Raw genomic sequence first — 60,948 nt, forward strand, 5'->3', positions numbered from 1 at the left:
GCAGGCAGCAGCTCACAGTCCCAGAGGGAGCATGTTGGTATTAATAGGTCCAAATTGTGTGTATTATATATAAGACGGATAAGTGGGTCAGAGATGTGGTTGCATCGACACTCCAGCGGGTCGGCGGGCGGCCTCGGAGGTGTGTTTGCACATTTCTGGCGAGGGTGTCCATCGAATGGCTTTGACCTCACAGGTTGGCTTCAATATTAGTTGTGCGGATGATATATAAATATTTCCCTTTGGTCTCCCCAAGGGCGAGATATCTTGGCAGGGGAAAGCTCTCTCTGAAGTGAGGCCATGAAAGTCAGGTCTGTGAGATGCCTGCTTCCTTGCACACACAATCGACTGTGAAACACACACTCACACAGACACACACACTCACACACACACACTCAAACACACACGCACACACATGCACGCCTCTGCAGATCGTCAAAGACAAATAACCCAGATCAGGTGAACAGGAGCACTTCCCACGAGACTACGAACTGGAATGGCGGAAACCTCCAATCACTGTGAATTTGCATCAAAGCTCAAAGACAAAGAGGCAGTCAACTCGCAACCAGGCCGAGATCACAGAGACGCAAACACTTCAGTATCCTGCGATGAAAGCAACAATTTGAAGAACACTGTGTTTTGAGCCTCAACTTGTCCCTAATGAGGAGAAAAGGGCATCAATTAAATACGGATCTGCACAGTGGGAGTAGACGTTATGAGGTTAAGTGACAAGACGTGTCTTTTTCTGCCTGAACATCAGAAGGTTAGAGTCACTGATTAAAAGAATGTGACATTCACTGTGTGGAAACATCTTAAAATCCAATTAGGACGTCGTCATTTATTTATTTTCTTCAGGTTTTTTCCAGGTAGACTTAAAAAGTGGATCAAGCCGAGAAGAGTTCATTCTCTGAAGACATTAAGTTGAGTGAAACCTTTTCCCACCATCACATAATAATAATAATAATAGCTTGAATTGATATAGTGCCTTTCAAGAGACCCAAGGGCGTGACTTGACATTAGCGATGATGGAAAAGCAGAATATAAAAGTATATCTGACTTAGAAACACTGAACTCGATGATGTAATCAAGTCGTACAATTCAAACGACACTGCAAAACAAACTGTTTTCAGCAGGCGTTTGATGAAAACCTAAATTTTATGAAATTAAGATAAATGTGAAGGTGGAAAATGTCTGTTTTTACGCCTGAAAGTAGAAACCAAGGTTCATGTCTGTTACTTTTGATCCGGTTAGTTTTGGTTTCACATTGTAATTTAACGAGCGCACTAAAGACTTTTGTCTGACGTGCGTACGTCCTGTCGTCATCACCTATGTGAGCTGCGTCATGTGCTTGACATTGATTGGTTTGTAGACGAGTGCGGCTCTGACGTCTGCAGGTGTGAGTCCTTTTGGTTGAACTGAAATGTGGTTTATTATAATTAGCTTATATTTTCATACTGTAAAACACATTGTATATTATATTTCATAAGCTAATCATTTGGTTTGTATTTTTTGCTTTAATCTTACCATTAAATATAACATCAAATAAATGCAGTACAATCAAGTAAAAAGTATAATATTACCCCCTGAAATATAAGTCAGTAATAAACCATGAATATTTGAGCTCTGCCTTCGATTCATTAAAACTTGGCACAAAGAAAATCCAAACATTTATTTGGCAAAATTACGAGTTGTTGATTCTTGAAATGTACAAATGCAGACGAGAGGAAAAGATGAAGACAGACGTTTTACAGCCTGTTTACATCCTGTGAACTCCTGCCCAAAGAAAAGAGTTTTCCTTTTATGTGTCTAATTAGATGGTGTGTGACAATATGGCCTCGTATAACTCGCTCAGCTCTTAACCACCAACCACCGCGTCCAATAAAGTTGATTTGAAGTCAGTCTCAGTAATTAATCTACTGTAGGCCCCGGCGAGACAATAACTCTGAAACCACGGCTGGGACAAGAAAGAGTTTTTGAGTGTTTGACCCTTTGACCTCTTGGCTACTGAAATCCCAGCTCTGTTGAGGAAATGAACCCCCTGAACCACTTCATCATCATCAGTTCACTACAAAGCAAAACCGAAAGCCAACCCCGCGTCAGGAAAGACGCGGCAAATTAGACCAAGACGTGGACGCTGTACGTTAGTCTGAGTTCTACTGAATGGATATAAAACAGGGACTGTTGCTGGGTCAGATAAAGAACACGAGATTTCTATATTGTTAATATTTCAAACACAAATCGTCTTTCCAGATATCTAGTTATACCTGACTGTTAATTCCCATGATACTGTAAAAAAAATGCTGGCATTGACAAGTACATGAATCTACGTACCAATCCGATAGCACGTCTTTAAAGTATATCAGTTTCACAAAGATAAAAACTGCTACTTTCCTGTCCCAGAAATCACTTCATCATCATCTCTCCAAAACAGCAGCACTACCGCTGACAGGTTACTATTCTTAGAGCAGGCGAAGAAGACGTGATTTCTGGTCATGTTGCGTTAAAATGTCAGAAATATTGGCAATATATTTCACGCTGGAAAGTCCCACAAGTGAAAACAGACCTCAGCTCTGTGCTCTTCAAATGGTTTAACCTGAGCCAGGCCGTACAGCAACGATAGCATCATCACTTCTAAACAGGGTTAGTAGCTTACAGCTGGTAATATAAGTTATATAACTGTTGTTTTTTTGTTTCGGTTCGGTACTGTGTAGTGGCCGATTCCTGAGATCTCACCTGAGTCTGCAGCTTTCCTCTGCTTCTACGAATCTTTACATCAAGTCACAGCTCATAAGCTTCTGATTAGAAAATCCCCTCTTTTCATCCCCTCTTATTGATCTCATATGTTTTGGTCGCAGTCTGCAGCTGTTTTTAGTTTAAAAAGTTCTAAAACCCCACTTTACACATCCTGTGGAGCACTGACCGGGAAACAGACGCGGTTAGTGTTCTAACTAGCCGGTGGCCATGGTGCAGCGTTTAGAGGCTTAGCAGGCAGATATTTCCCTCAGGAGTTGGCAGAGGCCAGAACTAAAAGAGAGGGAACATGGGAGCTCCGTTTGCCAGGTGGACAGAGACTCAACACTTTTGCTAACGAGGTTTTCATATCAACGGAATACTCAATCAATACTGAACAGTTAGTACCGAGCAGGAGTCTTAGCTTGCCTGTTCCAAGCTGTGAAACACTCTAGCTCATAAACCATGTAAAACAATATGATATTATTAACTTTTCTTTTTGTCTACAGATCAGACAAACAAGATAAGACACTTTCAACCCTGGACTGAACTTCGGATAATCTCCTGACATTATCCGGAGGGGCTGTATCTAAGAACACAACTGTCCGAATCTATTGCTGCAGACATTCTCTGGAGTTTTTCCTGCCAGCCCCCTAATAAAACTCTGTGTGTGCCTTGATGATTTGTCGAACACAAGACAGACACAAAACGGAGGAAACAAAAATAATACAAATGGACATGACAACTCTGAAAGCCGACAATATTTGACGTTTCTGCAGCGGAAGTCATTTTTCACGTCTCTGCCTGCTGCGCCACCCCTCACCTGAACGCTCCAGGAGATTTCTGTGTTGTTCTGAATGTGTCTGACCAGAGAATCTCCTGCTACGTTCTTTGTGTGTGAAAGGCAAACTCCGGAGAAAGTCCGGATTGTGCAGCAATTGTGCAGACTTTTCCGGAGTTCATGTTTGAAAACGACTGTTGTATCTTGATTTTTTAAATTCATACACAAACAGAAAAGGGGTTTTACAGTGACCACACATTTCCAAATGCAGTTTTCATCTGTCCTAAATTGTGGGTCCTGGCCTTCCTACAGTGAAAATGCTGTTGAAGCGATACATTCAATAACAGCCAAATCTTTTTTCCAAATAGAGCAGCGCTGCGGGACGTCAAAGCCTAAATATCCACACAGCTCAATTCTCTATCTGAATGTAAACTTATCCCATTTAAATGTAATAAATCTTCGCTGTAGCTCTGAGGCATCCTTCACGTCGGCGGTCGGTTTGGGCTGAAATGGCTTCCCAACCAGCACGACATCCCGAGTCACCGCAACTGAAAACGGAGCCACTCCCAAACGCCAATATCAAATCAGCGTCAGCCCTCCAGACTCGCAGCTTTTCATCCCGTCCTCATCACGGAATCAAACACAGCCCTTTTCCAACCGCGCTAACAAGCTCAAGCTAACACCCTCGGGCCTAATGTCTTTAAGATGACTGAAGCAACCAGAAGTGGCCTCTGCCATGTTTCCAAGCACCCAGCAACCCCAAAAGCCTTATCCTATTAAACCACACGCACTGTCTCATATGTTACGCCACAAACAGACATGCAAAACTGGGGCGATTTTCCGTTTGAGAGCAAGGGATTACTGTAAAAGAAGCGGTGGGAAGGATGACAGTCGGAGGGGAGAGGGAGATGTGGCGGTTTGGGCTCCATCTGTTTCTTGCTAAGTCAATGAAGGGAGGAAGAAAAGCTGAGCAGATACACTCGGCATTAGTGGTTAACCGACTACTAATGAGGGAAAAGAAAAACATTGAACTCAGATGAAGCCGTTTAGCATACAGCGGTGTACAATGTCCTTACTGGGTTTCAGGGAGAGACGGCCAACGCTTACGTAAGCCTCGTGTGTAATAACCACGGAGATAAAAAATACGTGGAGGCGTGCGTGTGCGTTTCAACTCATCCTCAGACATCTGTTTTAACGCACGTATCCCAAACATGTACTTCCACACCTTCCACATGACCCGAGTGTCCGGGGCAGTCGGCTCTGGTGTAGTCTCACAATGTAAAGCTTGACCTTCTGCCAGGTTTTCGGGGCTTGCGGGTTTTTCTTCGTTCCTCTGATCGCCTCTCCTCTCCTCCCCTCGTCCACCCCCGCCGCCGTCCCCCTCAAAGCTCTGGAATAAATCCTGGGAAATGAGAGGGCCCCCTGCCCCCTCGCTGCTACTCATTCCCAGGTGTGCAAATCCCAGGTCAACCCGGGATCAGGCGGTTACACAGCCAAAGTGTTAGAAAGAATAATAATAAATGATGGCGGATCCAGAGCACAGGGGATAAAAGGTGAGGAAAAGGTGAGAAGTGGAAAAAGATGAAGAAACGAGATGAAATAAAAGGCAGAGATGGAGAACAGGCAGAGAGACAAGTGAGCTGGTTTTAGGAATGTGACCCAGGCTGAAACCATTCAAGTCAAATCAGCACCATGTGTCCTCCAGAGCCTTATTATCCCATAAATGAACTTTATTGAGGCAACAAAGTGCTTCAGAGCTCTGCAAAAACATTAAAAGAGGGCCTCGCCTGTCTCGGCCCCGAGCCAAGAGCGGTCCACTTCCTCAGGGGACTAATGAAAAAAAAGAAGGCCCCCCCCCGGCCTCGTGTTTGCTGCCCTCAGCGTGGCCTCACGGGCTGGCCGGACAGTACCGCCTGGGTAATGGCCTATTAGTGACAGACACATAGTTAGCAATTACACCAGGGAGACAAATATGCCACAGACCTCTGGACTGACCTGACCTGCGGAATTAACCAGGAAGGAAGGATGAGAGACGAGAGGTAGAATGGGAAGAAGGAGTGGAGTGAGGGATGGAAAGAAAGGAGATGATGCGACAGAAAGGCTGACACTGCAGCAGCCTCTCAGAGCTCATGGGGCCTGAAATGTCCCAGTTTCACCATGTTGTCATTGGTCGTTTGATTATCGGGTGGATGAATTCTAATTGTCAAATTCACCCACTTACACACACGAACACACCTAAACACTGCTGCTCTGTGCGATGTGCTGCAGTTCGGGGTTAAGTGTTTTTGTCCAATGACACTTCAATGTGTGGACTGGAACAGCTGGGAAATGAACCAGCAACTCCAGTGCCAGGTTTTCAGAAGAAATTAAATTTAGGCTCTGGGGCCCCCACACAGGTTAATCTGTCCATGTAGGACAGGAAGGATGGAGATAAAAAAACACAGGTGAAGAAAGAGAAGAAAAGAGGCTGAGAAAAAACAATTTGACACGTGGAGTCGTCACGACAACAAAACAATCTCGCGATTACTGCATGTTTAGATAAGAAGGCACAGCAGGAGCGGGAGGAGAGAGGAGCAGCTGCAGAGGTGGAGGACTGCAGATAACAAATGTTCGTGACAGCTCACAGGACTGGAAGCAAAGATGTGGGCGTGTATCTGATGTGTATATAACCACCCGGCTGCTTTCCTCAGCCAGTTTACCACTCATGAGGCATGTGGTGGACGGCCGGGGCTTACTCCAACATAAATAACATCTCTGATCCTTCTGGGGATGACGAATTTTATAAAGATGGGATTCTTTGCGGCCGGGGAAGGGGTTACGACGGTTAACCAAATGGCCGCAAGTGGATGTATGGAACTGATTAGGACCCTGGAAATGAGATTAAAGAGAGATCTACCAACAGATTGAATTGTATTTGCCATGATTGCTGAGAACAGCTTATTCAGTGCAAACCGCAAAAAAGAGAATCATAAAACCGAGGAAGGAGGAGGAGGAGTGCAGGGGCGGGAGGGCTGCCACTTAAAACCAGCAAGCGTTCCTCACCGAAATCAAACCCAGGACAAGTCTTGTATCAATTTGAGGGGGTGTGCCTGTTGTGTGTTTGTGTGAACACAGGATAGGACGAGGGATTCATTAGCTCGCACTCATAAGCTCTGAGTTCTGCTCGAGGGTCGTATTAAATGATATTCTTTGTAGCATTAGTATCTTGATTATCAAAAGCAAAGGCCAATTCTGACATATTGTACCTTTTAAATGGAAAATTCCCCCGTGCTCAGTCACCGTGCATGCCATGAATTTATCTGAAATGAGCTAACTGAAATAGCCCTGACGTCTGCGCTCAGCATCCTGCTATAGAGCTTTAATGAAAAATAAATCTCGCGGAGGGAAAGAAAAGAGAAGGAGACAAATCAACAGAGGCACGAGTTCAAAGATAAAAGTGAGAGCTCTGTGCCAAAGAGCTACTCGCTCTCATTCCTGGGTTGATTGTACTTAAAGTGAAACCACATGAACCGAGCTGTTCCCACAGGGGCAGAGTGTGGGGAGCTAAAAACACACATATACTGTATGACCTGGAGCCCCCCCCCTCCCGCAGCTCAGTATGTCAATGCAACATGAAACATGAAGGACTGAATGAGCAGCCATCAACACATTTAATTCAGAAAAACAGAAAATCTGCTTAATCATAAATTACCTTCATGATTAATAAAGTTGTGTTGTATGATTTGATCCCATTTGATCATCTGGCATAAAAAAAAACTGCCATCAGATTTTGATTTAACTCTGTAAATCCTGATTGGTGCAGAAATGTGTGACGCCACATGTCATCAATTTCAAACCAATGAAAAAAGTAAGGACAAAAACACAAAGCCTGAAATCTCTCATGTAAAATAATCTGTTGGCAGAAGTTTCTGTCGTCATGTAGAACAACACGGCTTATAGTAAAATACTGAATGAGAAAATAGAGATTCAGGCCTTTATAAAGAAGCTCTGTGAGGTTATAATTAGACACAGTGGTGCTTTAGGCTGAATAACATCAACAACTTTTAAAACAAGCACATATTATATGTTGTACTTGCTTGTGTCTCTACCCTCAATTGTTGTGTGTTGTTATTTCAACGATTGATGTAAAGTGTTAACATGTAAAAGATGCTTTACACCTAAACTTGACCTCTAACCTCTCTGATGAGACCGCTGCTGCTTCTCTTTGGCGACGAATCTGACGTCAGATGGTGATGATGATGATGATGATGATGATGATTTTTCTTTGCTGAAACGAATCCTTACCTCTGGCAGTAGTTGTTGCTTCTGTTGTTTCCTCCCAGCCCAGAGAGAAAAACAACACTTCTTGCGATGCCATTCTGTGTTTTTCAATATCTTGTGTCATTTCAGTTCTTCAAGACAGACACTTTGAAGTGACTTAGTTGTTAGCCGTTAGCTCACGCACCACTGCTAACATTGTCCAAATCTGGTCTAATGGAAGCTACTCAGCACAAACTCCTCTGAGGAATAACTGTTTGTCCATTTATGCAGGAAAGTTTCATGTTCCACATTAACTCTTCTTGTCTTGACAGCCACCATGTTTGTTCTCAGCCATGAGGCCTGATACCTGCGTTTCCACATGTTAATGAGCTCTTGCTTGTAGCCAATAAGAGCAAAGCTTCCATAAACAATCAGTGACGAGTAAAGCCAGACCAAAGCAATCCATCAATGAAGAGTGTGGAGGGTCTGTCATGATTTTAGTGACTTTTTATTAACTGTGCAGTGACATATTTGTGAAGAGTTTTGTGTGAACATCTGATTTCATGCAATTTGTATTAAAACACGCTTGTCGCCGTTTTTTACGGAGTTCTGGTGTCTGCGCAATATTTTGTGCAGTTTTATTACTCATTATTTGTTCCTTTGTCATTGCATTGAACATGAACATTGAAACGCTGCTTTTTACAACATTAAAAAAGTCCATCAAAAACCTACCTCAGCAGAAAATTAAGTTTTCTTCACCCTGACGTTGAGCTGACAGACAAACAACAAGGAGGGAGGCCTCTGAATGTCACGTTAGATTATTTCACTCATTTCTACTTCAATCGTAGAAAAATGTATTGTTGTCATTTTTGTTTATGGGGCATTTCTAAAGTGTTTAATTTATGAATCATCTCTTGGCCTGAGGTTCCCAGTCCCTGATGAAACATGATAATATTTGCTAATTATTTGATGGTAACCAAGCTAAAAGTTATAACAGTATTTCTGTGGTGATGTAAAAACAAAATACACTGAAGCATTGTGTAGTTTTCTATGTTAGGCACTTTTATTAATTTTGTATTATTGATTCACAAACGCAAATATTGTTGCCAAAGAAAACAACAAATTTAAACAGTTTGGTATACAGTGTATGTATGTAGAGATTTAACTGGATTCAATTTACAGTTAATGTAAATAGCAGAGGGAAGAAAGTGAGAAATACCTGAAAAGAATTAGTGCTACTCTCTAATATCTGCATGATGTATAGTTTTCATTAACTATCTGTTGGTGTAAACAGACTTTTTGGCCACAGTATAAAAAGAGAAAGCAAAAAACCTGGTAAAGTGTGTTAGCTTTAAAGGGGAAAGACAGGAGTGCTTCAAAAATACTAATCGTTAAAGGGGATGTCTATCCTCATAACAAAGATCTGTTCTATTCCTATCAAATGGATTCCTACAGTAAATGTTACCCTGAACGTGTTTTGTGCCGTTCTACTTCCAGACCTGCTGAATATCACAATTGTCACACTGTAGTACATCAATTAAAGTAGTACAAGCTATGAAAAATATATCAGTGTAAAGGCACAAGAGACTCGCTCAACAATCACAACACCACTACACGACACCATCAAGACTCACAAAGAGCCGGCTCAGGGGAACGCAGCCATTGCTCCAAGAAAGCTGCAAAGTCCACACACTAGGTTTTACATAGAGTCAAACTCCAGCTGGGACATTTGTTGTAAATAACAAGTGAGTTTGGTTTGAATTAAGAAATACAAAACAAGAGATTAGTCGTTAGCAACGTTTTTTATATTCAAAATTCATATTGTAATCATTTCCAATTGTTTTGCTTAGTGTTGACACAAGTGTGCAGATGTTCCAGCTTCCAACAGCAACCACTGCTCCCCCCTGAGCCGCACCGATTATTACAGCTTCTATCAACTTGGCCAGCCAAGTCTTTCCACTAGAGGACACTCTGGTTTCAACAAAAGGACGACGTCCCACTGCAATCTGTGGGACACGGCAAGAGATCTCCACTCCACCTCCACGACTCAAATCCAGCAGAACTTCACGTAACCAGACTTAACTGAGATCTCCATCAAACTGTCGACCATCTACCATAATGGCAAAGCAGGATTTTAGATTTGGATGAACGTCAGATTTTGGGGTTATTGTGAAAATGTGCTACTTTGGAGCTCCAGAGGACAAGAACAGTGCCACAAAATGTTTAGAGTTAGAAAGTAGCTGAAGTGTTACAACAGACATGAACACGGATAAAAAGATAGGTTCACATTCAAAGAAACTCTGTACTCTGCTCAATTCAAAACCCACAAGCATTAATGTGTATATACACGGATTCCCTCTTTAGTTCTTCTCTAATGTCAGATAAATCTACAGTCCAAGGTTAATATACGCCAACATGATTCTTATTTTCTTAAGTTGGTTAAAATTAGCTTTACTTCTAAATAAAAGTATAAATATCAGTAAAAATCTTCTTGATGAAAGTATTTAAACTTGCAGGTTTACATTCCTTTCTTAAAAAGGAGAACAAAACATGTATCTAAGATTATCAAGGTCAAGAAATTGTCTGTTCACCTCATTACTACATTGATAACTCAATCTACATTTTTTCACACATATATACGTTTTAATATTTTTTTGTTGTTAAATATTGTTTGCCTCTTATGGATTGGCCACTGTCATTAATCCTTGTCTATTTTCAATCGTTCTAACATCAAAATCAGGTTATAAAGGGATCTCTTCACTGGAATAACTATATCATCCAATAACTCATTGAAAGTTAGAACCCGTGCAGGCTTGTGAGTATCGTATTACGGTCAACTTGAAAATTAATGTGAACCTACCTTTACTATTCTAGCAAAAACGCTGTTAAATAGGAAAACGCTGTATGAGAGCTGACTGTCATGTGGGAATGTGAAAAGTGGTCTTTGTGTTCATGTCCATTTCACATTTCAGCTGAGCTTTTCACGTAATCTGTGGAAGGTGACCCACGATTCAAATAACTTCCATATTACTGAATATTACGGGTTAAATCCACAAAATAAAAGCAGAGATTTTCATTCCGAAAAAGATTTGACAGAAAAGTACGGAATTGTATTTTCACAAACTGTACCAGCAACTAGAAAGTGTTTCTACATAAACAGTAGGTAGATGACGAAGTCAAAAATGATTCCACTGGTTAGTCTGATACAAAGACACTGGTTTTAAGTAAATTCCAGTTGACTGTGTTTCTATCGAAGTATCACATTAGTATCAATCAATCCTCCAGTTATTTGCCTGTACCCACAACACAGAGGAGAATATCTGGGAACAATCATACTTCAACAATTTTGCTGAGAGACAAACACACAAACACACACACTGAGCACCCACAGGGGCCACAGCAAGGGACTCTGGGAAAATGTTGAATCCGAGTCCGTCAGGAGCATCGTGTTTTGTCGGAGGAAGGTTCAACACACAAACTCCTGCCTCATGCGGATGATCTGCAGTAAGGCGGCCTGGACGTCCTCATCCATGTGACCCTGTGAGACCAACAACAAGGCTTCTGTTAATCAATGGGTCACATTCATCACAGGACACTTTGTGTTAAGAATTACCTAAAAACTATCTTTGAGAAAAATGTTGTTTAATGTGTACTCTAGGCTTATTAACTTAGTCCATCTCCCATTCATTAACATGGAGGATGAGGAGGATACACCAACTGCAGCCAGCCAGCAGGTGGCGATCAAGGCACTATAGCTTTACTTCTGGGGAGCAGTTATTCCTTCAATCTTTATAAATAGTCTATGGATATAACAGAAATGATTTCATAAGCCTATTTTGCCTATCTGCTGGCTATCTGATGCTGGGAACAGTTCATTAAAAACAATCTGAACAATGGAGCTCATTTTATTTGAATTAAGACCCTTGATGAGAAAGAGACAAAAGTTTCTTAGTGGTCAGCATGCACTTTAAAAGTTTAAGAAAGAAATTACTCAAGCAGAACGATGAGGATCTTACCTGCGCTGCACTGAGGAGATGAGTTCGATAAATTGAAACCACCTCCCTGTGTTGCGTCTCAGCATCCTTATTGAGCAGAAGGGAGGGAGAGAGACAACAAGACCATTCGGGTTATTGCTTCAATTTCTTTCTTATTAAGGTCTCACTACTAATGTGAGGAGATTCAGGGTTCTGAAAAATAATAAGAAAATGAGAACTTATTATTGTCTCCTATGCAGTTTTCCAGTCAGTCACTTACAGAGAGACAGTTACCGTGCAGTGAATCTAACTAAGTATAAAGCAGGATATGTTGACATGATATTCTGTAATACATATAGAAATATGTGTGTCCACTCACAGCCAGCTCCTGCTGTAGGTTCTTGATCTGGCCGTGGAGTGTGTCGATTTGCTGCGTCTGCCTCTTATTGGGTGCGTTGCTGGTGTACGCCAGCTGGGACAGACCGTTCAGTGCCTGCTTCAATCGCTCCACGTCCGTCAGCAACTCTGTGATCTGACACACAAAGACACACAAATATAAACATTCATCTTGGTAGATTTTTCCTTGTTTCTTTAAATTTCCCTCTGGATCAATAAAGTATCTATCTATCCATCTAAAACAACAACAACACATTTTTAATAGTGGATTATCACATTTTGAATCTACACACACACTGACTCCACCACAGTATGTTTAAATAATGAAACCATGACAGAATAGAGTCTGTTTTTAACTCCGCTATAATGTCTGTTAATTCCTACCTTCTTGTCTTTAGCGTCAGTCTGCTGAGCTGAAGTCTGAATCCTCCTCTGAAGATCACAGATGGTGCTCAGCGACTCGTCGTATCTCTCCTTCAGCTCTCTGATTTCTCTCTCGATGGCACATCCCTTCTCCTGGAGAGCCTCCCTCTCCACCCTGGCCTTGCTCTCGCCCTCTCGTGCTCCTGCAGCCTCCTGATGGGCCTCCTCACACTCTTCCGCTAAGCTCAGTAGCTTGTTGCTGAGGTTGGCCGCCTCCTCCTCCAGCTGCTGCTTGTCTTTCCTCAGCTGGTTCATTTGGTCTTCCTTGTAGCGAATCTCCTCCAGAGCCTGTGTGGCCTGCAGGAGCTCAGATTGCAGGGCGGACACATCTTCAGCCCTCTGGGCGTTGTTCTCCTCCTCCTCACGGAGAGCCAGTTGTAGCCGAGCGACTTCAGCGTCCATGGCTTCCTCTCCCTTGGTCTGTTGTTGTAGCAGAGACGCCTGATCCCCACGGAGCTCCTGCAGCTCTTTCTGTAGGGCACCAACCCTCTGGGCCTCCTCCTGCCGAGCCTCTCTTGCTTTCTTGCAGTCGGACTGGGCTTGCTGCATGGCGTCGTTGAGGGCTTTGAGCTCCGTGTCATACGTTGATATACGGGTCAACTCTGATTTCAGACGCTCCTGGAGATTCTGGATCTGAGAGTTGCATAGAGCGTTCTGGTCTTGAAGATCGGCTTTCTGATATGTAACCTCCTCGTGCTGCTGCTCTAATCTGACCAACGTCTGACTCAATTCCTCAAATTTACCCACCAACCCTTCCTCCACTTCCTTGTGCTTTTCTCCAGTAACTAATGCTGTGTCCAGTCTTTGCTGAACAGATTCAATCTCAAGTTTTAGCTTCTCTTTCTCCTGCTTGCTGCCCTCTCCAGCAGATCGTTCTCTGTTGTACTTCTCTTCCATTCCCATGAGCTTGGCATGCAGCTCCTTCACCTGGGCACTGTAGGAGTGTTCTTTCTCCTCAGCTGCTGTCAGTGGAATAAACTTGGACTGAATTGCCTCCTGGATGGTATCAAGTTCTTTCTTCTGGGCCTCTAATTCTTGGGTAAGCTTTACTGTTTCCTCCTGCGCCAACACATACATATCTGACACTTCTTTTGCTCTATTCTCTGCCCCAACCACAGCAGCGTTCAGATGGTCTGTGGTCGCTCTGTGGTCTTTTATGCTCATATAGTTCTGTTTCACGTCAAACAGAACCTTTTCCAACTCATCTTTCAACTTTTCATTTCCTTCTTTCGAATACTTAAATTCTTCCGCACTTTCTTTTTCCTTGGTCTCCAACTTCATCATCTCAGCTTTAACACTTTCTAAGGTGGAACTTAACTCCATCTTCACTTGCTCGTGCCGTTGTCTGGAAATATACTCCCCCTCCAGGCTCTGCTTCAGAGTCTGGCTCTGTGTGGTCAGCTGTACGCACTCTTTATCTCTGTCTTCACATTTCTTCTGTAGCAGTTCATGTTTCTTCGTCAGATCGGCATTCTGACACTTCAAACCTTCCGTTTCACTCTGGTGTTTCTCTCTGGAAGTTTGGAAACTCCTGATGTTTTCTTGCAGCGTGGCTCTCTCGGTCTGAAGCTGCTGGACTTGTCCCTCTGCTTTTCCGTAACGTTCACTAGCTTCTATTAGTTTGTCTTCCAGGTCCTCCAGAGCTGTTACCATGTTCCTCCGAGCTTCTTCGTGATTCTTTATAGGTAAAAAGTCCATTTCAATCCTGCTGTTGAGCTCATCAAGCTGTTCTCGTAGGATATCTCTTTCCTCCTCACTCTCCTCCACCTCTTGAATTAGGGCCTGGCTTTTGGCGGTCACATCCACCAGTTTTCTTTTCAGTGAAGCATTTTGCTCTTCGAGAGCCGCTCGTATCCTCTGTTGCTCCTCGGCTGACATCCCTCCTGATCCTCCCTGGGATGAGGGACTGTCCAGTTTTCGATGGAGATCTGCCACTTCCTCCAGCACCCGGTCGTAGTCTTCCCTGAGCTCAGCGAGCTGTCGTTCCTTCTCATCCACAGCATTGGTCAGCAGATTTTTCATGTTGTCAAATTTCTCAGCTGGTACGGTGTTGCCATGTTTAATCTGGCTCTCCTTCAACTTGGTTTCCATTTCTACAAGGGCTTCAGCAAGTTCTTCTCGTTCTGCAGTCAGAACTCCCACATCTTGGGTCAGCCTCTCTGCCTCAGTTGCTAACTGGTTTTCGCTGGTCTTGTACTCCTCTAAGGCCTTCTCGCTCTGTTTCAGTCGGTTACGAACGCGACCCACTTCCGCTGAAGCACCTTCATACTTGGCTTTGACATCCTGGAGCTGGACCCGCAGTTCTTCTGTGGCCTGGCCGCCCATGTGTTCCTTAACAGCGACTACATGGGCTTGCAGCTGTTTGACCTTACACTCAGAGTCCAGCATCCTCTTCTGGACGTCTCCCAAGGCGTCCTCGAGTTCTTGAATCTGCTGGTCAGCCTGCCTCTGGATGGCGTCTCGGTTTTGAACCAGCTCTTGGCACTCTCGGTTTTTACGGTTCAGGGCGGATTGAAGCCGCGCCGTCTCTTCCTCTGCCGCATGTTGTCTTCTTTTGACTGTCTCAAGTTCATGTCGGAGGGAATCCAGTTCACCAGAGAGGTCCCATCCTACAGCTGGAGGACTCTTCTCTCCGGATCTGGACAGTGAACGCAACATGGCAGGATGCTGGAGCAACTGCAGAGAAAGAGGAAAAACAAGTTCTTACCAATACAGAGCAAGTGTGACAACATCATTATGTTATTTTAATGGAAAACCAGACACTTTATTTGAAAGTACAGAATAGCTGTTGATTCCTTTGTGATACATTCACAAAAGGTTCTTCTGGGTCGCCTCAGACTTTTTTTCCCCATTTTCAAATACGGACTGATTAGGTTTGAGATGGAGAACGAATTGAATGAGTCACAAAACTCTTTTATTGAAGGAGACAATGAAACCCATCAGGATCTGAAAACTGTATTAGCAGCAAACAAATAATGATTAGATGTAAACTACTAACACTGAATTTTCTGGATCATATGTAACTGTTAATCAGATAAAAATGTACCTGATCAGAATCCAAGCTGTGAGTTTGTTTGATCAAAATGTTTTCTTTGCCTGGAAACACAAAAGTGAAGAAACACATCATTCAAACCAACTCATAATGTACTGGTGAGGTTTGAAATTAAGGTTTCAATTGTTTCTTTATAACAAAAGAAATAGAGGGAAACTAACCTTTGATAACCGACTGCCCAGAGTAGTCCCCCTGTGAATGTATACAGATACATATACTTTTTAGACTTAGAAAATACATATAACAGAACATTTTTGCTGCACCAGAGTCAAAAAAACAAACTGGACATTTAAAATACATTATATTAATACATAGACTCGATTTTTAGGAGAAACACTCATTTGCAAATGTTTTATAATACAAATTAAAAACTAATTGAATTAAGTATACCTTAATTCTGATGTTATAAATAAATTCCCCTGGGGATTATAGCCTCAAAGTATAAAACACATATGTATATAAATATATAAAGTCACTAACCAAAGTACTCCGAAGCTGGACTTTGACAGTCTCTGGGCCTCGAGCCCCTTCCTCTCGTTCTTTGGCACTGAGCAACACTTTCAAGTGATCCTTCTGGGAAAAATTAAAAAAAAGTCAAGCAAGAGAAAATACACATGTTAAGAAAAATAAAGACTGATTAAATAATATCAACAGAACAGCAGCGGTTCTGTGTTGATACAACAGCACCGATATCCTTGGAAGATTGTTTTCAGGACTTTATGTGGCTTTACTTGAGTAAATATATGACAGTATAAGTTTCTGATAAAACTCTTTTAAGGAGGAAAAGATTCGTACCTCTTTTTGAGTGTCTTCAGCTGCCATTTTTTCCTGAGGATTAAAAAAAGAGGATTTACAACTAACAATAAACCATTTTAGTAAATTTCCTCGTTCTCTTGTGAATGAAAAGTGATCTGGTAGCTCATCCATTATGCTCAGTGAATGCAGCATTTTAAACATAGTATATAAGTAATGTTTTACAAAAGCAATCAGTGTTAAAAGCCTACTCTTAAAGAAACACTGTCCTAAATCAAACATTATTGTTATTAACTTGGCAGAACCTAAGACTACAAAATTATATATCTCAGCTTTCAAACCTCGAGTGGGTCCCTCAGATCTACCCACAGAAAACGATGTGCATTGGAAAAAGCTTCCTGTGGGGGTGTATTGTTTACCTGTGAGAGCTGTTGCTGTAGCATGTTGACCTTATCCAACAGGGTCCTCTGCTCCTGGTGGTACTTCCTGAGACTTTCCTGCAGGGTGTCGTTCTGTTTCTCCAGGTCCTACAACACACACACACACACACACACACAAATGTTTAAAGCTAAGAAACTTGTATCAGTTTAGGCCTGGCATTAAAACGTGTTCAGGATCCGGATCGAGGGACGGAGAACATTTCATTGATCTTGATAAATAAAATCCTGAATTTCTGAATTAGTGCAATTTGGTGCAAATAGAAATCCAGTGCATTTAAATATTGTTTCACAGGGGGACTGGTATACACTCTACTGTACTTAAATTTGAGTGCAGTGAATTCAAGTTCATATTTTGAATGTCCTGAGTTAGTTATGAGTGATATTGAAGTAGAGTCAATGTGTGTGAGACACATACGTTTATGATCTGATCCCTCCTGTTAACCTCGGAAGCCTCTGCTCGCTCCACTGAGTGCTGAGGATGAGACAGGATCTTTTTTTACAACCATGTTTACAGGTTATAACATTACCACGAGCTTAAAAGGTGTATGGAACAACTTCCACTTGTAATCACTAGATGGCAGTCAAGTTCAACTGAGAGACGGGGGCAGCTCAACAAAAGAAAAAGACTTTGGATGTTAGACAATGCAAATTCCTGTGTGTTTTTACAGCAGAGGCTTCACAGTGTCTAATCATTTGAATGCTGCACGGGAAGGAATTTGACTTATTAATGTCAACAACAGCTTTGGGATACGAGCAAACCTTGACCTTTCACCTCTTTAACAATAGCTTTATGGAAACAGAATGGCAACACAAATGTCACTTCATTACTATTCCTGCTACATGTACACAGGAAGGTCTTTTAAATATGTAGTGTGTAGTGTGTGGAGGGTGTTGCAGCTTCTCCTCTCTATAGGTGAGGTTTAATGGATGATGTGGGAGGGTAAAGTGAAGGCTGCAGGACTACCTGTCGCTTCCACTGTTCCATCTTTGCAGTTTCTTTATCTGCAACAAAGCAAGAAAACAGCAAGATCAGATTCAATTTGTCCAACCACATGTAACGAAGATTTGACAAGAATAACACCATAAAGTCAAATAATAATGTTTACAGCGCAGCCTCTCCTGAAAACATGTTCCAGGAAAAGAGACAAAAAAAAGGCAGAAAAAAGAAAAGAAATCATAGAAAAGTGTGATCTTTGTCTCTTAAAAGCAATTGGTAGTTATTTTCATATGTTCATTGTGTGTTCACATTCTGGAAAACGGTCAAATCTAAACTCTACAAGATGTTTGAACTGCCTATTTGTGTATTTTGAACATTTGTTTACAACTATTTCTTGTATTTTAATAAGTACAGTAATCAAACCAGTGGAAAGTGGCTATACATATATATGTGCCATTTTCACTGCATGTAATATGGTTTTGAAAAAGGTGACTCACTTAATAGATGCTTATTACGCCACGTAGCTTAAACAGAGCAAGCAAAAGTCTGAAAGCCCTGTTACCCTTCATCTTAGTCACTTCACAACTTGAAAAATGGAATTTGATTTGAAACAGTCTACTTCCCATTTGTTTAAAATTTTATAAAATGGACTTTAAAAATACGTGAGCAGATTTTTCTAAATCTTTCTTTTGCATTATTTGGGGATCATCACAACTACACACACTAGGCTAACATTTGTCAGACAGAAGTTAAAATTTCAGATGCTTTGTTGCACTCAGTGGTCACATTAAATATGCTGTTCTTGTTCTTGTATTAATTTCAAACTGCTAATGATGTTTTTTTAAACACGTTCCGCCTCAGGTGGTGTTTTTTCCATCTACCTCTGGTGGCTTTGTCGAAGTAACTTTTGACCATTGCAACAAGCTCCTGGTTCTTGCTGAGGCGTGCGTAGTGAAATGTATCATGACCCAAGCCATCGACCGCCTTCACGTCAGCGCCGCTTTTCAGCAGCACCTCCACCGCGTCCTTGCAGCCGTACTCACAGCCCAGAATCAGCGCCGTCCTGAGGGAGACCCACAACGACAGTTTAGGAGCAAAAACATACACAAACCAGCTGTGCAACAACTGTGTTATTGACGTGATTTATGTGAAGCTCTCAAATCAAAGCATCTCAAAAACAAGAATTCACTGGAGATAATTGGCTCTGTTTATATCACATCTGGTTGTTAATGATTACATTTTAAAGGACTGTTTTGTTTTACAAACGCTGGTTAGAAACCCCAATAAATATGTAAGCAAAAATGTGTTATTTACTGTTGTGATGTTGGATATTATATTAAATTGAAAACAAAGCATTTAAAATTTACTACAAATGGTCTGTGGCTTCTAATTTCTGTAGTAATTTTAAATTTCTCCTTTTTAAAAATTAATTATTCTTCCATTACTACTTTTACTGTTATTCATCAACAGTCCAACAGTTAAAATGTTTGTACGGTCCCTTTTGCAAAGTCAGTAAGGTGTGTGGTGACCGTTCATAGCTAGCACACAATTTGTGTTTCTGTGATTAGAAATGCAAATAGATTGATTTGTTGGATGTACAATGTAACACCCCCTGTCCAAAGCTGCAACACATTTTGATTTGAAATGATTGAAATTAATATTTGACAAATCGAACAAAGACGAGCGCGGTGAGGGGGGCGACGTCTCTTACTTGTTTTGCTTGTCCCGTATGGTGATGTCAGCCCCTCGCTCCAGCAGCAGGTGACAGATGCGTGAATGGCACATCTGGGTTGCCAGCACCAAAGGTGTCCTGCCATCCTGGAGAAAAAAACACACAGGCAGACATATAGATACACACATTTCCACAAAGTCCCACTGGTACAAAACAAGACAGTTACACAGTGAACGGCTCCATTCAAGGTGTCAATATGTCACTTGCCTCAAAGCACCCAGTGTAACCCCCAGTTTACAGAAGGTTCATTCAAGTGGACCAGGTTGAGATTTAGTGAATCAGATTTTGTGTTGCTCTAACAGACCTGACATGTAGTGAACTATTCCCACAATGACCACTACACAGTTGGCACAGGGCAATGAAAAAAATATACATTAGAGGAGACCATTAAAACACAGTGTGTGAAATGAGGTGCAACATTAATCCTCACAAAATCAGTGGCATTCACAGATGCTCCGCTGTCAGAAAGAAGTTTCACGCTGGATGAGCAGCCGGCCATGACTGCAGAGAGAAAGAGGAGAAACAACTGCAATCAATTCATCCCATTGACAGTAACACAGAGAAATATGTGTTCACTAGCTCAGTGCTGGCGTGGACCCTGTTGTATATGTTGAAGGTTTGCAGTCAAAACTGAAAGACAGCACTTTTTCATTATTATCCGGGGTAAGGAGGTAAATGTTAACATTCAGAGCGGAGTAGGATAAAGCTGAGTTAGTCCTTGTGAACGTTAAGTAAAATACAGTTAGGACTAAAGTTAGTGAAGTGAGTACTACAGCAGAGTGTCAGTGTTAGAGTCTTACCAGCATCATGTAGAGCTGTTCTTCCTTGTAGGTCCACATTTCCAACTGGACTGTTGTGCTGAAAAAAGAACATAAACACAGGTTGGCGCGACAGAACGATGAAGCAAATGATTTTTACTGGTGTTCAAACATGACGGATTAAAGCATAAACTAGATCTGTAAAATAATGAGGTACAACATTTGTCATATATCTAAGAGCACTATTTAAAGCTCACTCTAACAGCACCGTCTCACTAACACCAACAACCTACAGTTGCTCTGTAAATAATTAAAATGATTAGTGACATTTTAGCACATATGAGACAACACAGATGTAAAGAAAACCTGTAAGTGTAATCAGCAGTGTACATTAGACGCGTATTAACACAGAGCAGTTTTCACATAGCACAGTATAAAAACACAGACCCACTAAAAGCCCTCAATCACAATTTCTTCTAAGTATATAATGATTTTAGTGGATAAAATTACAGCTGGGTCGCTAATAACTGGTTCTGTGCATTACATCACGTAGACAACTAGGCAGGTCAAATATGACCATTTTCTCTAAGTGGATAATGACGTTAGCTTGATTTGATTGTTGAGCCTGGATTTTCAAGTTGTTCAAAAGCTAAAAGAGTGAAAAAGAAACTTATTTACCAAATCACTCAAGTTACAAGGCTGTTGAATTCAGAAAATTATTCAAAAAAGACTACTGGTTTTACACAAAGTAATTCTTTTAATAAAACAATTAAATAGTTTCACTGAAGAAACAACTTGTTGGCAATGGAACCTAAGTAGGCAACAGCAGGCGAGTCATATGCTGCGCTGACATGTTTGAGACGTCTCTGCAGAACTGTGGTGATGGGCGCATGTTGTGGAAGCTTTGAGGACTTAATGCCAACAGGGGCCTGATGTTGCTGGGTAAGCTTGCCAGCGAGCTCTGCCCCCCCCCCCCCCCCCCCCCCCCCCACTATAAAAACCCAACTCTCTCTAGCAACAAGGACCAAAAATTAGCTGTGCGCTCAAGTGACAAAGCTTGGGGTGGTGGGGGGGGGGTTGGGGGGGGTTGGAGGCGCTAGAGCGGCAACGGGAGCCGACGGCAGAGCATGGGGGGGGGGGGGGATACCCTATACTTTGAGGGTTTGGGCTGACAGAGGGAGATAGTGGGGGTGGTGGGTAATGGCGTCCAGCTGCTATGTCTGGTGTGATGACGGCACCAAGAATGGACGGCAGGTTTGCAGGAGGGAAGGCTTGTCAACACCACCGACAGCCCCCTGCCAACAGCCACTACCTCTGTTAGATCACTGCCATGTGACAGATAGGGGCGGGGCTACGAGGCTCTGGGAGCACAATATTACAGAGGTAGCCCCCTCATTGTAAACACATAAATCCTAAAGAGGGGCATGGTGACTCAACAGGGCCCACTGTCGACCGATACAGACTGGGCACAGCTGCCAGAGCTGTTGGGCAACAATTATTTAAAGGAGCTGTGACGGAAACTGACCGACCAGTGACTGAGAAGCTGCTCTGTGGGACACATATACAACAGTGTAGATAAACAACACGGCAACATGAGCAACAAGCAGAGGAATGGAAGAAATAAGCCTACGATGTAAAGATCAACAGAATATAAGTTGTTATCATGTATTGTGTCGTGTTTCCTCACAGGAGTAAATAACAGTCGGGTACAGATAGTGTTTGTTTACCTGCAGGAGCTTCTGCACACACAGCGAGTGTCCGTTTCTTGAAGCCAGATGAAGAGCATTTTTACCTGAAAGTGATAAATAAGAAAATGAAGTACATTCACACTCTCCTGTTTGCATGTATGTATTTTCGGAGCCAAAAGCCGCAGTGTGCAATTATTCTATCACGAATATTGTAAGCAGCGTTTCCCACAGAGTTAATTAAATCTGTGGCAATAGTGAGAGTGCACTCACACACACAACAGATTCTAAGCGACAGGTACAGAGGCTAAAAGTATTTACAAATATTATGTTGGAGTCACGATTCCATTTCATTACTTGTGGGGAATGGAGTGAAAGAAATTCAATAACGTTTTTAAAACACAATTTACAAACGTGCTTCGAAAAATATTTAGCAGGGAGTTCACTCCCGCACGATGCAGAAAAGTTCCAAACTGATTTAATTGGATTAAATCAACACACACTTCCAGCTTCATTAAGTTTGTTTTCCCTCGGGAAAAGTCAATGGACAAATTTAAAATGCAGCAGTTGACAGCTCCTGTTATGCAAAGATAATGGGATACCAATTTATGATCCTCATTAGCAGATGGAGTAAACCAATATCAAATTATTGATATAGCTTAATGAGCAAGAAATGAAGTCCGTGTCTGAGCAGTGTCTGAGGATATCGGTTAATAGTTTAATAATTCATTATAAATGAAGCTTACGTGTCTCTTTGCTATTGGTTGTAATTTATTTAAACAAACATGCTCATTGATAAACATAGATGATCGAGTGTGACAGGGAATTTCAGCAGCTAATATGGAAGACGGCAAATGAAGATAGAGGCGCTCAACCCTTTTACATACATAATTTTACGTAACTGTTCCCAGTATTTGTGTGGAGGGAAAGCGGTAACGTGGAACAGTAAATGTTTATTCTAGGTATGACATTCATTTTACATAAAAAAATTTCTGCATTGAAATGGACAGACAGCACCACTTTAACATTCCTCTTTAAACAGCGTTTGATTTAATTAAAATTCTTCTTTAATATAAGCTGCCATGAAGAAAAGGAACATGTTTGCTTGGGAGCAGCACTCTGTGTCGTAGATTAACAGAAAGAGACAGTAATGAAATCTACTGTCAGTGAGAACAAGGGACACAGAGCGGTATATTTTACATTTTTCAGCATGTGCATTGAATGTTAAAGTAGTTTCAGTATGAAGTCGTTGCTACTGATGTGATGGGCATGGACCAAATATAAACACAAACAAATATATATATATATATAAATATATATATAAATACAGCTCCAGGGTACAACTTTGATCCTCACCTGTGGCATCAGTCGCGGTGACATCAACGTTGTGTCCCAGGATGAGATTGAGACAGTCTTGGTGTCCTCGTGTCGCAGCCAAATGAAACCTAGTAATCAAGAAGATAGATGGAGACATTTTAAGAAAGGAAAGACAGGGCATGTGGCAGAGTGAGGTGCAGTGGAGGGCAAGTGAAAAAGAGATAGGGTTTAAGAAAAGGGGGTGAGGGTGAAACTTAAGGACAAGAGAGCGACTGCAACAGTCTGCCTGGCTCCTGGCTATCAGCAGGATCTGCAGTCTCAAAGTAAATAAACCTCAGGGCCTGTATTGACTTTAAACAAACCAGGAGCAACTTCTCTGCTTCCTGCTGTAACCCCCGTATTTTTTGACTCAGCAATATTATAAAATTATTTGGCAAAGTTGCACAAATACTGCAGCTTGCCTCTAGTTTGGCCAACAAAGTATGAGCCATTAGTCCTAAAGTCCTAAAATGTAATACGTTATTAACAATAAGGGAAACTTCATAAACTTGTGGATCATGTGGTTCAGTTAAAAGCACCAGAGAAGTTACTAAATGAACAATGAAATGTGATTGTTTGTATTCATTTGTATTCCATGTATGATTTGCACAAAGTCGGCATATTCGCTTGTTAAATACTCAATAGAGTGTTTTCCAACCTGTATTTCATCATCACTTTTGACTGGAAACATTCCCGTTCCCCTCCTCTGATTTAACCAGCAGCAGCACGGCCGCCACAAGCCATGAAGCTCTGCAGAGCACTTGTGTGTAAACCTATCTCAGTCTGTCGCCCGTCAAGTCACATGAACCTGTTTATACTCTAACCCCAAAGTATCTGCCAAGGAGACAGCTAGGCTGTCACCTCAACACTGGCGGGGGTATTAAAAGCCGTGTTGATGGCCACAAGATGCTGGTTCTCTGAGGAGCAGCGGAGGGTTCTGACCTCTCGGTGCAAACAGCAGACAGGAAGCAGACCACAGCTCCCCAAGTTCTGAGGACAGAACTGATGTGAATCATCAAGTTCATGAGCCACAGGACTTTCCAGAAAGTAAATGAGAGAATGTTTCTGAACAGAGTCAAATGTGCATGTATTCTTTCCTAATTCTCTCTGTCCAACCTGCTCCATCATTGTTGAACATTGTCTGTAGGTCCTCTGATGGTGTGATGTGCCAGTCAGAGGCCACAGTATCCATATGATGTGTATTATAAAAGTGGTCACTCATGATGAGCCCACACTTCACTGAATTCTGCAGTAATTTGATAACCGCATTGTCTCCTACATCAGCACCAAACAGCAGACAAGCAAACTACTGAAGAACGGTAAATAACATTTTTGTGGTGACTGTTCCTTTTGTGGTTATTGATCCTTCAAATCTTCGTTTTAACAAAAATAAACCACATCAGCCTAAAAGAAAACACATTAAAGCGTGTGCCAGAGGTTGCCAAGAGCACATGTGTATATGAAGCACGAGGTTTTCATCATGAGGTTCACTGGGATTATCAACCTTGAGCAAGATTAAAGTCTTTATCAGCTGAGTTGTGAACTATACCCGAATTAATATCAAGGATTATCTAGTATTTTAAGAAATACCCATTAAAGACTAAACCTGCACATCTTCAGTCCGTCTGTCATGAGATCAAGCTGAAATCACACAGGTCCAACTGTGAAACTCACAGCTTACTCTTGCTATTCTTAAAAGACACTTGCTGCTAATTCTGACAAATAATGGGCACGCACCGGTATCTTTAGTCAGTGCCAGTTTCACCCTGCAGGGCCAAGTGAGTACTGTGATGTCATGTGGACCTCTTTTGCTGTGAAGGTCGTGCCAGCTCGCTTTTACAACTGCACAGAATGAGCAGGTGTGATGGGCGGGCTCACCTCATTGGGAGCAAGCTAATGCCACAGCAGAGATGTAAAACGTTTACTCAGCTGGAGGCCGCGATGGAACGGTTAGAGCTGAATTCATTAGATGAACACAGTGAGGTTAATCTGGGACCCACCAAATTATATATTGAAGGTAACAGTTTGTAATTAGTTGCCCCACAGAGGTCCATGATTACATGGGATCACCATTCGACATTCCGTTGCTGGTGTTCACAGCAGTCAGAATGCCACAGACACATGTTGGTCTGTGTGTGGCCCACTGAACTATAAGCAGACTTGCTGAGTTGCGATTGTGGTTCACTTTTGTTTTGGACAGACCTGGCAAGTGTGCAACCTCTTTCCATAAAAGTCCAGTTAAGGTGATGCGTCGATTTTAGTGTGAACTAGTTGTGGTTTGTCTGCCCTGCAGGGGATCACTAAATAATGAGTGCAACTGTGTTTAGCTACAACAACCTCTGCAGTCCGTCATTGCACAGTTGGCAGCCAATGTTCTGGATTTAGTTCTGACAAATTCCAGCACCTTATAACGAGACCGGACATTTAACAGGTTGTTTGTATGATTCTGTTTATTTACACCCATGCATGTATGCAGTTGGTAGTTTCTGCAATGGTGAGACAGGAGAATTTCACACACAGCTGAAAATACTTGGAATCTGCTGTTCCATAGTTATATGCTTTAATAAAGCCTTTGTCAAAATAAATCTGAAGCTCAGGCCAGACATCACTGACTTCATATATCTGGGGATTAAACTGGGGGCGCCCGGACTCCCAGAATGCTGCTGGTGGAATCAGTACCTGCTTTTTTAAACAGCTCAGTGTATTGTTTCCCAAGGCTGGGCCATTATGATCACCGATAGGACCAAAATAAAGGTCTGTAAGTGATACCTGAAATATCTGTGGTTTTGGATGGTCAAGCGAAGCAGCATCAGTGAATTCCCTGCACATATTTCTGTTAGCTTGACCTATTTTCCCCACACACCTTTTATTATTTCCAATCCTATCTTTCTGTTAACCCTCCCCCTCTAATACAAACTTGTGTAAGGTGTTACACAGGAAAGAAACAAAAACAAACCTCAAGCTTGAGGTTCCCATTGAAAAATACAATATAAATATGGGCCTTCAAAATGTCACCTGATCCCTATAATGCCTGCAGCTGGATCTAAATGCATTACTTGATGTTGCAAGCACCACAGTGGTTCTGATCCGAAATTTGCAGGGAGTCATTTCCTGTGAGGACTACATAAACAGTCTCAGGCCAATGTGGTCAAGCCTTCAGTGGCCACAAACATTCTTTACATAAACTCCCACACTGACCTCCAGTTAGAGATGGACACCAACAGGGCCATTTCTGGATATAAAAATGGTCCCATAATAATATGCAAAGGCAAGGGCTTTCACATGAAGTCTAGCTGGATGAAGGAGTCACATGGGAATTTGGAGCAGGCAGGATTGTTTTGGGATTTGGAGACTTGATGTCATAAAAGAAGGTATGAGGTACAACATGTTTTTAAAGTCAGAGTGACCTCATTGTAAATGTATTTGTGCCATTTTTGGGAACCAGGGTCAGGAATGTGAAGTGAGGCATCCACTGCAATGTTTGGAATTTGTGATGCTTAGCATTTTGGGATTTGGACATTTTCAAAAAGGCATTGCAGAGTGAAACAACTGTTGACAAATGTGTTTGTGTCTGTAGATGGTGACAGTGTGTGTGTGTCTGTGTTGACTCACGCAGAGCGGCCTTCCACGTCGAGCTTAGTGGGGATGATGCCCTTCTTCCCGAGAACAGCAGCCACCTTATCCACTTCGCCCCGTTCCACCGCCTTCATCAGCCGATCATCATACTTGTTCCAGTCTGTGTTCTGACAATGATGATAGGGAACCATCAGACATGCAGTGGGTTTGACGGCATTTCACAAACCAATCAGATGAGCCAAATACATGTAACAGCACTAATTTCCACTTCTTTAAGCAGACTAATTAACACAACAGTGACAAACACAAAGTCACGATCTGACACAAAAACAACAACAGACATTATGGCAAAGTGATTTTTCTTTCTGTAGCACAACAAAAGACTTGTGTTAATACAGAACGTGCCAAGAATGTGCCGTAATGCAGATTCACTAAGTTCCCTGATGAGTGACAGCTACAAAGCATGGGAACAGAGTACTCTTAAGGCTTCTGGGAACAACATTCAAGTGGAGTGCTTCATAATGGAGATCAAAAATTAAATGACATACTGCTATCACTTTGATAACATGCACATTATCCGGTAGTTAAGAAACAATTAACGAGTCACCAAATTGATCCACAGATGATTATTGCCCCATTTGCCTCAAGAATAATTTCCTCACTGCATTACCACTTTGTTAAAGCACAGCGTTCAGGGAGTTGAGTTTGTGATGACAGCACAAGACAAAAGCAACACTAACGGAAGTTACTGACAATGAATACCTACAAAGTGCATGGAGGTGCATTTCAGCCAGCGGCTCATCTTGGGTGAGTGGAGCTGGTCCTTGCACCTCGCTACTGAAAAGGACGCCACTGTTCCGGTTTACAAAAAACACAAATTGAGAAAATTGAGAAAAACAATATAAAAAAATCCCCTCAGTTCCTCAGTGCACTCAGCCAGTGAGCGCAACAAAAAATGGATCTGAAGAGAAAACAACGACAGTCTCCTGCAGTGGAGGTCCTCCTACGGAAGGCTCAGCCTCTGGAGTTCCCCTCACTTGAGGCAGTGAAATTAAGTTGGCAGGATTTTCTAAGCATTCCTGTGTTGCTCATAGGCTCTGCCTGTAAGTTCATCACTGCACAGCAGTTTGGTTGATGATGGTTAAAGGGAGGAGAAGGAGGAGTAAAAGAGGAGGAAGGAATAGAGGTGGAGAAGCAGATGGGCCAGCCCTGCCAGCCCTGGGACCTGCCCTGGCCGGCAACTGCAACTCCTCCTCGGGGGTAAAAGTCAGCTCAGCCTGGCTATCTCTCGCCTCCCCCAAGAGTCTTGCCCTCTATTCTCGCCTTTCTCCTCAAACCTTCTGTTTCTCTCAGTCTTCTTTTGTTGTGATGATCTTCCACTTCGTCTCTGAATTGTTTTCTATCAGCAGAAGCTGTGAGCTACTTGTTTATCAGGTGAGAACTTCAGAGCTCCTCTCTCTTCTCTTCTCTCTTCTATGAGTGGTCTCCAGCGTCTTCACCCGACCAAATGGCAAGGTCAGTCAGGCTCAGTGGGGTAAATATGTGAGCTCTCCCAGGTTTAAAATATCACCCCCTCCCTGGTAAACAGCAGTGGTGCAGACAGCCCTGCAGACTGGTTACCTCTTTATTTTTTGACCCTCCAACCTTTCTGTAGTGACTGATAGGAAGACAGGGGCTAAGAATACATTCTGGACATGCCTGCACCATGAGTAATGGTGATAGTGCCCATCACCGCTGCCAGCATGAAACAAGGCCAGCCAGAAAGACCTTGCTTACACCGCCACCCCCCACTGTGCTCCCTGTTTGCCTTCATCTGAAAATATTAATGTCAGAGGGGGATTATGGTTTGCACATTTGAAGTGGTTCTGGCACTGACCCTCACAGGGCACTACTGGGGGAAAAGCTACTTCAACCCATCCATCTAAACAGAGTGGTGTGGCTCCAAAGCCCCCTGATCCTCGCTGCACAGTGGCAAGGTTAGATGTCAGCCGGTTTACAACCGTCTGTCTGAGACTGCAGCCCCACCATAAACTACACTGCCGCTTTACTTACACTAATACCATACAGTTAACACTGCAACAGCACAACTTTCATTTTCAATAGGTAAAAATATCACAGGAAAACAGCCACAGAGAAGCGACCGGAGGAAAGAAGGGGTGGTATAGGGGGACCCGTTTAATTTACACACGGCATCAGCTCTTTGCAGGCTTGTGTTACTGTCCGCTGCCAGACTGGCGTGAACAGAGCAGCACTGATATCCACAAACATGCAAAAAGACCTCCTCCGCATGACCCGTCACATGAAGAAGTAGGTGTCAACTTACGAAAGCTGCTCACCCTTGCATGGAGACAAAGGCGCCAAAATGGCACCTAGCCACACAGCATACTGTACATCGGTCACGTAAATATCTCACATGGGTGTGCTGGTGTGTGTGTGTGTGTGCGTATTTGTTTGGGAATCTGTTTATGTACTAGTTAATAATAGGGCTGTTAGCAAGCTAGAGTTGCCACTGCAGATATACTGACACAATAAAATTTCTAATTGGTGACATTGATTATTTGTGCCATCACAAAACATTTGGTTTGGATTATGTGTGGGTGATGTGGTCGCTGAGGAAGGGTTTATGGATATGATGCTCTTTGTTTTTTAACACTAAGAAGTCTTATTTCATATCATGACGTCAACATGATGTCAACGTATTTCCCTGCTTTACTTTCAAATGCTGGAGCAGGACCCAGCTGAAATAATTCCAAAAATATTCAAGCAGTTTAAAGTCTTAATTTTACTACATATTTAATCCGAGGTGTATGTGGGGGGATAATATATTGGAAAAAAAGTTTTGATAATGTAGATTCCTTTGCAAAACATGCTAGTAAATATATTTATATTTAATAATGCATCGAATAGATCATACATTGTACAATTGGTCATTTGATGTGAATCTAATGCCGGATCAGAAATCAGTGGAAAAGTATTATTGACCATCATCCATCCATCCATTAATTGGGTGAGAGGTGGTGTTTACCCAAAAAACTATTCCCACTCGCATTCAAACCATTGCTCAGTTTAGATTCTCCAATTTTTAATGGGAATGTCTTTGATGTGTATTAACCACAGTGCCGATGATGATGAGGCACAAGTTATTACAATAAATCCTGAGTGGCACATGAATGACTGCACTAAATTTCCTGGCAATCCATTCAATGGCTCGCAAATATTTCATTAAAAACTCGAAAAACAAAAACCTTCATCATTGTGGTTCATCCTATGGGCACCATGAATATCTAGAACAAATCTCCACCAAAGCATTGAACCCACTGACAATCACTGACATCCATACAGCCACATCGCTAGTATGGCTACAAAGAAATAAGGAACCATTCAATGCAGAGAAATAAGGGCATTAATAGGTAAAAGAAACACAAACTAGCTTGGACCAGCAGCTTCTTCTCTTCATTGCATTGTATTCTCTCTAATGTATTATGATGTTGATGATGAAATGATATTCAACCCTCGCTGTCTGCAAACATTACCTAAAGCTTCTATTTTAACACTGACCTTTGGGACAAAACATCAGCTGACACCCAATGAGTCAGGTTAGACCCCTACCTGTCCTCACACACTATTCTGGGTGTCTGGAAATACTTCAGTTACACACTCTTGCCATCTTCACTTCAGGTTCTCCATCACTTTTTACAAGCTGCAACTCGTTCCAACACCTTAGTTTCTTGCCTCTCTAAGCTCCTGGCCAGACTAATGTCTCCAATGTCCTCACAGATGAAATCACCAGTAGAAAATATCATACTGGTCATATGATAACAGACTGAAGCCAAGACCAAAACATAAAGCTATACACCAACGAGTTATGTGATAGCGGTGTCCAATGCCAAACTGATATGGTTTCATAGGATGACGACTATGAAAATGATCGTGATCGTGGGAGACATCTCTGAAGAAACACCATGTCATGAAATGTAAACCAATGACATTTTGTACACGGACGATATTAGTATTTGAAGTACTTTAAAGTACTAAAGGACCTTCTGAAGTTCTTTTTACAGTTTATTTCTTTTTTCTTTCATATTTTTTCATCTAGGATTAAAAGATGCTGTGTCACACAAAAGGAAGACGTCAGTTTCACATTAAAAGTGCCTGAATGGATGAGTCAGTGATGATGGATTATTCATCCACAGTTCTTTTTACTTGGACAATGTTGTTTTTCTCAGAATCAGGACTATGGGTTTTGTCCCCTTTAATACATTTTTTGTAGAAATAGATTCATAGCCAGTATATGGGCAAAAATAATGTTTACAACAAATAACTAGAATGGCACTCAGAGCGCATACCTCCACCAAGGCCCGACAGTCCTCTTAAATCCAATCATGTTGCAAAAAATTGCACACTCAGAGGTACGTCGCCGAAATATGCCTAATACTTTTTATCAAGGTTTTGAATAAAGTGAATAAAACATTCCTGGATATGGCCCTTTGTTGGGATCCGCGGCTAAATTTAATGTTTTTTTTTTTCTTGGTCCATGACCCAAGTTTCCACCACATTTCGTGGAACTCCATTAAGTAGTTTTTGCGTAATCGTGCTGAACAAGCGAACAAACAGAAAAGGGTCCAAACATAACTTCCTTGGCGGCTGTAATAACTCTTACAAAGTACATATGAGCGCAAGATGGATATCACACAACAAACTTGAAAAACATGAAACCATCCTTCAATTCTCTTCCTTGGGCTGTTTCGGTGAGAGGACAACTAACGATACACAACCAGTTGCTGAATTTGGATTCTCAAACTCTTGCTAAAATCCCCAAAATGTCAACTTCATGGTGGTATGATGAAGTCAGGACATTTCATCCTCTGGGAACCATGACTGTCTGTACAAAAATTCATAGCAATTCATCCAGTAGTTGACAAGATAGGGAAACAACTGACATAGCTGCTGCTCGCATGGCTACTTAAAATAATCATGATGCTGATACAAAATAGAAGTAAAAGTGTTTTTAATGAGAAGTGCTGAGTATAAGATCGGCATAAAGAAAATATTCACGCCACTTACAAACTACGACAATGGCCATGCAAGGGCAACATTTATTTGTCAGTGCAATATTACATCAAAACAAAACAGGGAAACTAATATTTTAAAAGTGATGACACTACATTGACCACATCTTGTGTGAATTCATGATATTCTGCTCGTACATCTTCTTTCAAAAATTAAGCTTTGCCTAACAACAGATGGGTTAGTTTATTGGTGTGAGTTAAATGTACCTAATCCAAATAAAAACCAGTTCAAACAAAACAACAGGTGAGAAAATGTCCTCAGAAATCAGGTATTCTGACGACACGTATCACGTCTCAACACGAAGCACATAAATCATCACCTATAGTTTAATGTGAAGATGCCCTGAGATGACACCACTTATCTATTTATATTTTTATCCTCAGAGATACCTGTTTGTGACATTTAAATAGCCGCGTGCTGTGTGAATGCCACAGTGACAAGTTGATTCATTGGTGAAATATACCGTGGCAGTGAAAATCCAAAACTCTAGCTGCATCAGTGTTAATGAGAACCTTAAGGACCAGCTCAAATACCAGAAAGTGTGTCACGGAAATCTCCAGAAATTACATGAGTCACAACTCAGGGGAGTTTAACAAACAATGAAGAAACAAACAGTGCAAGTCACAGTGACATCTATTAAGAAACAAGGGGATATTACAGAGGGAGAGATTGCCTGAAAATGCCTTGAAATATAATATGTTATTTCAGTCGGCCATTCCAAGAACAACTGCTGAGTAGTGGACCACAGCTATTATTAATTTTGTGAGCCCCTTTCTCTTTTTTTTTGGAAAATGTTCTGCGCTAAAGACATGAAACTCCCTCCATAGTACTGCTGCTGTCTCACAACAAGCAGGCTCCTCTGCGACTGCTGTTAGCATTAGCAGTTTTACACCCATGCTCAACCCAACGTGAACCCCCGCTCTAATTTGTGACCACAGACCAGTGCATGAAGTGGCGAACTGTGCAACTGTCTGGGCATGTAGAGTGTAAGTGAAACCCCTCTGGGGCACATGCATCAAGAGCGGAGGAGGACAGACGGAGACAATAAATGTGTAAAAGAACAAGGGTTGAGGTGAGAAAGTGGCAAGATACAGCGCGCTCGGAGTCAATCTGTCATTAAAGAACAGGTAAGTCGATGCCTCAGAATGAGAGCCCCTCTTGAATAAGGCCAAGCCCGCACTGATGGTTCAGACCAGGTGTCCTGAGGAAAGAGGCACTCTCTTTTTGGTATGTACATGAGGCACTGGCGGCATATCTGGGCGGCAGCTAAACACAGGGCCGCTCTTGCTGGGCAGAATGTGGACTAGATGCAGGACAGACAGGCAGACAGACACGCCCTCTAGTGGTCAACAAGAGGAAGGGGTTACCAACGATTGTGTATGGTGTTGATATTTTCTATACAGGAGAATCCTGTGTGTCCATGCATTACTTACTTCAGTAGTCAAACTACTGAATGTTGGATTTAAAGCAAATATGTCCAATCCATCAATTATCTATAACTCTTATCCTTTCAAGGGTTGCAGAAGCTGACATTGGGTGGGGGGTGGTGTACACCCTGAAAAGGTCGCCAGCGAATCACAGGGTCAACATATAGAGACAAACAACCATTCACACGGTTTATTTAGAGACTTCATTTAACCTAACCCCAATCTGCTTGTCTTTGGAGTGTGGGTGGAAGCTGGATCACTGATCACATTGTGCAGACAGCACAAAGAAAGGACCACCACCATGCTGCTCCCATTAAGCAAATATATATTACAAAATAATTTTACAAGAGATTGTGACCCCTGTGCCGAACCATCTACCATCGTCTCTGCAGCTTTATGTGCCCTGTCAGCAACAGGGATTGTGTAAATACTTGCAGGAGTTGCACACTCATTCTTGGAAAGATGCCACTGCCCTGTTAAACTGTAGCAACACTTGTGAATGCACCATTATGTGATTAGGAACAGGTCCCTATAAAACGTTGTTCATGTTTTATTGTTTCTACATCAGTGAATCTCAGTGGTGTGCATTAGTAAGGCATCCACGAGCAACAGAAAACTATTCTCAAAGTGCACACTAGTACAAACTGACCTGAATTCAGTACAAATTCAAAACACACGTTTACCAAGAATGCACCCTCTTTGACACACCCTAAATCATCAAAAGTGAAGCCAATTTGTTTCACAGTTGCATAATAAGAATCATAAAGACAGGTCTGTTGAAAAGCTACAAAGAAGGACACAAGATAATTTCTCATGCCCTGAACCTGCACAGAGCAAGCTGCCCTCCAAATTGATAAAATTATAACATGGGTCTGTTTTGTGATAGCTGAGCTACCTCTGAGCCTGCAGAGAGCACAATACAATATAGTAAACTGGTTTACAGGGAGTTTCCTGTTCACCTTCTCACTTTTTCACTCAGTGATCCCAAATTTTCAAGAATTGTCCATCAACCTGCAAGGGTAACACCGTTTTAGTGAATTTATGGCCCCGCTTGTCTTTGCTATTTTTCTCTACTTCCAACACCTGCTGCCAGGGCAGGAGCTCAGCTTTCCAGCAGCCCAAACCCTACGAACTTTGCCCCTGGCAACTTCCAGTAAAGACTCTCGCCAGGATCATAAAAACACAGGAAGGCCATTATATTGTTTCTGAAAGACAGTTCTAGAAAGAGACTTTAGTGAGAAACAGGTCAAAGCAGTCCAGGGTAAACTGGACATAACATTTCTTACAGTAATAACTTCTCACCTCTACCCAAAATACATTTAAAGGGATTATGATGAAAACTTAATGTGTTCATCAGACCTTTAAAGTTTACTGAAGAATGTGTGAAGAGAGAAAACATTCATGTCAACAGGGCTCCAAGGGAAACACTTTGCAATTATTCTAAAAGCATCTAAAAGTAAGTGCACGTCTCGTCTTAAATCAAATGGAATTCACTGAGACAAAACTAAATCACAATATGCAGAATAAATGTGTGTATTTCATGGCAGGAGGATGAGTTTACAATTTCAGGAAACTAATTTAAATACTGATTTAGATGAAGCAAGCCTGTAATCTATTGCACTCTACAGTGGAAATGAGTTATACAAAAACATTGATATAAAGAGAGTATCAATAAGATGCTACTAAGTTAAAAAAACAAAATAAACTCTAGACTTTCATTCTCTCACAACCAGCATGGATGTTGGTCAGGGGACGGGCTCTGGGGATGTTGGTCTTTGGTTCTGACTCACATAAATCAACATCTACATGATGAACTGGTAGAAATCTCTACTTGACACAATATGTCCAAATACACACTAACCTTCTGACTTCCCCATCAACCACTAATGCACTAATGTGGTAGGTGACAATTAGCAAATGCTAAAATGCTAAAATGCTAACGGTTTACATGGTAACCGTTGGACCCCTAAACCCGTCTCTGTGAGCATGTTCACAGCATTTCCCTCGAAGCACAGCCATCATGGATGTAGTAGCCTTGTAGTATTAGTAGTAATTCCAGAAAGTGATTTCAAATATCTTTTTATTCTTCACAAAGAATAACTAAATGTTTTAGAGAATCTTAGTCACCTGCCGTGACATTAAAAAGAAGACAATTTGAAAAGCATTTAGAGCAAAAATAAAACTGGACTTACTGCAGCTCCTTTGGTATAATATTTAAATGTGTCAGCAGCTTATCTGACACATAGTAATAGCCATCATGAAAATAGTGATGTCCCCCAGTAGTACAATTAAAACAAGTGGGGTTATGGGTTTTGGCTGTAGATGGCTGCTGATGGATGATATTATTTCAGCTGGTCGGATAATGTTGAGATAAAAGAAAAGAACAAGGTAGACAAAGAGCCCTGGGGCTATAAAAGGATTTCCAATCAGCTAGTAAGGAAGTATTTAGGTCTAATGAAAAAAGTATGCATTAACAAGGTACTGCTTTTATTTAAGAGCTATTATATTTCAAAATAAGTCATTAGAATCAGCATTTTTTAATCCACGAGGAACCGTTTCCACCACATGAGCTTATACACGTGACAGTGACACTTAAATGTTATGTGGCTCAGGGGAGTGTTGTGAAGAATGAGGGCTGCCGTTTTAATCTCACCTGGAAAAACATGAAGTGGTATTAGGGAAAACAACACAGGAGTCTTGTGCCTGACATGCCCGTATTTGGTTAAATGAGGAGCTCTGAGGGCATGCTGCTACTTGGCCACAAACACTGATGATGATGCTTGTTTGGCCAGCGCTTACAAGTCCACACACACACACACACACACACACACACACACACACAGCAAGGAATGTGACTGGGGGGGTTGGTCAGATGGACTGAGCTTCATAAAACATGATATTTGTTCATAGTCTCATGGAAAGTATTAAACAATAGTTGCTCAATGCCGAGGCTCAACTTTCATTTGCTGTGTGGTAACAAATGATTTTGGTGGGGTTAAAAACTTTCCACTTAGCCACAATAATCAAGTGTGTCACCAGTTACTGAACACAATGAAATATCAGCTATGGCCTAAACTGCATAAAATCACATTTGCCAAATCTCGAATGCAACGACCTCTGAAGTGCAAACTAAGTTTATGTTAAGAAATAACATATTTAATGCAAATATAACAGGGATTTAAGTGTAATTAAAGGGCTGTAGAGATTCAAATTCCCAACACAAGTACCACAGCGCAACATCAAGTACAGGTAGCTATAGAGCAAGTAGGAACATGTCAAATGCTCCACCTATTCTTTACTATGGCCGAGTTCTGAGTAAGCAAGAATATCTGGAAAAGTCTCTTCCTGCTTCTCAAGATACTGTCAATACATGTGGAGCAAGGGAGGACCCTTACAGTCAAATCACCCCCAAGAACAACCAATCAACCTGCACTCCAAACAAAGACAAGGCTGCCACGACAAAGACATAGACATTAAGCGCATTAAATGCAACTATATTCATAAACTAGTGTGTCACTCAGTGTACATTCCTCCACCAAGGCCAAACAATTCTACACGTGATTGTCTTTTCTTATAGTAGAAATATAAAAGACAAAAGGAAGTTAAAGAAAGAGAAAAATCCTGTTTCCCCTCTTTAATAAATAAATAAATAAATAAACTAACAAACAAACAAACAAACCAAAAACCAACAACCAGATAAATAACCCAACAAAAAAAAATAAAAACCTAACCTCCTTGTCAGAGGTGATTAAAACAAAGATGACAGATTAAATAGAGGATAAACGTGGCATAATGGAGCATGAAATGCACACAAGAGTAGGATGAACCTTTTGCTTAACCCTGACACAATAAACAGTATTTTAATCTTCAATACGTAATACATTTCCACCACAACAACCTAACATCTGCTGGTATTTTCCTTCCCTTTTCATATCGTGCATTAGTGTGCAGGTCTAAGCAAGATGTCATATTTATACTGTAAACAAGCTGAGATATTCTCAAAGACAAACTCACCGCACAATGTATACTGTCGAAATGGAAGAGGAATGTATTGCAATACATTTGATTCATTACTGTGACACATACTGCAGTGTCCATTAATTACTTTGATAGATTCATTATATAGTGTGTGGCAGCCAGCCACAGTCTAATTAGACTGTAGTGGTCCGACACAGTTTCATAATGAACCGAAAATATTCTTTAGCAAACTGTTTTGCACCATTGCTTCAGCGAGCATTTTTCACTCCCAGTCCCAGTACATGTTGTTATATGTCAGTTTTGGGGACATTACATTGATTTAAATGCCTGGAGATTTACCTTAACCTTATTTCAACCACTGACCCAAAAATCATATTTTTCCTAATTGGTGACATTAGTATTATCTCCGTCTGGTCTTTCGAGTGAAATTTGTCCCGAAGTTAGCCAATGAGACAAACACTCAAAAAACACATTACAGTAGCCACTGTAGTTTCCATGGGTCTAAACTCAATTTTATCTTAATTAGTGTACAACAGCAAACAGATAACGTTACTGCAGAATGGGTTATTGATAATTAATGTTCTGATATGTTCACATAACACAACACAAAGTTTACAGATCAAACTAACGCAGACAAGTTACCTAACTGTTTTTACATATTAATATAGTCAACGATGGTGGTTGTTCAGCCGGGATACAAAGACTATTGTTTGCGAAGTTCACACCTTTCTATCAACAAAATGCAACAGAACTGAACTTTCAGTAAACATCATATAAATTAAACCAATCAGTCTCTATTAGCTTGGGCAGTTTGTCCTTCCTGCTGCCAAAAAAATAATGCATGAATCCAGCAAGGCTGTCCATGTTGCCCTTTTGTCAAGAATGTAACACCAGCGGTTGTCTGACCCATGTGTATTTGCTGGGATGAGAGCATATTGACCAGTGGAACAGAGGAGACTGCAGCCCAAGCAGAGACGCTTGTCTGATCTGCAGAAAGACAGAAACATACAAACACACACCGAGCACAGCTTGATGAGGCTTAGTCTGAGCCATTTCATCGGCAGATTGTCCCTCATCAGCAGAATCTTTGTGCCCCTGTTGCTCAGCATGCCTCACTGTACCTACGTGTGTGTGCGCGAGCTGCAGCCCACCCAATGTAAGTCAATAAGCTCAGCCCCTCTAACATGCCCCCCTCCCCCAACACTGTAATCTCTCCATCACTAGCCCAACACACACTCAATTCATATTAAAGATATACCGACATAGTGAAACCATGATTTCCATAACTCAAACATGGATACAAACAAAAACACACACACACACACACACACACTTGTTACCTGGTGGTTATTACAAAGTGATCTCTCTGGTCCTGCCCCTCGCAGGCCGCCTCTGGAGCCGCATGGGAACACAGACCGCCACTATGACCTCATGCCTCCCCTCCGGAGCCAGACTATAATCCTAAAAACACAGACCATCACGCTACCACCCACTATACAGCCGACAAAACATCCAGCCTAAACCAAACTTCAGCTGATCCTGTCTCCCAGTTTGTCTTCTACAGTGAATATAAATAAAATCGTCTCTGTCAACAAATGCATAGAAATCCCTGTTTAATGGGGGAAAAAGCAAATCTAGAGGAAAATAAACAGAATATAAATAATAATGGAGATTGTGGCGCATCATTTGGTCCAAGAATAATAAACTGACCACACATTTTTATTTATTTTTTGCTCGTGTGGTTTTTCAAATATTTCTGAGCATGGCTAGAAAGGAGCCTGTGACATAAGAATTTCTTTGCCAGCAACTGCTGTATGAAATTGTTATGCACTTGATAAATAAAGTCTTGAATCTTGAAGAAAATGTGTCCGATGTAGATGTGTATAGTACCAAAATGAATCTGTGACATCTGACAAATTACCATGTGCACTTATTTCCACTTAAAGACAGAACATTTATTAGCAGCTATTTTCATAATCAAACAATCTTTGCAGTCTCTTAATCTTGGACTCTCACAGACTTTGTTAGGGCTAAATAGTTTAATCTGTAATGAAAAAAAGGGAGATTCAAAATCTAATGGGAACGTTCCAGTGACAATGGGCACATTCGTCTCCCCCATAGGATGCGTGAGCCATTTTCAGTCTTCCTCATATCAGACTCACAGATTAATTTCCACATATTTCATTTCTCAGGACATTTGAAAGCTGAGAGCCTGGGTTCCATTTACCTAAAGTGTTTTGTTTACTCCAACTGACAGATGTCTCTTTCTATCGTTCATTTCAAAAGCTCACCTGAAAGCATTCATTTGAACAAATGTACAGACACAAAAGGTATAGAAATATCTCAGAAAATAATGACAGAGGCAACGTACATGTATAAATTATTCTATTGTGTCATTTCAGACATGAATGATAAAATTGGGCACTGGGAGATCTCTTGTATTCATGTGTGACAGCAGTCCTCGCTCCATTGTATAGAATGAACGTCTTCCTGACAGGGCCGCAAGCAGAGTAGTAATTTAGTCTGACAGTCGCTTGTCACAGGAGATTTGAACAGCCTCGTTGTCTGACCTCGGATTAACGCGAATGAAACGTTCAGTCTATCGCAACTCAAACCCAAAAAGCTAACGAGACGCATACTTTGAAAATGAGCAAAGAAAAGGGAGGAAAAGAGGATTTTTCAAATCCCAAACCTCACCCCCACCAGCAGAGGGTTAATACTGCCTGCTGGGTGTCTCCCAGTTGAAGCCAAAACCCTGCTAAAGTAAGCTTCCACTAGATAATGCTCAGTAGTTACTCAGAGCCTTGGAGGCTGATCAACAGTATGAAAATAAGCCCTCAGTGGTTCACAAGGCTGCAAAACATACAAGTTCCACACCAGGGAGTTTTTTGTTATGAATAAACAAACTTCTCATCTTTCTGTTGAGTTTTGAAAATAGTGTTTACGTTTCATAATAGTGCATCAAGTAGTGATTCCCTGATTATGTGAAAGCAGTTTTGAATGCTGCTGAGAGAAATCACTTGCTACCGTATGAGTCAATTTGTTATAAACACTAATTCTCAGTTTAAAAATTGATGCAAGCATGACTGCTCCCCAAAGAGAAGCCAAAGCATCTTGATCGCCACCTGGTGGCTGGCTGCAGTATAGGTCATAAACCTGCCTCCTCCATGTTAGTTCTTGGGACCACTGACTATATATAAAGATGGACAACATGCCTCCACTTCCTCCCACTTCACAGAAATAAAGCCTAAACAGTCTGCAGAGTAGTGATCGGCAGATGGAGCCACAGTACCAAGGTCCCACCGATACACAATCTTGACCAATCGTGAGTCGCAGCTGTCAATCATGATGTTTTACTGACTCTTACTCCAAATGCACAAGATGGCAGATTTTGTATCCAATAGATTTGGGCTTCATTTCTAGATAGTGGGCAGAAGTGGAGAACAGTGGTAATTGTCTGAGGAATATTTCAGCAAACTTCGTAATCTTATCAGACACACAACTAAAAAACAGCTAAAAGTGATCACTCCCAAAAGACCTGGGGCCATCATGCTCCCTGCACCCATCCCAGCTCTTCTTTTGTTGGAAAAAAAAAAAGCACCAAACCTTGAAATCAGAGTCGTTCCAACTTCCCAACAATACATTCCAACTGCATCTGGCTCCTCTATCCTACTCTGCCATCATCAACAACAACGCCCAGCCCTGCTCTCTGTTTTGTAAAATAACACCACTTTGCGGGAGGGAGGCTCTTACATTTCAGCCTAATGGAGCATTACTACTGGGGGGGGGGGGGGGGGGGGGACAGAGGAAGGACTGGGTGTGATCATTAGGACAAAGACAAACACCAAACTTAGAAATAAAAGAAACTCAGAGTCCATCATTAACGAGAGAGGTGATGGTGTGAAGGCAGAAACAAAGACAAGCCTGGCACTAATATACTGATTCTAGTGAAGCCACAGTAGTGACCTCTGAGTATAGCAGCAAAATTCAATGTCAATTTCTGATACAGACTGAATCAATAGCCCAGTTGCGGAACAGCTGTGCATCACATATGCCACTTAAAGCTGTAATAAGCAGTGAAGAACAAGTCTGGGTACATTGGGGAGTCAGAAAACACAGGAATTAATGCTTTATTATTTATTTGGCCCTGTCATTACACTTTTCTGTGTCTGTGTGGAGGAAGCTTCTCATTATGTGACTGTTCCACTCATCACTGATGAAGGCTTCCCAAACCAAACGACTGTGGTCTGGGATCAGACTTTGTTAGCCTGAACGCTAATGGAGCTGGAAGCAGAGTATTGTTTTCACCCCTGTCTGCGTGTGTGTGAACACAAAACAACATGTGGGTGGATTTTCATAACTTGGTCAGAATGTTACTATGGTTATATGTTCATTTCTCAGCCCTACTTTACGAAATCAATAAAAATGTTGAAAAACCGCACATCTTGGAGTGTTAGAGAAAGTGAAAAAACATTTAATGGGTTCTTCTCTCTGACCCGTACCACATGTTTGCATTAAGTTTTGTGGTAATCCATCCAGAGCAAATAAACATACAAAAACATAACCTCCTTTATAGAGGTTAGAATTTAGCATTACCTGTCTGATATGAGTATATGCAGCTTGTGAAGCTCATTCTTTTCTCTGCCTTAACTACATAATAACTGCAATATTAAATGGAGCACTTTTCTGATCTTATCCAAGGACACTTCAGTATACAGACTGGAGGAGGCGAATATCAAACCACCAACGACCCACTCTTCCTCTTGAACACCAATATTATTGTGCATGTAACATAGTCGCCGAAGAGCTGCTCATTGTGGGAACTGTTGGGTTTTCTCTTCAAACTTAAGGTCTTGACCTCATTATGTTATGAAGATTTGGCTCTTAAATCAGACTGAACAGAATATCTTTTATTACAATCAATTCTTCATTTTGCCATGGACTTTTGTGTGAAGCACTTTGTTACCTTGTTTAGATAAGAGCTATACAAATAAAGTTATTATTATTAGTATTATAGCTACGCATTACATGGTTAGTTATTACTGAATCACACTACTGTAAAGTGATATTAGTACGAGTGCATCCATGTTCAAAACACAAGCAAAACCCACTTGTGAAAACACTTGTTGTAATACCCAGTAGTCCCTCCAGCAGAGTGTGTTGCTCCCAACACTTTGCAGCTTATGAAAAGACCAGAGTATCATAGCTGAGCGGACAGTGGTAAAGTGTGTTATCCTGAACATCCACTGGGCACGGCTGTACCACGCTCCAGAAATGTTACGGCTGACAGAGCCAATCGCTGCCAATCTGTCCAACGTGCCAATGTCCACAAGAAGCACAAGCGGTGCTCTTTTCAAAACGTACCGCCAGACTATTTATGAGCTTATTCTTATCACAGGAGGTCACTATCTTGCAATGTTAGGAAATCCTTTCAAATATTTGTGGATCAAGATAAAGCAAGAGTCGCACCAGAAAATAGATGATATGCTCTTTGACCATGACCTCGCGTCAAGTTAACTGGTGTTATAAGACATGACATTCCCTAAAAAAACAACAACACAATAAGCACAAACACAGAATCAATACAGCCGAGGGAATCGATACAGAACATTTCACAACAGAAATGAGCACAAGTTCCTTCGCCCCAGTCACCTCCAGTGGTCATATCCAGAGCCCTGGTCGGGTTCAGCAGAGTCCACTCATCATCACATTCAGATGCTCACTTCACCCACTTGCAAGGATGACATCACAAAGAGGATTTAGCGCCAAAGGAATCTCGTTTATAGCCCATCTATTCCTCCTCTATTATTCAGCTGTCAATTGAAGTCTCTCCTGGCTGACCTGCCTGTTGATGTTCCAGTGAGCAGAGGGTCACTAGGATCTGGAGAGGTGGATCTTACGAATACAAATTATACTGTGAAAACAGGTAAGGCCTTGTGAAACCAGACAAGTTACCTTCTCTATTTAGGTCTGGCAAGGACGTGGATCAGTCTGCCTTAGAAACACCTCATTTCACATTGACTAAAGAATAGATGAATGATGAGTACAGACTGAAAAAACTTATTTTCTGCCTTCTCTCCCTAAATGAGACAGTATAAAAAAAAAAAACTACAGCAGACACAGTCCAGCTCTCCTTCAGACAGTAGAGCTATTTGCAGGGACAGTGTGTGACAACTTTAACTTATCTCAAAACTAACTTTTCTCCTTGATCCAGTAAGTGATTTAGCTTTAAATCTATGATTACTTCCAAAACAAGGGCAATTTGTTTTACTGTATATTTTAGAACCAATTTACAGACTAACTAGACAAACTAATCAATCAATCACATTTTATTTGTATAGTCTATATTCACAAATCACAATTTGTCTCATAGGCCTGATCAAAATGTGCAGTAGTAATGCATGAACTGGGACACCCTGAGCTGGGTGTCTAGGTCCCACTGGCCTGCTATTCCACATCCTCATCCAATACTAAATATTTAGTATTATTAGAAATGAAGGTTTCGGTGTCAAGGAAAAACTGAGTTGAGATGAATCACTTCAGATCAGAATGGGAAAAGTGCAGAGAGGGACATAAAATACCAAAGAGCCTCATATGAAAGAGATGCGAGTGGAAAGATGAATATTTCAGGACTCCTCTTGTCACCTGAGAGTATTTCAATTACACAAGATAACGCTCGTCATGAGAAGCCTTTCGATTATTACACTAAATGAGAAAAATAGTCACTTTTACACGGCTGGTGTAAACCTGACACAAACCTACAGAACTCCCCCTGCCTTTATAATCTACAGCTGTTGTGGAATGTGTTTGAATTCTTGTTTCTTTCCGCTACTTTAAAGTGGTGTGGCAGCATAGTTACCAGTCTTTGGCGAATATTAGTGCATGTGAATACTTGGAGCATTAATCCGATTGGAGAATAAGAGACATTACAGAAAAATAAAGCAAAGTAAACTAAAGTGCCAAAAAGGAAGGTCATGGCTCCTTCAACAAAAGCTAAATCCAGAATAATTAATACATCTGATCAGTGTTGAGGAGGAATACACTGTTTCCTCAAATGTATTTTCTCTTTACTAAGGGTTTGTTGTACACACACAGAAAGAACGTTTCCCTTTAATTCCCCCGCGCCTCACCCACTCGGAAAGGTTTGTGTATTTCTCTCAATTATTAGTCACCCCACCAGGAAAGAGTGAATTCAGCTCTGTAGCATTGTGTAACAATACAGGAAACATTCATTTACAACATTAACAAAAAGGCTCAATGCTGTCAATGTAATGGCTGGTTGCCAGGTGTGATTTATTCATATTGTACGAGCATCAAAAGGTTTCAGGTTGAAACTGGATTAGGTGGTGATGGGCTGATATGAGATGAATGATAATTATTCAAATACCTTGGGCAGCAGACAAATCAGAACTAAGTTAGAGTGTCTTCAAATAAATGTGTGTAGACCTACAGGGAAGTCGTACTGCGATCTCTCCTTTTTTTTTCACAGGAATGCAGCGTGGGAATGTTCTGGAATCATCACTTGGACCCGAGTGAATGTCGCGCTCACTTCCTGCAACACGACGTACCTTCAGTTTGCCCCGAGGCTTTTTTTTTTATTAAACAAATGGTGTGGAAAACGCTGCATGCCAGAAAACAAGCTTTTTCTGCTTGAATTTCAATCGTCTTTGTATCTTTGCTTCTGGCTAAAGGAGTGAGACAATCATCAGTGCAGACACAATACCTTTTTATTCCTGAAAGGCCTCACCCCCCCCCCCCCCCCTCTTCTCTAAAAAAAGGCTCAAATAGTTTAACACACACACACCCTGTCTTTGTGTCTTTCTCATGCTAACTGCTGTGAGCTGAGTGCAGTTCCAAACGCCCACTGCATGTTGAACCGTGCAGATTTGTAATGACCGTCCATTAAGCTAAGTTAATAAGCCATAGCTGGATTGTCTAGAAATTAATTATACATTATAGGCTGTGATGGGGTTACTTAAGTTAGCTGAAAAGCATGGACCTAATGGATCTGCTATACTTCTATCACTAATTGTGCAGTGTTATTAATTCAGGACTCTTGACAGTATAACATCTCGAGACAACTTGAGAGCAAAAATCACGGTAACATTCCTGGTGGGACTTATGAAGACCTGATGATTCATTAATTTAAAAAAAAAACGTTTTCAATGTAAAAGTTCTATATCATTCTTCTGTATTTTACTTTCAGGATTACTGCATTTTTCGTAAACTGCTTTTAAAGATGCATTGTATTTAATATAAGGCATATTATAAGAAAAAATAGCCACTGTGAGTTTTATTCTATTATTATTTATATTTATACGTTAATTTGAAAGCAGCTCTTTATTGCTGTATTTCCCTGAGCTCATTCTTAACTATATTATATTACGTTAAAACAAGGAAGGATATTTCTTCCATTTGTTTTAATCCATTGACTCATTTGGTTTCAACAAGGAGCTAAAAACAGAGACAGATAATGTCACAACTACCAAAAGCTTAAAGTGACACTTTCACTACTTGTGAAATAGTCCAAACTCAAAGTTAATAAAATAGTGATAACTTCTATTGATTAATGAAAAAGCAGCAAATCGTCTCATTGCAATGGATGAAACAAAGATTAGTTTCCAATACATTTCTGTCACTCCACTTATTATTTCAGCTCTAGTTGTACACTGTGTACTGTTGGTAGCTGGTTTGACGTATGCAAAACTCTTGCATCTGCTTTTACTAGTAGCTTATAAATAAGTGTAGTAAACAAACCAACACTTCCCACAGAAAGGTGGAGAAACAATACTAATAATCTACAAATTATTAAGAGAAATAGCCAAATAGCTGAAGCGCTGACCTACTTCTAAATTATATTATTTTATAATATACTGTTTGATGATATATTATTACATTGTGTAAAACAAGAATTATTTAAGATACTGATTGTTTTCCTGATTGACTCAGTGAGTTGGACTAAAACTGTGAACTTTGCTGAAGAAGTTCCAACATTACTCAAGAACAACCAAATGTTGTGAATCTGCCAAGTTACTGATAACTCCACCTAACAATGAATGAAGTGTGGAAATAGCACCGGATTTCAAAAGCTCCATAAAACTGGATTTCTCCAGTAACATGCGAGTTTAAATACTTCAGTCCTTCATTACAGGGCAGCAGAGGAGTTCTCACATGTCACATGAGTTGGTGTGAAACTTTGGAAGCAGGCAGTTTTTTTTATGGAGCTGGGTTTATTCCCAGGGTGTTGACAGGACACAAAGGAAACCTCAGTGAAAGAGGTTTCTATCACAGGGAAGCACAGGGAGAAACTCTGCTCATAGGGGACCTGCACTACTTCCTCTCGGGTGAACAACACCACCACGACCTGCTGCTGCACATGAAGCTCGGGTCCACACAGTAAAAAGCTGGATCATCCTCCAGCGGAGGTGCAGGTGCCTGCACGGCCTCAGCGGAGCCGCCGTGGGAACGAGCCCGCGGTTTGCTCGGTTGTTGTCGGGGAGGACAGGAGGGGTAGAAGGGGTGGAAGGGGTCAGGGTCTCGAACAATAACACCCCCCCCCCCCCGGTGTTAAAACCCACCGTCGGGCCCGAGCTCGGTTTGTCAACACGCGGCTGCTCCGGCGGTAAGAGCCGCGGACATTAGCTACAGAAACAGTGTTTCACTTACTGTGATGGTCACTTCGTGCTTCTTCAGCCGGTACTTCAGGCTCTTCATGGTGGAAGTCAACGCCTCCGCTCGTCAGAAGCTTCCTGCCGCGAACTCGCGCATAAATTATGGAAAAGTCTTCACACAAAGTTCACACGAAGAAACTTTCATCGGCTCCTGTTTTCCTCGCGGAGCCAGTTTCACCTGACGCCCGGCCGCAAATCCCCGTCGCGCCTCTGACTGACGGCGCCCCGAGCCAATCGAGCCGGGGGTTTCTGCGTCGCCGTCTGGCTTCTGTCCAATCAGCGAGCTCGGAGGGCGGGACTTCCTGGTGAAGTGTCTTTGGGAGAAGTTGTAGGCAACATGGGAGAGAGGAGGAGAAGCTGGTGTGATGTTGGACTCACCTGAGGACTCAACACACACCTGAGGACTCAACACACACCTGAGGACACAACACACACCTGAGGACTCAACACACACCTGAGGACACAACACACACCTGAGGACTCAACACACACCTGAGGACACAACACACACCTGAGGACTCAACACACACCTGAGGACTCAACACACACCTGAGGACTGAACACACACCTGAGGACTCAACACACACCTGAGGACTCAACACACACCTGAGGACACAACACTCACCTGAGGACTCAACACACACCTGAGGACACAACACTCACCTGAGGACTGAACACACACCTGAGGACACAACACTCACCTGAGGACTGAACACTCACCTGAGGACTCAACACTCACCTGAGGACTCAACACACACCTGAGGACTCAACACACACCTGAGGACTGAACACACACCTGAGGACTCAACACTCACCTGAGGACTCAACACACACCTGAGGACTCAACACACACCTGAGGACTCAACACACACCTGAGGACTCAACACACACCTGAGGACTCAACACATACGTGAGGACTCAACACACACCTGAGGACTCAACACACACCTGAGGACTGAACACACAGCTGGGGACTGAACACACACCTGAGGACTCAACACACACCTGAGGACTCAACACTCACCTGAGGACACAACACACACCTGAGGACTCAACACACAATTGGGAACTCAACACACAGCTGAGCATTGAACACACACTGAAAACACACCTGAGACCTGAGGACTGAACACACACCTGAGGACTGAACACATATTTATAACACATAACTTATAGACTCTAAACAAATGAACAATGAACTTTTCAATAAGAAAAATAAACTATTTCTCTCCTTTTTTAATTTCTCTCCTTTGTATTGATGTGAAAAAAGAATCTTTTCTCTCAACAAAAGCACAAGGACGGTGCATGTAAAGCTACGAGCAACCTGGAGGGTTATTTATTATTTTCTACAAATATTTCACTACTTAACATAATCAGCCTTTATCATGATTTATAAGATGAGTACATCATTGACTGGCTACATCTGAAATATTTAAATATCCACTGAATAATTTGACAAACTGGAGACATCTCTTTTATATATATGTCTCCATTAATTACACAGTCACATGTATGTTTGAATTCACTTTTGAAATAATTAACAGAGTTCTTCTCTGCGCGTGTGTGCACACAACATGCAGCAGATGCAGGAGAATATTCAGCTGTGATCTAACGTTAGATAGATTTGTTTCATTTGTATTCATTCTATTTAGACAATTGATATTCAAAGCAGGACATTTTATCAGTATTATCAATATTCTGACGAACAATCCGTCCAACCTTATTGTCTTGTGATTAAATACTAAAGGTGTAAAATTATAAAATATGTTGAGTGTATGATAAGTTAATAAAAGTCAGTTTTGAATGTTAGTCATCAATAAACTGTAGTCAATTCAATATATAAATGCAGAAACATGTAAGGAACATACATTCTGCCAGTGAACATAAACAGAGTAATATGGGAAAACCCACATTCTGCCTTGTTGTTCTCATTTTACTAATGATTGTTTTATACATTGCGCCCTTCTGCTTTGTTTATATAATTATATTTGTGAAGCAGAGTTAAGAACAGAAAAAAACAGGTGGACAAGGTTTTGGGCAGAAAAAGCTGCCCCCTTGTGGTCTCTAATTATGAGCTTGAGCTTAAAGTACTCAACTACTGGAAGGTATTTATACTTTAATTGAGTATTTCCTTTGTCTATTACTTTATACTTGTAATCCGATACATTTCAGAAGGCTGTGTTGCACTTTTTGCGCCAAAACATTAATTTGACAAATGTAGCTACTTTGCAGATATAGATTAATAATACAAAATACAACCAACAAAAAGCTATGATGCATTATTTTAAAGGATAATATGCGTTTTCATATTAATGCACCAGTAATTATAATGCAGTGTATATCCTTACTTTGAGATACTTTTACTTTTGGTACTTTTATGTTTTGATTGTAATGCTTTGTAAACTTAAAGCTTAACTTGGAAAAAATATTTTTTTTACGCCTCAACCACTGAATGATTGGATGTAAAAAACTGACCTGCTTAATTTAACATGTGTAAGAATATGTTTACTACAAACTTACTATTGAGTGACTCTATGTCACATGTTTAAATCAAATGTCTGTGTCTATCAACAAATGTATATTACTTTTGTTTATAACAACACTCTGTCTCATCTCTCCTATTATATATGGCATTGTTTACTTTGAAGAAATATTTAACGAAATTCTACTGGCCGTTAAATGGGTCTCTATCTTTGTCTGTGACTCCATAGCAACAGTGTTACCATGGAGTTACCATGGAATTACCATACAGTTACAATGGAGCTGCCACTGCTGTTCAATGCGTCCAGGCTGGAGGTGCACTGACCTTAGGATACTAATGGGACTGTAACTCACAGAAACACACACATTATTATACAGGTCCCAACAACTGATGAATGTAAATTAATGATTTCTTACATAGGCACAGTGTGTCCATGTTTAATGAATCTATACGTTCACGTCTGAGTTAATGAGCTGACTGAAGCGTTTGATTCTGTGTGAAATGTAAAATGCGTCATGAAAGAAACAAGGTGAAAGTTTGTGAGCTCCGACCGTCACTAAATTAAAAACCTGACACATCAAAGTACTCATCCTCACCTCTGATCATACTGCATTGCCACAGAGCAGCCCTTTGATTTACAACACTGCTGGAGGCTACTGGCCAAATAAAACCAGAGATATTCAGTGGGTTGCTACCTCAGTGGAAATCTTAAGGTCCAAGTAAACCCACCAGTCTATGGTATCGACTGTAAAGTGCCGCAGGCGTGCACTGATTCATTTGCATATCCTTTCTAAAGAAATGTCTCAGCAGACCTGAAGAGAGCCATGACCTGTGGCCGGTTGCCTTCACCTCAGTCTCCATGAAGGGTTTATAGAAGATGTTGCTGTGTGCAAACCCCCCAGTATAATGCCACCTGTCAGTGCACACATGGATGGATTTTGGGGTTAATCCAATGCTCGTTCTGTGGATTAATGATTTTCTGCTGAATCGTACCCAGGAGGGCAGATTCGACACAGCTGCATCTTAACCCGAGCTTATACATGCAGGCTCCCCTCAGGTCTGGGTTCTGTCTCTTCAATACTGTATCGGCTATATATACCAACTAAAAGGGCACAGAGGAGAGCACATACCTCCACCAAGTCGTGTGTCGAGCTTCAGTCTCACCCACACATTGCTGAAGTAAACAAATGAAACAGCCTTGGTGAGGAAACAAAAAACCTAACAACTCATACTTGGGTGGTTTCGTGGAACTTCTTTGGACGGTGTTCAGACATTTTCTTGTGACCAATGCAAAGGCAACGGTCACAGATGTCAGACGAAGCAAGAAGGTCCCACTCACCATTGTCAACAATACTCTCGTTGAACTCAAACAGTGACTGTTCTTTTCATGGAAACTGAATAGTTCTCATGTTAATCATACATCTTTCAAGACCAAGATGAGTTGCAGAGCAGGATCAAGATGGCACAAAGAGTTACAGTGCGACCAGATGTCAGCTGCTCAGTTGTGGAAAGACCTCGAGTTGTAAGAGCAAGGGAATGATTCTGCAGAGACAAATAAGAACAACCAGATTTGACAAGTCTTTTGTTCCTTCAGTAGTTCGACTTAAATGAAAGGGAGAGTGCAAAATAAAGCATTTGATGTTTTTTTGGACAAGGCCATGGGCAAGTCACTTGCATGAATCAATGAAGTAATAATAGTTTGCCTTATTTAGACTTATTTATTTAGGACACAAACAGAACTGAAAAATAAGATCGTATTCCACATGTAACTAAATATATTTATTCAAATGCTGGAAGTATAGTTTTAATGTATTTACTCCACTTCGTTTATATGATGATTTCAGCTACAAGTATTTAGATTGAGTAGTTAGTTTATTCTCCTGCTGTTCTCACTTCACTTCACAGGGAAATTAACTTATTTTAATACCTTTATTTTCGATCACAAATGTAATAAATGTGTGATCATTCTTCGTTTTAAACAACACAACAGCAGTTGTAGCAGAACTTTTCAGCCTGAATCGTGTTAGTTAATATTTGGCTTTAAGGTTTCATTTTCCCAAAGTTTAAAGTAAATTAGGAAAACATTGTTAATATCATGGGGATGAATTTCTTCAAACTTATCCCAGAGATTTCCCCCCCCCTGGTTTAACAAAGGGTTAAAAAGTATTGCTATGGGCATATTGGATTTTTTACATTTGCACATCTTGAGGATTATGACTCCTTCACGTGGCACAACCTATACATTTCCTGAGCTGAACACATGTGCATGAAAGATGGATGTCTTTGCTCCTGTCTTGGCAGATGAATATTAAACCATGTTCCACGGGGGTCTTTGAAGTCTTTGATGTCTGATGTGCTGTGGTGCAGTGGTGAGCTGTGTATTGATGCCACTGTGAGCTGTTCCTCCATGTTTGTAATGAATCCAGAGAGAACAGTGATGACACAAAATAAATCGACAGGATAGGAACAAGAGGACAAAGTAAAACAAGACAGAGATTGTGTAGAAACTTTTTTTTTTTTTTTACAAATCGATACAAATACACAAGATAGAGATACAAAAACATTAACTGTTGAATGTTGACCTTGTGGTCCAGCATTTGATTGCACCGGTGTGGCAGAAGAAACACTAATAAATACATGCATGCAACAATAACAAATATCTGATGGAATGCACCAATAACACCAAAGAGCTGCTTGTGGAACAGTAACTTCACAACAGTGAGAACATTGTTTCTTGAGTCTTTTCAAAGAAGTGAGAGAAAAAAAAAAAGCACAAAGGGGGAGGAGAGAGAGAAAGAGAGGAAGGTTCAGCAAGGTTCAGTGAAACTTCAAATATTTGACAACTGTGATAAGCTCCTGAGACCGAGGAGGAGGAAGCGCATCATTTCAAGTGAAAAATCTCATCCTGCAAGTCTGCACTCAAAAGATAATGGTTATTTTACATGTGTTCTGGGAGACTGGGAGGATGCGTCTCAATGAGGAGCGCTGTGTGCTGAGAGCTCTCAAACTGCCTTGCGGTGGTACTCTGGGGGTGCGACCTCGTAGTCACTGGCAATGAACAGGGTAGATGAATTCTTCACCAGGTACCTGGAGGACATGTAGAATTTGTTGTCATTGTGGGGAGGTGGTTATGATTATTGCTGGAGACAGCGACAAATTTGTTCCTGTCATCATTTCCGAGTTGTTACCAGCCACAACAGCTGTCTGTGTTTGGGTTCCTGCCTTTCGGGACAAATTTCAACATATAAACCAGTTATTTCGGGACAGCTTGTCTGATTGGAGACTTTTTGCATCAGTAATTAAGGGTTAGAAAGTGAAATCTATCTCGAGCTGCTTTCAGACATGCACTAGACTCCACAGGGGCTGTATGTGAGAATGCAAATGTCCGAGTTCGTCCGGCCAGCAGCGAATGAGCCGATGTGAGAACACAGCAGGAGATCCTCCGCAAGATTCACAGTTTGCGAGTAAGTGTGTTGATGATGTTATTCAGAACAAAAGTCAAGAGCGCTTTTGGTGATAAGGTGACGCCAGAGTTGATTTGCTGTAAACAAAAACACGATCTCCACTGTGGGATTTGTACATAACATCCTGCTTCCTGCCTGCAGAGATGTCTGTGTTGTTGTGAGTGTGTCTGACTGGAGAATCTCCTGCTGAGTTGATCGTGTGTGAAAACGACTTTGATGACTCCCTCCGCTTCATCCATGTTTGCGTTACATTGTTTACATTCGATCTGGTTAGTCTTAGTTTCACATTGCAATTTGGGGAGCGAGTTTCGTATGACATATGTACGTCCTGTAATCGTCACCTGTGGGCTGCATCTATCTATACTTGATGTTGATTGGTTTGCAGATGGCCTCGCTGTTGATGAATCTTTGACCATCGTCACACATTACTGTATATGCCACTATATATTATGTATCTTGTATATGACAGTAAATCTGTACAGGAGAATAGTGAGTGTCTAATTCCACAGACACTCCCTTCTCTCTCTTCGCAGTGCCTAAGGTCAGGTTATAGATAAAGAACCAACCAACAGTGCATTGTAGTGTCTACGCTCATGGACTTCTCTAACTCAGATGCCCCAGACAGAGAGGAACCAACTCTAACTCTTTTGCGTATTTCACCAGTGGCAAGACGTAAGGTCACAATGTGATTTAGGAATGATTACTTTAGGCTTAACTATCCAATAGGGTGCGAACACCTACATGTAACATAGAGAGTGACAGCAATTTTAGCCTTTCATGGATGTGCTGTTGGAATGGGTGACGCAAGTAGAGGGAGATACACTGGGATGCTGTGGGAGACATCTTATGGGTGACAGTGGCTCATGTTACTCTGTTGGCGTTTGTATATTGTTTCACCTTCTGGTCTCCTTGATGCATCAAGTCTACATTAAAACCTTCTGCACATCAGCTGCTGCCTGAGTTCTCCTTTCACCAGCTTCCAGAAAACTTCCATAACACTTGCGTCTGACGTCGGCATGTTGTCAATATGGCCGACAGAAGTCTTTCCGAAAATGAATGAAACTGTTCATTTTGTACATTTCATCGGCAGCGTGTCCAAAATGTGAGAACGAGACTGAATTAACAGAGATCTCTGCAAATGTTCCTCCGTTTTTTCTACATCTACTCTGTGGTGTCGCTGGGTCATTAACAGCACAAACGATAATAGTGAGTAAATCTATGCTGGCAGATGTAGCAGTGTAATAAGTGAAGAAAGGAAAACCATTTAGTCTGGTGCCAGAGCTAAAAAGACTTCACTTCCACATTTAAAACAAAAAGAAAGGTCAAGGTCATTTCGGCTCCTCTTTTTTCCTTAAAAATAATACTGTGCTTTTTAGTTGTCACTTTGAATGTATGTAAATTGTAGTAATTTATGAGGGTTCAAAACTAAATTTGAACCGTTCCTAAATGTCACGTTATGCCAGATTTAAACCACTTGAGAATCTCACTAACTTTTGTCATTCAAAGTATTTTCTGCTTTACAGGACACAATCGCAAAGCTGTTTTTGTTTTAGATTTTACTTCATTCATGGAAAATAATCCATCATCATGCACAAATCAGTTGAAGCTATTTTGAAATTGCATTTGAATGAAGTGCCCAAAAGTTAAATCAATCTGTAATAAAAAGCTGTTTCAGTCGCTCAGAGCAAAATATGTTTTCCAGAGCAGAAAATCGATTTCATGACTTGTGTTTTGAGCATTTGCAACAAGCCTGGCTGCACTAATCTGACTGTCAATGTAGCATGGCATTCGAGATTTGGCCAAGCATGACATGGAGTCTGTGGTGGTGTGGTGGGAGTTAGAGCTCACTTGAGGAAATCTTGGAGGTAACTGAGCAGCAAAGCCAGGCTCTTCTCGTCCAGTGGAGTGTAGGCCAGCATGGCTCCGATACGAACTGTTGGAGGAAAGAGTGTGTGTGTGAGGAACAACGCAGGAGGAGACTCAGGCTTTTTTTTAATTCGTGAGATAAATATTGATGGTGAATAATTCATCCAAACTTCTATTGAGGTTTTCTAAAAGGTGTGACCTATTTAAAACTGAGGCATGCTGATAATACTGTCATATCACTATAAATCTGCTGTTTTTGATACAGAAAAAATGTTTTTGCATTAACAGTGTTGTTCTTTTCACTGCATTCGCGATATGCACCACATTGGCAGTTTATTAGGAAAACCAGGCTGAAAATCATGAAATCTAATTCAACAATAAATCAATTTTTATGAAGGCTGTAAGTGTTGTTTATTGGAATTGTTTAGAGAGGTGCTTTTCCTAAATAATAGAAGTGCAGTGCCCGTTATACACCTGCCTGTTTGGAATGGGCTGTTTACTTGGCCTGTGGTGATGCTGATTGCAGTTCTCTATCTGAAACTGTTAAAGCAACCTGCAGTAATTGAGCTGCAGTAAAGACCGGCTGCATGATTCAGTCCATAGAACTATGAGGCTGCACAAAGAGCTCTTCTGTTCACTCTGAACTGGAGAATCAGTTTTTGTTGCCATTATCGTGAACGCACTGTTGCTTCAGTGATTGTTTATGAATTGCGACGTCTCTCTTTAGTTTCTGTAGAGAGCATTTCACATTTCTCTCACAAAGACAAATACAAGAACCACACGACTGTATTCACTCCCACAACTCCTGTACCTGTATGAGAAGAATTCTCTAGGAGTCAAATTAAAGTACCAGGGAAATAATATATTTAGTCACTCCTGTCCTCTGGGCGTGTGGTATTATGTGTTTGTTTGTTTGTTTGTGTTTTAACTGTGAGTTCAGGGATCCTTACCAAATAGCCGTAGCAAGTGTGGAGCTCCGTAAACCTGCGACATTGGCATGTCTGGGTGTTCAGCCAGGATCTCAGCATACTGCGGCCTCTCGAACTTGTAAAGCAGCTGTGTGCCCAGCATTACGTTGAAGTACTCACGAATTCCTGCCACCACTTCGCTTACTGCATACTCCCTAAGTAAAAGGAGAAGAGAGGAGTTATGTGTTTCTCTGGAGACCGCTTCCACTCAGACAACAGAGATCGCAGCTTCTACAGAACCATCAATCATATAGTTTAGAAAATTAGCTTGAGATAAGAAATCAGTCAAAGCTGACTTCATAGTTGGATTTATTTACTTCAAAGTTGTGTTATCGTTAAGATGTGATGTGTATACTTTTAATTTCACGCTTTTACATTTACCGCGAGTATCCAATCACAGCAAGTTGATTTCCTTCGCCTTTACACATCTACAAAGATGTGGTATAGCAGCAGGGAATGGCCAGCAGCATATATGATTAGCCAAATCTTGACATTCCGATGTCATGCTGGGAAAATTGCTCATGATTGTGTTGTGTTGTTTGGGAGGAGAATGCATGACCATATTGTGACACTTGATGTGATGAGGTGGACACATGCAGCGATGCTTAGCAGGTTTTCTCCATTCTTGCACATAATCTGAAGGGAATTGTGGTGTTTTGTATTCTTACTTGTTGTCGGAGTTTCCTTTTGATTTCTTATAGTTTGCATAGTCCTCCAGGACAGTCTCTATATTCTTCTTAGCAGGCAAATGAAATAACTGTAAGCAACAGAAAAATGTTCTCTTTATCCAGATCTTTCATTTAGTCACATTGAGAAATGATCACTGTGAGGATGAGATCTGTTAATGTTGTATGATTGATTCTAAAAAAATATGAGATAAGGAATAAATCTGTATTCTAAGACCAATTTAGCCCAGTTGAGGATCGATATTGGTTTCCATGCAGTGATTCACTCCCTGGTCCATTCTATGATCATTAATCACAACAGAAAATAGTTTTTAATTCTGTATTTCAAAAGCAGGACAACCATATGGATTTTTAAACCTACAGTTTGACGTCATCAAGTCATCTAAGCAGAAGTAAATATAGAAAAACCATGTGACCGTGAAGTGATTTTGTGTATGCATGTTTTTTTCCACCTGTTTCTGTCGAGTGATGAGGTCCCAGTCGTCCACCAACCAGGGCTTCATCTCCTCAGGGATCTTCACCTTTACCTCCACACGGTTGGTGAACATCTCCTCCTGCACACAAACACTCACATTTTTTCTTTGTTGCTTATCACAATGGTTGCTTGAGAGCAGCAGTGTCTGTCCTTCACCTCAACACAGATACAAATAAGAGCAGCAGATGTAGCTGCAGAGCTTTGCTTCCACCACTATTGTACCTAATAAGACATAAGAAGGAAATCCACGAGGACGACAGAGCAGAGAATAAAGAATCGTGCATGTGGTGCACTTCACTATACAAGGTTGAAAATCTGATTTCTATAAGCAGTATACAAATATATATATTTTTTACAATAATGACATTTTCTCCATTATATTTCTTTTAAAATTACTGATTGAAGAAAACAAATATCTGAGGGTGAAAAAGTGGCGTCAAACAAGTAAAGACACCAAAAAGAATTGTCTAGAGATTTTGTGGTTTTAAGACCTGATGCTATTGTAGATGTTTACAAAAAATCCTGTAATCTCTGCAGCAGAATTTAAAATGTTCAATCCTGTTCGCACCACCAATCACCTGAATCCTGCAGACAATTTGTTGCTGTTGTGAAACTGTCTGAGCAGAGAAGCACCCTGCTGTGTTGTGCATGTGTGAAAGGCGACTCAATTCTCTGCAGAACCTCTGTAGGACGTGTGAAAACTGCTCATGGTGAGCTGAGGCACCACTTCAGGGGATCAAGAAAGGTACCAACATTTTGTGCTGTTTCTTTTTTAGCTTTTTACGGATATACCGAAGCCATTCTTTTCTCCTCAGCCAGACTATAAGCACAAGTGATCAAATTGTTCCATGTAGTTCCACAGGGTTAACATTAACTGATGATACATACACTCTCCACGGTGGGATCGACCCGAGCCCTCTTCTTCCGTGGTCCCTGCAGCGTTTCTCCGCTGCTGGTACCTTCACCCGGCCCTGGGGCTAAAAAAGACAAATACCTCATTATTATAAATCCCATAGAAATTAATGTTACGGGATTTAAGGAAAAACTCTGAGCTCAAAAGCTTCTTCAATTACTGAGCAGATTAATACCAAGTTCCCCAAATGAGACATTGCTTTTGGGCTTAATGGATGAGCAGGTAAACAACAACGTGCTATATTGTCTGCATTTATATTATAAATTATAAATCAAGCAGCACGATCTACTCCTGGGAACTCTCAATATGCTTTATTTTCACAGATTCAGTGTGACATGAATCACATAAAGATAGAAGGTGGTTCATCTGAAAAAAGTCATGATGTAATAACATTATTTCTGACAAGCTGAATACAGACTCATCGTACCTCACTATAAATACATGAATGCCCAAAATAGTAAATACAAACATCATCTAATATCATAAAATTATGAAACGTCTGTGCTTATTTTTGAGCTTGGTAGAATGGCCAATGAACATGTTGTTGTAATATTTAAAGTTAACTGTCTCATGTTAATGACCATACAAACTGTCCTTTGAATTATATGAACAAAATGTGGCTTAAATCCACTATGAAGATGTCTTGTAAAAACATTTTACTTACTCTTCTGTTTTGCCTTTTTCACTTTCCTATGAGCCAAAAAGAAAAAAACGACATGGTGAGTGATGACAGTGACTATATTCAGCCCGAACTGTACATGTGTACATTACTCCATTCAATAGTTTACATACCATTGGGCCAACACTATTTCATCTTAAATAATGTGTTTGAAATATGTTTATTTGATGGGAAACAGGGTGGACACTTACAGATCAACATTTTTCTGCTGCACAGCAGCAATCTTCTTACTTGGTGCTAAACCCCTCATCTTTCCCTCAACATAGTGGTCCCTGTAGAGGAGAAAATTAGGATCATAACACAAAAACACACATAAATATTATGCTTTACTGTTTCAGCCCATAAAGCAACAAAAAACACATTCACTGACATCAGCTGATAAATATTGTTATTTTGTGAAAGTTGTTTGGGGACGAGCTATCATTGATTTTTTTTTTTACCTGGTAACAAACACAATTATAAATTCCGTGTATATAAATGGAAACTTACTGATTAGCCTTTTGAAGCTCTTTTTGTTTCGCAAGGTTGCTGTCCACATATTTGAGAACTCTGCTTTCAGGAACCCATTCATCCCAGCTGCAAAAGAGAAATATGTTAAACCTTGAAGCTCCATCAGAGGGAATAAAGGTCCAGATATCACTCTCACACACACACACACACACACACACACACACACACACACACACACACACACAGGAGGGGACAGACAGAAAATCAAATTGTATTTAAACCAAGCTGCTCACTTTTTGTTCCATCCGCTGTAATGAATGAAGTATTTAATCTGCTTATCCTTTATGCTGATCTTTACACACTGTAAAACAAGAAAACACACACACAGGCATGTGTCAATCATTTGTTTTGCAGTTAATTATAACCTCATAACACACACACACACAGGGGCTTTTAGATCTAATTTGTGAGGACACTCGTTGGCTTAATTCGTTAAAGAGTCCAATGCTTAGTCCTAATCCCAGCTGTAGCCCAAACCTAACCCGACTTTGAACCCTAAAAGCAAGTTTTTAAGTTTCAAGTTTCAAACAGCCCATTGTCTGTGGGTCAAAAAGGAAGAACTGTCCAGAATAGCATCACTCCATAAGTTCATTGGGTCAAAATGGTCCTCACAAAGATTTACCTGTACAAGTACACACAAGTACACACACACACAGGGGGAGAGCGAGCCTTGTACTTCTATCTCAGTGAGGACACTCGTTGACATCATGCATTCCTGAGCCTCTGACCTAAACCACGACAACTACATGCCTTTAAACCAAAAACTAAAATAAAGCCTTCCCCCTGGAACAGCCCAATGAAGGAGTGAGGAACCGGCCAAGATATCTGCACTTTCCAGTATGTGTATCCTCACTCTGTAGGGTTTGTACTCTATAAGGTTTTCACACAGATATAAGTACAAGTACACACACTCAGGGCCTGGTAATTGACACACATAACTCTAACTAATACTAAAACCTAACCATAAAGGCAGGTTTATCACTTAAATAACCTTTTAAAAAAGTGAGGACTGGTCAAAATGTCCCCAACATCTACTCCCTTCGTGTTTTGGTTTAACTTCAAATAGTCCTCTCCTAGATGCAAGTACAAGTACACACACAGACACGTAGACACACACACACACTGTAACACACCTTTGCCTCGTAGAGCAATGGCCCATGAAAGCACAGGACTCTTTCACCTGCGAGGAGGGAAACACAGCAGTGAGAAACACATAGCATAAACAACATGCTAGCTAGCTACCCCAGCTAGCTGTTAGCTTGACGTTAACGTCCGGTTTCCACCCTTTAGCTTCGTTCTACTGCGACGGGCTTCAACACGCGACACAGTCAAGTGCAATGAAACCGATCATCCGCGGTTGTGTGTAGTTTTAATGTCGCCGCGCTGCTCTGTGGAGACATCCCAGCTCCAGCAGCTCCAGCAGGAACAACAACAACAAACCCGCCCCCCTCGCACAGATCCCTCCGCGCGCGCGCGCGCGCTCTCCTCTCCCTACGCACCTTCTTGAAATTTGGGTTTCGGCTCCTGTTTTGGCGCCATTCACAGACTCAGCGGGTCGCTCGTCTGACGGGTCAAACTGGTGCATCTCCAGAGTCCATGTCTTCCAGCCGCGAACACCCCCGACATCGGAGCCCAAAAGCGAAGCAGAAGCCGGAGACTGGCCTGCCCACCGCCGGGTCACCTGACCACCCAGCCCCGGGAGCGGCGCTGCGTTCCAGAGCCCCCTGAGAAACCCGGGAAAAACAAACACTTCTTTTGTTCCCGCTGCATTTTGAACTTCAGACACTCGGACGTCGTGTGGTTGTTGTTTCACTTTCATATTCATCTGCTCTGCTGTATGTTATACCAGTTTGTGTTTGATCAGATTGGTACTGTTGTTTATTAACAATAAGTAAAATGTTTTCACACGTTTGTTTTTATAATCTGTCTT

The 60,948-nt window shown here is 41.3% G+C and overlaps 2 protein-coding genes and 1 long non-coding RNA gene across 9 annotated transcripts; all 3 read right to left on the bottom strand.

The window, feature by feature from the left end:
- Positions 1-8,782: 8,782 nt before the first annotated feature.
- LOC117756152 lies at positions 8,783-10,445 on the bottom strand. Its single transcript, XR_004612761.1, has 2 exons — positions 10,388-10,445; positions 8,783-10,303 (listed from the first exon to the last, which is right to left on the bottom strand). It is a non-coding gene; the product is annotated as an uncharacterized LOC117756152 (long non-coding RNA).
- A 405-nt stretch (positions 10,446-10,850) lies between these two features.
- On the bottom strand, positions 10,851-47,196 carry uacab (uveal autoantigen with coiled-coil domains and ankyrin repeats b). 4 transcript variants are annotated; one of them, XM_034576097.1, is made up of 20 exons: positions 46,971-47,186; positions 27,596-27,681; positions 26,866-26,996; positions 23,254-23,342; positions 21,940-22,004; positions 20,255-20,312; positions 19,885-19,955; positions 19,434-19,540; positions 18,604-18,785; positions 17,750-17,787; positions 17,201-17,257; positions 16,765-16,872; positions 16,388-16,420; positions 16,073-16,165; positions 15,754-15,784; positions 15,587-15,636; positions 12,502-15,216; positions 12,101-12,253; positions 11,764-11,829; positions 10,851-11,285 (listed from the first exon to the last, which is right to left on the bottom strand). In XM_034576097.1, coding segments are annotated over exons 1-20 (4,206 nt in total). In that variant the 5' UTR covers positions 46,972-47,186; the 3' UTR covers positions 10,851-11,213. The 4 variants fall into 4 exon arrangements, with proteins under 4 accessions (XP_034431988.1, XP_034431996.1, XP_034432005.1 ...); XM_034576105.1 differs by lacking the exon at positions 27,596-27,681 and having other exon boundaries at positions 46,971-47,196; XM_034576114.1 differs by lacking the exon at positions 17,201-17,257.
- Positions 47,197-51,502: 4,306 nt separating this feature from the next.
- On the bottom strand, positions 51,503-60,712 carry LOC117756097 (mortality factor 4-like protein 1). 4 transcript variants are annotated; one of them, XR_004612735.1, is made up of 13 exons: positions 60,518-60,706; positions 60,152-60,198; positions 59,252-59,319; positions 58,998-59,084; positions 58,700-58,780; positions 58,494-58,519; positions 57,805-57,893; positions 56,894-56,995; positions 56,424-56,512; positions 55,738-55,910; positions 54,770-54,854; positions 52,400-52,544; positions 52,056-52,197 (listed from the first exon to the last, which is right to left on the bottom strand). XR_004612735.1 is itself a non-coding variant. In XM_034576434.1 (12 exons), the coding sequence occupies exons 1-12, from the start codon at positions 60,555-60,557 to the stop codon at positions 51,669-51,671; spliced, it is 1,416 nt and encodes a 471-aa protein (XP_034432325.1). In that variant the 5' UTR covers positions 60,558-60,712; the 3' UTR covers positions 51,503-51,668. The 4 variants fall into 4 exon arrangements, 3 of the variants coding, with proteins under 3 accessions (XP_034432325.1, XP_034432332.1, XP_034432340.1); XM_034576434.1 differs by lacking the exon at positions 52,400-52,544 and having other exon boundaries at positions 51,503-52,197; positions 60,518-60,712; XM_034576449.1 differs by having other exon boundaries at positions 51,961-52,544; positions 60,518-60,710.
- Between the last annotated feature and the right edge of the window lie 236 nt (positions 60,713-60,948).

The sequence above is a fragment of the Hippoglossus hippoglossus genome, chromosome 3 (genome assembly GCF_009819705.1).
Source record: "Hippoglossus hippoglossus isolate fHipHip1 chromosome 3, fHipHip1.pri, whole genome shotgun sequence".
In the NCBI taxonomy this organism is placed as follows: Eukaryota; Metazoa; Chordata; class Actinopteri; order Pleuronectiformes; family Pleuronectidae; genus Hippoglossus; species Hippoglossus hippoglossus.

Coding starts and splice junctions, on each gene's coding strand:
- uacab (XM_034576097.1), bottom strand. Junction 23,343..26,865: donor GACGTGGAAGGCCGCTCTGC/GTGAGTCAACAC, acceptor CTTGATTACTAG/GTTTCATTTGGCTGCGACAC. Junction 16,873..17,200: donor GGAGGGATCAGATCATAAAC/GTATGTGTCTCA, acceptor TGTGTGTTGTAG/GACCTGGAGAAACAGAACGA.
- LOC117756097 (XM_034576434.1), bottom strand. CDS start 60,557: ATGGCGCCAAAACAGGAGCCGAAACCCAAATTTCAAGAAG. Junction 58,781..58,997: donor GAGCTTCAAAAGGCTAATCA/GTAAGTTTCCAT, acceptor TCTCCTCTACAG/GGACCACTATGTTGAGGGAA. Junction 52,198..54,769: donor TACCTCCAAGATTTCCTCAA/GTGAGCTCTAAC, acceptor TTCTTTGAAAAG/ACTCAAGAAACAATGTTCTC.